At 44.6% G+C, this 72,089-nt stretch overlaps 1 protein-coding gene and 1 pseudogene across 1 annotated transcript; both read right to left on the bottom strand.

The window, feature by feature from the left end:
• Nucleotides 1–17,541: 17,541 nt before the first annotated feature.
• Nucleotides 17,542–19,066, bottom strand: LOC136510964 (peroxidase 54-like; annotated as a pseudogene).
• A 6,917-nt stretch (nt 19,067–25,983) lies between these two features.
• LOC136514196 (peroxidase 2-like) lies at nt 25,984–28,256 on the bottom strand. The gene is made up of 4 exons (XM_066508183.1): nt 27,999–28,256; nt 27,678–27,872; nt 26,454–26,616; nt 25,984–26,336 (listed from the first exon to the last, which is right to left on the bottom strand). The coding sequence occupies exons 1-4, from the start codon at nt 28,254–28,256 to the stop codon at nt 25,984–25,986; spliced, it is 969 nt and encodes a 322-aa protein (XP_066364280.1).
• Nucleotides 28,257–72,089: the final 43,833 nt, after the last annotated feature.

The raw sequence follows: 72,089 nt of genomic DNA, 5'->3' as shown, positions 1-72,089 counted from the left end.
TTTGCTAATCTAAATGTTGAACTATCTACTAAAGTTGAGCAACTTGAGGCTAGTGCAACACAAAATGCATGCACAATTAAAGATGAGCAACTTGTAAAGAAAAATGAAAAATTAAAAGAAAAGTTAGCTAGCTCACAAGATGCTTATAAAAGTTTGCTTGCTAAAATGGAAACCATGTGCAAACATTGTGATGAGCTAACTAATAAAGTTGCCAATCTTGAAGCCGTTAGTAACACTCCCACCAAGGCATCTAAAAAGAAAAGTTCTATCTTTGATATGTCTAAAAAGGATGCCTCCACTTCTTGTAATGATTTATGTTTAGACTCATCTTTGTGCAACCAAGTTTGTGTTGAGAAAGTTGTTGTAGATACATGCACACAAGAGGTTGCAAAAGAGAATGAGCAACTCAAGCAAGAAGTAGCTCGCCTCACCAAGGACTTGACTCAAGTGAAAGGCAAGGCGAAGCAAGCCTAACTTCATCAAGATAACACCATCAAGGGAGTGAAGAAGCTTGATGAAGGACAAACCGTGGTTTGCTATGTGTGCCACAAGGAAGGACACAAGTCCTATGAGTGCAAGGTGAAAAATGGGGGAGGAGAAAAGAAGAAAGAGAAAAAGCAAACAAGCAAGCTCTCCAACACCTACACCAACAAGGTGGACAAGAAGGCCTCCACACCTTATCTTTTGAAGAAGAAGAAAAATGACAAGGTGGTGGCCATCAAGGTGAACAAGCAAGCCAACATTAGGGTCAAACGCTTTTGGGTGCCAAAGGAAATCATTTCCAACATGAAGAGCACCAAGAAGGTTTGGATCCTGAAAGAGAAGTGAGAAGTCCGATAGACCTTGGGGAATTTGGAGACTTGGCAAAACATAGGTGCATTTCATGGGGTCCATCATAATGGACAACATCATTGCCAAGAGGGTTAGTGAATATTATGGACCCAAATTCCTCTTCCCATGATAGGTAACTAGATGTTATTGCTTTCAATTGGTACTTACTTCTAGTATTTTTTGGTATCTTTAAGCATCTAGTTACTCTTAATGCCTAGGTTTGCATTTGCATGCTTATATCTTTTATCATGCATACACTAGGTATATCTTATGGTAGGCTTGCTCGGTTTCACTCTTAACTCTTGGAGCAAACCTACATGGTTTAAAATTGTTTAAAAGCACGACACATAGCTTGTTTTTCAAGTGTTTATCTAATATGTGCCAAAGTCCAAATTGTAGATAACTTCTCCTGAATCTCATCTTCGAAAATGATTCTCACATTCATGAGATGTCATCTTTCAAGTGGTATTTTGATTCTAAAATCAATGTGCATAATTCCTACAAGTATTCCACACTTGTGTGCACAAATTTAGGGGGAGGTTAATCTACAAGTTGGATGCTTTGAGACTAACACCTTTTCAAGCTTATCATGTGTGTAGTAGTCTCATTGCAAGGAAAATGGAGTCCCCGGAGTTAAGCAACATACTTCAAATATCCACCACCTTTTGCAAGTGGTAGAAATCAAAATGGTTTCTACATGTGGTATTTCTAAACCGATATCATCATGTTGATTTCATTTTGATATTTATATGCTTTCTCCATGCATTATATAGATTAAATTCCCTTGAGCTATTTCTTACCAATTATGCATATGCTTTAGTCTTCAATTGGTATCAATATGCATAAATTTAGGGGGAGCTTAGTCTATATAATGTGAGAGTCAAACTTTGTGATCTATTCCACTCTACATACAAAAGATCACAAAGTTTGATCCTCCCTTATGCTACTAATGTCTTCCTTTTCGGTGTTTGATTCCAAAGGGGGAGAATTTAGAGGACCAAAAGCAAGCATCATTTATAGGACCTATTGGTCTACAAGTGGTAATGGTCCGAGAAAGGGAGGATAGTGGATTATGGATTAGTCTAAGTAATGGGGAGAATTTGTAGGAAACTAGGCTTAAATCCATAATGCCACATGGGGACATTTTGCAAGGGTAAGATAAGTGTTCATACAGTATCTTTTTGTCTTACAAGAAATATCTTTTAGCATCATATAAACTTGCCCCTTGCATTGCATCCTAGCAAGTAGATAGTTTTCCATTTCAAAATTTAATTATTTGCTTGCTTTGGTTGTGTTGTCATCAATCACCAAAAAGGGGGAGATTGTAAGGAAAATGGACTCTAGGCCCATTTACTTTGGATTTTGGTGTTTGATGACCAACACAACCAAATTGGACTAATGAATTTACAAGTGTTTGTTTTGTAGTTCAATAGGGTGCAAGACGTGACTTGGACAAAGGCGACGTGATGATCCGATGATCAACACCATAAGCAAGACCTTAGGAGCACAAGAAAAGACCCAAGATATCAAGCAAAGTCCAAGCATGAAGATAGGAACCAAGCCGTATGCAAGATCATGAAGAAACGAGCTCATAGAGGCGACCGAACGCTGGGCCAAACGCTAGAAGCGCGACCGGACGCTAGACCGATGGCTCGTTAGACAGGCAACCAGACGCTGGAATGGACGCTGGCGGCAACCGACCGGACGTAGGGCATCAGCGTCCGATTGAGTACAGAGAGGTTCTAGGCACGGGAAACTGCGACCGGACGTGTCTGTTGGCAGGCGACCGAATGCTGGCAGCACCTGATCAGTGGTTCGCGGCTGCAACGGTAGGGACGACCGGACGCGTCCGGTCAGGACGAGTTCAGCGTCCGGTCAGTAGCAGAAAAGCGGGACTTCGTCCCCAACGGCTACTTTCTCAGTGGGGCTTATAAATACAACCCCCAACCAGCCATTTGAGGTGTGTGGAGCTGAGGAAACATACCAAGGGTGTTGATACACCATTTTAGTGATCTCCACTTGCATAGTGCTTAGTGTTTTATTAGGTGATTAGCTTAGGTGCTTAGCGAAGTGCTTAGGTTGATTAGACCACCGCTTATGCGCTTGCTCTAGGTTTAGGCCTAGTGTTTAGTGAGGTTTGCATACCTCTTACCATCCGGTGCTTGCGAGCACCATTGTTGTACATCGGAGGGGCTTCAAGTCTTGCGAGATCACACCAACCGAGTTTGTGGTGTGGCCACCACCGTGTACCGGAGGGAACAAGGCCTGCGGCATTTTGGCCGGAAGCTTGATAGTGAAGACAATGGGGAGCATCCAGGAGAGGCTTGCCGGAAGGCACGTCAGAGACCCACTTGCGCGTGGGGAAGGCCCGAGGCTATCCACGGAGTTACCCGACCGGGAGCTTGGCCCTTGCGAGGGATTCCTTGCGAGGGGCTCCAACGAGGACTAGGGGGAAGCTTACGCGCTTTTCGATACCTCGGTAAAAATATCGGAGTCATCGACGGGAGTTTGCATATCTCTACCTTGCTCTTTACCTTCCGCATTGACATTGATTACATTACTCTTTTGCGGTAGAGATAGCAACATGCTAGCAAAACCGTTGTTGCATATTTAGATAGTTCATCTTTTGCATAGGCTTTGCTAGAGGTAGAAAAAGAGGCCAAAGTTTGGAAGTTGAGTTTTTTAAGTCGCCTAATTCAGCCCCCTCTTAGGCATCACGGTCCCTACAATATGGGCTTGTGAATAAACTTATTGCCACCCAATTGCTAAAAGATGACTCATTAAAAGCTAATCGCAGTTAAACCAGTGTCAATCTTTTGAGCCTCATGAACCCCATGTTATAGTTGTTAAGTATGACATGTACTTACGCTTGCTTTACTTTTTAAATCTATGGATAAAAATCCTGGATGGGTACTAGATTGCTAGAGTTTGGAGGAATTAGGCTTGTGATCAACCTGTCAGTTGTCCATGTGGAATTAGAGTCTTCACCCGAGGATTAGAGTTGTCTTTTCCGCTATTCGCTATCTAAGGTTATATTCTTTATAGGGACAATTGTCTGTTGGACATCCAAAGTGATGGTCCTTTGCTGGCGGACACCCACTTTGGAGCATTTTGCCAGAAGACACTCTGGTTCGGTCAAATTAGGCCATAGGATACTGTGGACCGGTTGCAGCCGGTTGAAGAGAGAGAACAATGGTGGAATGACATTCTTGCCCCTGCTGCTTTCTTCTTCCTCTTTCCCTTTCTCTTTTTTCTATTTCCTACTCCGCGGCAAGCACCGCAACCGGTGCCTCTCGCTTCGGTGTCTCGCCGAGCTTAATGCCGAGTGCACCACATGCTGGCAGCCACGTGAACCAAGGACATGAAGCTGGGATTCCTGCCGACCGCTCCCTGGCCAACCCTGCATGGTGCAGAGTGCCTCTGGCACCAAGGATGGGCTATCCCTCAATGACCCACCATGCACGCTGCGAGCGCACCATGAACCGATGGAGCGCAATTGCCTCGAGCCATTCAAGGCGCAGCTGCGTGACCTACTCAGCAGGCCCGGTGTTCCGCAGGTCAGCTGCGTCATGGCCGACACCTCGATGCCATTCGTGGCCATGGCGGTGTGAGAGGTCAGCGTCCTGGACATGCCATTGGACTAGGTGCTCGAGATGCCTGTGCCCCGATGGCCATGCTCACACGTGTCACTGTGGGCGCTCCTGCTCGTGCGCGCCCTAGCTGCAGCGGTTCCCCATGCCCCACGTGGCCCATCCCCCGTATTCCACTGGCGTGGCCCCGCATCCCACCGGCGCGTTGCGGGAAGGAGGAAGAGGAACCCGCGGTTGAAAGGTCCTAATGGCTAGAGGGGGGTGAATAGCCTATTAAAAATTTCTACAACAACACTTAAGAAACCGGTTAGACAATTATGAGGCGAAGCAAGTGTTGCGCTAGCCTACTAAAAAGCAAGCCACCTACCACAATTCTAGTTTCTATAGTTACTTTCCACACAATGGCTATGTCACTACACTAAGTTAGTGTGCTCTCAAAGACTAACTAAAGAGTCACACTAACCAAACTAACAAGCTCTCACAACTAGCTACACTAAAGAGCTTAATAACTAGTTTGCGGTAATATAAAGAGAGTGAGCAAGATGGTTATACCGCCGAGTCAAGGAGTGAACCAATCAACCACAAGAATGAATACCAATGAAGACCAATCACCTCAGAATCAAATGATGACACAATGATTTTTTACCGAGGTTCACTTGCTTGCCGGCAAGCTAGTCCTCGTTGTGGCGATTCACTCACTTGGAGGTTCACACGCTAATTGGCATCACATGCCAAACCCTTAAAAGGGTGCCGCACAACCAACACAAGATGAGGATCACACAAGCCATGAGCAATTCACTAGAGTACCTTTTGGCTCTCCACTGGGGAAAGGTCAAGAACCCCACACAATCACTACGATCAGAGCTGAAGATAATCACCAACCTCCGCTCGACGATCCTCGCTGCTCCAAGCCATCTAGGTGGTGGCAACCACCAAGAGTAACAAGCGAATCCCATAGTGAAACACGAACACCAAGTGCCTCTAGATGCAATCACTCAAGTAATGCACTTGGATTCTCTCCCAATCTCACAAAGATGATGAATCAATGATGGAGATGAGTGGGAGGGCGTTGGTTAAGCTCACAAGGTTGCTATGTCAATGCAAATGGCTAAGGGAGTGAGCTTGAGCCGGCCATGGGGCTTAAATAGAGAGCCCCCATGAATAGAGCCGTTGGGCACCTCACTGCACTGAACATAGGGTGACCGGATGCTCTGGTCAGATTGACTGGACGCTGGACCCCAGCGTCCGATCGTGCAATGCACGCCACAAGTCCCCTCTCTTCAAATACTGAGCGCTCGATTCCAACGGTCAAGTGATGACCAGACACGCTGCTTCCAAATGACCGGACGCTGGACCTCAGCGTCTGTTTGTTTCCAGTAAGCATCCAGAAACGAGAAATCACGATCGAACACGTTCGGTCATGCTTGACCAGACTCACCCAGCGTCCGGTCACTCAGCATCTCCTCTGTGTGCTGCCATGTCAGTAGGACCAGATGCACCCCATCAGTGTCCGATCACTAAGTGACCCAGCATCCGGTCAGAGACTGACGCCAGCGTCTTCACTGCTTCTATAGACCGGACACACCGGTCCTTCTGAGACCAGCATCTGGTCACTCACAGTGACCTCTGTCTTTTCTATAACGGGCGGACACTCCGCCGGTGAAGTTCCTAACCCTTGCTCAAATGTGCCAACCAGCAAGTGTATCACCTTGTGTACATGTGTTAGCATATTTTCATAAATATTTTCAAGGGTGTTAGCACTCCACTAGATCCTAAATGCATATGCAATGAGTTAGAGCATCTAGTGGCACTTTGATAACCGCATTTCGATACGAGTTTCACCCCTCTTGATAATACGGCTATCGATCCTAAATGTGATCACACTCACTAAGTGTATCGATCACCAAACCAAAATAGCTCCTACCATTTATACCTTTGCCTTGAGCCATTTGTTTTTCTCTTTCTTCTTTTCAAGTCCAAGCACTTGATCATCACCATCATCATGATCTTCACAATTGCTTCATCACTTGGAGTAGTGCCACCTATCTCATAATCACTTTGATAAACTAGGTTAGCACTTAGGGTTTCATCAATTCACCAAAACCAAACTAGAGCTTTCAATCTCCCCCTTTTTGGTAATTGATGACAACCCTTATACAAAGATATGAAGTGAAATTCAATTGAATCCATGTTGCTTGCCCAAGCATATTTACCATGTGTAAAAGGATATGGACAAGTTTCATGAACCTCATATGGTAGCAATTGCTCCCCCTACATATGTGCTAAGAGTTTGGATTGTAGCTTGCACATATGCTTAGATAGGAAATTTAGGAGACAATGTCTACCAAATGATGCTAAGGTATAAAAGATGGACCTTTGAAGCGTGATATCAATTGGAGTGCACCAATATACCATCCTTAGCACTATGGTTAGCTTGATACCACTTGGAAATGAAATCACTAGACAACCTATGCATGCTAGTTTTTCATTTCATCATTCAAACCTACAACTAGCATACACCACACAAGCATGGATATTGAAATTTAAAACTTATGCCATGCAAGCAAACATATGAAATGAACATTCAAATGCACCATACAAGTTCATGAGCTTGCTCCCCCTACTTGTGTGCTAAAAATTTTAATTGATCCCTTTCCTTTGTCATATCTCTCCCCCTATGTCAAGTTCTCCCCCTTTGTTGTCTTTACATTATATTAGTACACTAATATTTTTGTTTTTCTCCCCATGTACTAATATCTTTGTTTTTCTCCCCTTTGTCATCAATGACCACAAAGGTTCAAAATGTAGATAGGTTGAGATTATAAATGTCAATCAATGGGGTGAGGATCATTTTCCCAAATTTGGTTCAATCTAGATCATTTGCCAAAGATATTTAACTCTGTTTGATCCAAGGACAAGCTTCTTCACACCTCCAAATAAGGGTTATCTTGAACCATGTTGAGTTAAACACTTAAAACTCATTTTCAAGATCAAACACTAGGTTTACAAGCCCACAAACATGTCATATGCTACCACTAGATCAAAATAAGCATAAAAGCAATAGTGGTACCATACAATCATCAAATTTATTTGATTTTCATGAGTGAGCCTATTGAATGCGAAAGATGTCTAGATGCACTAAACATGTCCTTAGCAAGGATGTATGCCATGCCAATCAACTTTTACCTTGGATTGCTCGAAGGAGAGGCATATCATATAAGTGGGAGGTGCATCAACACATATTTGAGAAATCCAATATGTTCAACTCATTCCTTAGCTTGCAAAACCTTTTCTCATCCAATGGCTTGGTGAATATATTGGCAAGTTGATCTTCGGTGCCTACACTCTCAATGCAAATGTCCCCTTTTTGTTGGTGATCTCTTATGAAATGGTGGCAGACATCAATGTGCTTTGTTCTTGCATGTTGAACCGTATTGTTGGTCAACTTGATTGCACTCTCATTGTCACATAGCAATGGCACTTTCTTGAACTTGATTCCAAAATCACTCAAAGTGGCCTTCATCCAAAGTACTTGTGCACAACAACTACCGGTGGATATGTATTCGGCTTCGGCGGTTGATAATGCAACACTATTTTACTTCTTTGATGACCATGAAACAAGTGATCTTCCTAACAATTGACATGTGCCCGAGGTGCTTTTCTTTTCAACCTTGCATCCTGCATAATCTGAGTCGGAGTAACCAACTAGCTCAAACTTTGCTCCTTTGAGATACCACAAACCAACATTTTGTATATGTTTCAAGTACCTCAATATTATCTTTGTAGCCTTTAAATGACTTTCTCTTGGTGAGGCTTTAAATCTTGCACACATGCATACACTAAACATGACATCCGGCCTTGATGCGGTCACATAGAGTAGGCTTCCAATCATAGACCGATATAATTTTTGATCCACCATGTTTCCACTTGCATCACTATCCAAGTTTCCATTTGTTCCATTGGTGTACTAATAGCTTTGCTATCACTCGTTCTAAACTTCTTGATCATGTCCTTGATATACATGCCTTGACTCACAAATGTACCATTTTTCAATTGCTTGATTTGAAGACCAAGGAAGTAACTCAACTCTCTAATCATGGACATCTCAAACTCATTAGCCATCATTTTTCCAAACTCATCACAAAAGTCTAGATTGGTTGATCCAAATATGATGTCATCTACTTAGATTTGCAACACAAATAAATCCTTTCCAATCTTCTTTATGAAAAGAGTGGTGTCAACCTTGCCCATCATGAACCCTTTAGAGAATAGAAAGTCCCTCAATCTCTTATACCATGCTCTAGGTGCTTGCTTCAAGCCATACAATGTCTTCTTCAACTTGTACACATGGTCAGGCTTCTTGTCATCTTCAAAACTAGGAGGTTGCTCAACATATACTTCTTCATTGATGTAACCATTGAGAAATGCACTCTTGACATCCATTTGATAGAGCTTGATGTTGTGGGCACAAGCATAGGTTAGCAAGATTCTAATTGCTTCCATTCTAGCAACCAGGGCATATGTTTCTCCAAAGTCAAGACCTTCAACTTGTGTATATCCTTGTGCTACCAATCTTGCTTTCTTCCTTACTACTATCTCATCTTGATCTTGCTTGTTTCTAAAGACCCATTTGGTTCCAATCACATTGTATCCCTTTGGTCTCTCTACTAATTCCCATACTTGATTTCTTGTGAAGTTATTCAATTCTTCATGCATAGCATTCACCCAATCAATAACCTTCAATGCTTCATCTATCTTCTTTGGTTCAATGGATGACACAAATGAGAAATGCTCACAAAATAATGTCAATCTTGATCTAGTTTGAGCACCTCTTGAAATATCACAAATTATAGTGTCCAATGGATGACCCCTTGCAATATTGGTTGTTTGGAGCATTAGAACTTGATTGCTTGCACTTGCTTAATCATTGGGTTGAGATGATGTACTAGCCACTTGATCTTGTTCATTATCATGATAGCCACTTGTACTCACTTGATTTGTATCATCTTGCACATTTGAGTTAGAGAACACTTGTACTTGATCATCTTCACCATCATTCACTTGCCTATGCCTCAATTCACCAACATTCATGTTTTTCATGGCATTTGAAAGTTGAATGCCTCTAACATCTTTCAAGTTCTCATTCTCTACTTGTGAACCCTTGGTTTTATCAAATTCAACATCATGAACTTCCTCAAGAGTGCCACTATCCAAATTCCAAACTCTATATACTTTGCTTGTAGTGGAATAACCAAGTAGGAATCCTTTATCACATTTCTTGTCAAACTTGCCCAATCTAGTGCCTTTCTTTAAGATGTAACATTTGCAACCAAAGACCTGAAAATATGCAATGTTGTGCTTTCTACCATTCAAGAGCTCATATGGTGTCTTCTCTTTCAATGGGTGACAATAGAGGCGGTTGCTATAATAGCAAGCCGTGTTGATAGCTTTGGCCCAAAAAGATTGACTCACATTGTACTTACTAAGCATAGACCTTGCCATATCAATGAGTGTTCTATTCTTCCTCTCAACAAGCCCATTTGGTTGTGGAGTGTACTTGGTCGAGAATTGATGTCTAATTCCAAATTTATCACATAACTCATCAATTCTAGTGTTCTTGAACTCACTACCATTGTCACTTCTAACTGTCTTGATGGTTGTTTCAAACTCATTGTGAATGCCCTTGACAAATGATTTGAATGTTGCAAACACATCACTTTTGTCCATTAGAAAGAATACCCATGTGTATCTAGTATAATCATCCACTATCACAAAGCCATATTTGTTACCACCAATGCTAGTGTATTGAGTTGGCCCAAACAAATCTATGTGCAATAACTCAAATGCTTTGCTAGTGCTCATCGTGCTTTTCTTAGAATGGGTGTTTCCAACTTGTTTTCCAGGTTGACAAGAGCTACAAAGCTTATCATTTTCAAACACAACATCTTTTAAGCCTCTAACCAAGTCATGCTTAATCAATCTATTTAATTGTTTCATTCCAACATGACCAAGCCTTCTATGCCTAACCAACCCGTGCTAGACTTAGTGAACAAGCATGTAGATAATTTAGCTTCACTAGCATTGAAATCAACCAAGTATAGATTCTCACATCTAAAGCCTTTGAAGATCAAATTAGAGCCATCTACACTTATGATCTCTACATCATCTACCCCAAATATGCATTTGAATCCAAGATCACATAATTGAGCCATAGATAGCAAATTGAAGTTCAAGCTCTCTACTAAAAATACATTGGATATGCTCATGTCATTGGATATAGCAATCTTACCAAGCCCTTTGACCTTGCCTTTGCCATTATCACCAAATGTGATACTATCATAACCATCATTGCCATTAGTGTTGATTGAGTCAAACATTCTTGCATCACCGGTCATGTGTTGAGTGCACCCACTATCAAGAACCCAATGCCTTCCTCCGGCTTTGTAATTGACCTACAAAAGAAGATCAATTATTTTTAGGTACCCAAACTTGCTTGGGTTCTTGAAGGTTAGTGACCAAGCTCTTTGACACCCAAATGGCTTTCTTCTTTGAGCCCATCCATGGTTTACCAATGAACTTAGCCTTTACACCATTTGCACCCTTGGTAAGCATATAAAATGAATTAAGCTTAATGGAGGATACATTAGCGTTTTTGCTCTTGTTTTTGCATTCATGCTCTTTATGGCCAACTTGCTTGCAACTAGTGCAAAATTGACCATTGTTCTTCATAAAACTAGTCTTGTGAGGAGCAAAAGTCGCCTTACCATTCTTGGGGGTATAGCCCAATCCCTCTTTGTAGAGAGAAGCTCTTTGGCTACCCAAGCACATAAGCAAGCGGTCTTCACCACCATAGGCCTTAGCCAAGGTGTGAGTGAGCTTATTGACCTCCTTCTTGAGGTTCTCATTCTCAACCATTAGCGAGGCATCACAAGTGAAACCATCACAACTAGATGAGGTGGAAGTAGAAGTACTACAAGAAGGGTTAGAGGGAGCAACAATGATAGTCATAGATAATGATTCATCAATTATATCACAAGTTAAGCCTAAATCACAAGTCTCAACATGCTTCTTTTTATTTTGTTCATTAAGCAAAGAGGAATGAGCCTTTTCAAGCTTTTTGTGAGCCTTGCCAATCTTCTCATGGGCTTCCTCTAGCCTCTCATGAGATGCATTGAGCTCATCAAAGGCTTGCTTAAGGGCTTTTAGTTCCTTATGCAAGCTTTTGCATCCCCTTCTCTTAATGTCAAAGTATTCTTTAGCATCTTCTAGCATGTCAAATAGTTCATCCTTAGTAGGTTCATCATCATCACTATCACTATCATTTTCATTTTCATTTTCATTTTCATTATCATGTTCTTCATCACTTCCATCATCACAAATTTGTACCTTAGTGGCCTTAGCCATGAAGCATGATGGAGTATCGAAGAGAGAAGGCTTCTCATTGATAGCAATGCTTGCAAGTGCCTTCTTCTTGGTGGTCTTATCATCATCACTATCATCATCATCACTATCCCAAGTGACCACATATGAACCACCCTTCTTCTTCTTGAAGGTCATCTTATCCTTCTTCTCTTTCTTTTCCTTCTTGTCCTTCTTCTTGTTCTTCTTGTCATCATCTTTGTCGCTATTGTATGGGCATTGAGCAACAAGATGATCTTTGCTTCCACAATTGAAGCACCTTCTTGACTCTTCTTTGTTCTTGGATGAAGACTTGTTTCTTCTAGCACGGTAGCCCGTCTTCATCATGAACTTGCCAAATCTCTTGACAAAGAGAGCCATCTTCTCATCATCATCATCATCCCATGAGCCATGATCTTCACTTGATGTTTCTTGCTTTGCCTTGCCCTTGGATGATGTGGCCTTGAATGCCACACTCTTCTTCTTCTCATCTTTCTTCTCCTTCTTTTCTTCCTTCTCATCATCATCTCTATGTGTATCATCGGTCATAATATCTCCCAACACTTGGTTTGGTGTCATGGTGTCCAAACCACTCCTCACTAGAATAGTGACCAATGTGCCAAATCTTGAAGGCAAACATTTCAAGAACTTGTGGAAGAAGTCCTTGTCCTTCACCTCTTCTCCAAGTGCTTTGAGATCATTGACAAGCACTTGAAGCCTATGGAACATCTCTAGCACATTCTCATCCTCCTTCATCTTGAAGCTTGCAAACTTCTCTTTGAGAATATATGCCTTTGCACCCTTCATGGCTTGAGTGCCCTAAAATGATTCCTCCAATTTCTTCCATGCCTCATGAGCTCTCTCAATGTTCTTGATTTGCTCAAAAGTTCTCTCATCCAACGCATCATGGATGACACTAAGAGCAATATCATTATTTTAGAGTAGCATTTCTTCAGCGGCGGTGGGAGCCTCTTCATCTTCAATCTCAATCTTTGTCTCTACCACCTTCCAAACCTTTCTATTGATTAACTTGATATAAGTTGTCATCTTAGCTTTCCAATAGGGATAATTTGAGCCATCAAATTGGGGTGACTTCTTGGTGTTGTTGATTTGAGCCATTTTTACACCGGAGGTTGTTAAGCCTCAAATCACGGTGACCTTGGCTCTGATACCACTTGAAAGGTCCTAATGGCTAGACGGGGGGGGGTGAATAGACTATTAAAAATTTCTACAACAACACTTAACAAACCGGTTAGACAATTATGAGGTGAAGCAAGTGTTGCGCTAGCCTACTAAAAAGCAAGCCACCTACCACAATTCTTGTTTCTATAGTTACTTTCCACACAATGGCTATATCACTACACTAAGTTAGTGTGCTCTCAAAGACTAACTAAAGAGTCACACTAACCAAACTAACAAGCTCTCACAACTAGCTACACTAAAGAGCTTGATAACTAGTTTGCGGTAATGTAAAGAGAGTGAGCAAGATGGTTATACCGTCGAGTCGAGGAGTGAACCAATCAACCATAAGAATGAATACCAATGAAGACCAATCACCTCGGAATCAAATGATGACACAACGATTTTTTACCGAGGTTCACTTGCTTGCCGGCAAGCTAGTCCTTGTTGTGGCGATGGAGGTTCACGCACTAATTGGCATCACATGCCAAACCCTCAATAGGGTGCCACACAACCAACACAAGATGAGGATCACACAAGCCACAAGATGGGAGGGCGTTGGCTAAGCTCACAAGGTTGCTATGTCAATTCAAATGGCCAAGGGAGTGAGCTTGAGCCGGCCATGTGGCTTAAATAGAGAGCCCCCACGAATAGAGCCGTTGGGTTCCTCACTGCACTGAACATGGGGCGAGCGAACACGCCGGTCAGATTGACCAGATGCTGGACCCCAGCGTCTGGTTGTGCGATGCACGCCATGTGTCCCCTCTCTTCAAATACTGAGCACTCGATTCCAACGATCAAGTGATGACCAGACGCGCTGCTTTGAAATGACCGAATGCTGGACCTCAGCGTCCGATCGTTTCCAGTAAGCATCTAGAAACGAGAAATCACGACTGGACTGACCCAACGTTTGGTCACTCAGTGTCTCCTCTGTGCGCTGCCACGCCAGCAGGATCGGGTGCACCCCGTCAGTGTCCGGTCACTAAGTGACCCAACGTCCAGTCAGAGACCGACGCCAGCGTCTTCGCTGCTTCTACAGACTGGACGCACCGGTCCTTCCGAGACCAGCGTCCGATCACTCACAGTGACCTCCATCTTTTTTGTAACGGGCGGACACTCCGCCGGTGAAGTTCCTAACCCTTGCTCAAATGTGCCAACCACCAAGTGTATCACCTTGTGCACATGTGTTAGCATATTTTTCACAAATGTTTTCAAGGGTGTTAGCACTCCACTAGATCCTAAATACATATGCAATGAATTAGAGCATCTAGTGGCACTTTGATAACCATATTTCGATACGAGTTTCACCCCTCTTGATAGTACGGCTATCGATCCTAAATGTGATCACACTCACTAAGTGTCTCGATCACCAAAACAAAATAGCTCCTACCATTTATACCTTTGCCTTGAGCCATTTGTTTTTCTCTTTCTTCTTTTCAAGTCCAAGCACTTGATCATCACCATGGCATCACCATCATCATGATCTTCACAATTGCTTCATCACTTAGAGCAGTGCCACCTATCTCATAATCACTTTGATAAACTAGGTTAGCACTTAGGGTTTCATCAATTCACCAAAACCAAACTAGAGCTTTCAGCGGTGGCATTCCTGATGATGGACGCCAAGGTGCCTGACCACGTGCTTGCCTTGAGGCCCGCTCCTATCCTTGCCGCCTGGGCGTGCTCCCATGCTTGCCGTGCCACTACGACGCTTGACCACGTGCTCACCGTGAAGCCCGCGTCCGTCCACACCGTCTGGCCGTGCGTGCGTACGCGCTCGACTGCTCACCGCGCAGCCGCATCGTTTTGTGCCACCTAGCCACGTGCTCGCCGTGCGGGACGATGACGCTGCCGAAAACTACGGGCGCAGCCGGCGGTGGAGAGGGTGTGCCACGCCGCCGTGACCTCTTGTCCTTTTGCTGTGCGAGGCTGCGAGCATGGGGGAGCCCGGCATGGCGGCGCTACAGGAGCACGAGCACACCAGCAGCAGCCTACCCGATCATGGGCACGCGCGGCGACCTACTTGCCGCGGAGTAGGAAACAGAAAAAAGAGAAAGGGAGAGAGGAAGAAGAAAGCGGCAGGGGCAATAATGCCATTTCGTCGTTGTTCTCTCTCCTCAACCGGCTGTAACCGGTCAGCGGTGTCCTGTGGCCTAATTTCACCGAACCAGAGTGTCTTCTGGCAAAATGCTCCAAAGTGGATGTCCGCCAGCGAAGGACCATCACTTTGGATATCCAACCGACAATTGTCCCTTCTTTATACTAAGTATGTTATATATTGAGCATTGTCTTTCGATATTACCCTTATTTGTAGCTATATGTGAGATTTGACTTCCTAAGCTCACATATGGTGTGTATCTGGTTTTGTTCTTAAAATCGGGTGCTATAGGAAACAACCGGCTTGGATGAAATCCTCCCCTATCGTGTGCTTTACAAGTGAACCCAACACCTAGAAATGAGGCGGGATCGAGGAATTTTACACAGAGACAAGCGCTCTGCATCTCAAATCCACGGACACTTCCCCGCCGAATGCCAGCACACTGCAGAAAACAACCAAACACCAGAATTTTACATGAGGACTGGTGCCCCGCAACCCTTGTTCGTTGTTCAAAGCGTGCTAAAAGAAAAGGTATTGACTCTGCAGAGATCGAGCTTACAGTGGGTGATGCTGTCGAACACTAGGTGTCGAAACAGGATCCCGTCGGCTTCACTAAGTTGTTGGAGAAGTGGTAGTCGGAGCCGCTGGCGCCGAGCTGCTGGACCGGTTCACACCGCCGTTGCTGGTCTTTGCCACCATCAGATCCCGACATGCCACAGCACTAGGGAAACACCACGTGCCCAGCAACGTACCGAGTTAGATCGACCTTGGCACTGACCTATGGTGAGGCACTAACTCGTCGGAGCAAATCAGCGCGCTGCACCTGTCGTCAGGGATCACGATCCGAAACTCAAGATATGGGCTGAGAGATTGGGACGGGTGGGGGAGATAGTTGCCGAGGAAAGACCGCCTTTAATTTGATACCACTTGTCAGCGTTGGCCGCCAGTGAGCATCGTCGACGTGAGCAAGCAAGGGCTAGCCGGATTTCGACCGAAGCTCAGAGGAACACCTACGGCTCTTACGGTATTAGTTTAGATAATTGTTGATAAGTTCTTGCAATGCACAGTTCTGGATTATAAGGCATACAACCACCTGCGCATCAGACCCACACGTCATAGTCTAGCTATTACATAAACATGAGATACTGCCTTCTATTCTTGAATACGTCTTCTCGTCTTGCCGCCTTCAGTTCTGGGGTGTGACACTGCGCCGCACAATCCTCCCAGTCCCTGGGTGCGATAATCTTGGGTGAATAGATCAATTTAAGTCACGATTTTGACGCAGACTAGCTATCTTGTTTTCTTTCCAAGATCCGCCGATCGAGACCAATCAGAGATGGTTGGCCGCTTCCTGTTCTGGAGAGTTGCCTCGCGGTTGTCTAGGTCGACGAGTCCCCTGGTCGTTCGTGCCTCGCCTTCCTGTGCTACGTATAACACCTGTCTCTGGGAGATGAATGTTCGGGATTTCTCTTCCCCCTACTCTACTCTTTCGTTGCTGAAATTTCTGTTTTATTTTCGTTGCAAGAGAAAACATTATATTAGCGAAAGCTTCTAATCTTGCTGTATCTCCCGCTCAGGAAGGCGGCATTGGAGCCCTCCATAACCTTGTCAATGGAGTTTCTGCACACTGCACCACCGCAGTCCCCAGCCTCCCTCGACCCTCGACCCCTGGTGGCGTGGCGGAATATATTCACGCAATGGCGACATTACTTCACGTTCCAAAACTATTGATAAAAAGAAAGGAATAGGTGATATTAACTAAATTGAGTACATATTCAAATGCGAATTCAAATGCGCCTTATTCATCTTATATCCATATTTGAGAATATTAGAATCTGTAACTGTATCCAGCAAAAAGAATCGACAGCTGACTAATAGATATCCAAAATTGATTCATATCCGTTCTATGTCCACCCCTGTTTAGGAGGCTGAAGGCGTGTAAAACATTTTTCACGTTTGCTTTACTTCCGGAAAGAGAAAAGCGGAACATCTTACAGTTACAAAGAATGAGGAAGAGAAAAGCGGAACATCTTACAGTTACAAAGAATGAGGAAAAGAATTGAAAGAATGATTATTTACACGTACATCGCAATTGGTCAATCAATCAAATTGAAAAGAAGTTTTCAATAGCGTTTGCTGTTGGTCTTTCGGCAATTTTTGCGTATCTCTCCATCAATCCCAGTTAGCGGGCTTATGTTGCCCATCTTAACCGTGGATGCAGCAAAGTTCCTGAAGAAATCTTTTTGATTGCCTGCAAACCTATGAACAATGGGAGCAGCCGTCGCCTCCGCGGCAAGGCCCGACAGCATGACCTGGTCGGAGGGTAGCTGTGCGGTGCCATCTTAACGATCAGCTTGATCGTTTCTGTGGTTTATAAGTCGGCTGATGTTGTTTTATTGTGAGAGAGAAACACTGTATCATGACTAATAAGTCTGGCTAATACGATCAAGCGAACAGGGTGACCCAATCTAGGTTCTCAAGTGTGTCCTCTAGCTGCCCAGCTGCACAGTTCTGTTGCGTCAACTGACATTGTACTTTACCAAAAGTGTGCGCTCCTGAAATATATAAGAATAATTTGTCGTTGAAGTCAGTATATAAGCCATAGCATAAATAATTGTAGAGGTCTGAACTCTGAACCGTACACGATTGTATTTTCGGATTACTCGGACGCAGCCGCCTGATGGTTTGCAAATCCATCTGGCACCTGCCTCCCCCTACGATTCGAGGACACGTGATTTTGCAACATTCAAGTCCCAACTTATTTCGCAAGTCCGGCCGAATACGATGCCGAAGCCGTGGAGGCCGGTTCCGCGTCGGCCACAAGTGCTGCACGGCTGAGGACGCGACGGTGGCCCCCGACGGGCTGGCGCGTGCCGGCCGCAGTAGTCGGAGCTCTCGCGTCGGCTGGCGTCCTTCAGGCGCCTCTCGTCGCAGGCCAACAGCCCGGCGTCGTCGGGCACCACAATAGAGGAAAGGACGGCAGCGTGAAGCAGCAGGCCGGCGGGGGAGCGGTGACTGACGGATAAGCTCTCCATCAGTCACCTGCTGAGGAGATAGATAAGTAGTCGACATTACCTTGGAGGGCGACGAGGTCAGTGTAGTCGAGGTTGAAGTTTCTGAACTTCTCCTGGAGCTTGTCGAGGGGGTCGAAAGGGCTGGGTAAGTTGTTGGCGCTCTCGATGTTAGTCGTCGTGCCGTCTCGCCGGCCGAGCAGCACCCTCCATCGTGGCCCTCCAGCCTGCAAGCACGCAGTTCATGATTCCGTCAGTTCTCAGTTGAGATCGAAAAATTAACTAATGTGGAGCAAGAACGGGAAGCTAGCTAGTACTACGAAATAACACTATTGTTCAATGGAATAAGCTACCTAGAGATGGGGTTCTTACGAGTTCGACGGAGGTCTCGGCTGCCAGGGCGAGGATGTCAGCGCAGGAGACGATGCCAGGGCACGCTTTCTCCAGCGCGCTCTTGATGTCATCGACCACCTCGAAGCGACGCGCTGATTTGTCGTTGGCGGGCACGTGTTTCTCGGACTGGATCGCCGGGAGATCGTCGTCCAGCAGGAGCGAGCCGTCGCAACCCTGAAACATTTGACCGTTCAGTCATGTCAGATGATGCAACGAACTTAGCTGCCGCGTACATCATCCTACAGCAATCTAGATCAGCGACGGGCAGAAGCAAGCATTGGCAGTTGGCAGTTGGCACTCACGTTGACGAAGCAGTCGTGGAAGTGGAGGCGGATGAGGCTGGCCGGGATGCGTGGGTCGGAGACGCGCGCGTCCTGGATGACGCGCCGGACGACGTCGTAGGCGCTGGGGCACGACTCGTCGGTAGAACGCGGAGCTCAGGGCCACGCCGCCGCTAGGAGCGTAACCTGTGGCCGTGAGCAGCTCCAGCCAAAGCGAGCAAGAGCGTGCAGTGCGCGGCTAACAGCAACCTGAGAGACGAGACGCGAGACGGAAGCTGCTGCCATGCAGGTCTGAATGCTACACTACACGTGCAGTGATCGCTGGAGATCGAAGCTAGTGGATGGCTACTACTAACAGTGCAGACTGCAGGCAGGCTGGTAGGCTGCTTACACTACGCCAGATTTGGACTATCACTGTCGACCGTCATCACTATCGGATTTGTGAGAACTAGCAGTGATGTACCTTCACTGTCGGTTATGAGCTCGAAAATGAGAAAAATGACTGGGGCTAGGTTAAAACTGGCAGTGAAGCACCACATCACTGCCGTTTTGTGGCTTGAACCGGACAGTATTTTGGCGGCCACTCATCACTACCGGTTGAAGCCACAAACCAGCAGTGATTGGGCTCTCACTATCGGTTCTAGCCAAGAATCGACGGTAAGAAGCCTACAACACAAAAAGGCTGTAGCCGTCCTCTTCTTCTTCATCTCTTCCATCCTCAGAACAGAGGCGCAGCGTTTGGGCCCTTCCCTCCTATTGTTGCGGCTGCTCTTCATCATAAAGCTAGCGCTTGGATTTTGAAGAATGGCTTGATCTTTTTCTTTAAGGTTAGTAACAAATATACACTTCTTTGATTTAGTTGCTTAATTAGCTTCGTTTTGATGGCTACATTGCTTGATTCTCATTCTACTTCTTTCTCCATTCTAGAGAGCACTTTTTAATTGAATATTTGTGCAAGGCTAAAAAATATGGTGAATCTATCATCTAAACGGTTGGTGTCTATGAACACATTTAAATTCGTGGCTAATTATTCTATGATGGTCAAGATCATCATTGTTAGTATGTGATGCTATAATTAGTTCTTAGAAGTAGAGTAGAATAGTTGTTCTTCAATATTGTGCAATAATTGTTTTTTACTACTGATTTTTAATTTATAGGGTCGGGGCTACCAATTTCAATTTTCAATAATTAGTGTACAATAATAGTTTTCCAAAAATGGATACTTTTAGAGCTACAATTGTTGTTAATGAAGCTCAACTTCTTATTAATTCTTTGTAATTACTATCTCAATATATTTTTTTTGTGTAAGAGATGGATCGAGAGTGGATGCATCTGTCCCGAACGGACAAGCGGTACATGCATGGCGTCAGTCAGTTTATCACCGATGCCAAAGCCCATGCTGGAAATGGGAACCCTGTCTTCTGCCCATGCAAAGATTGCAAAAATCAAAGGAACTTTCGTCAAATTGAGTCTATACGATCGCACTTGATAACCAGAGGATTCATGCCAAACTATACGATATGGACTATGCATGGACGAGGTTGGTGGAAATGTTCTGTAGGAAAAACAATGATGATGTGGACATGCCTGACGTAGCCATCCATGATGGTGACGAGGGACTCGGTGTCAACACGGAACCTATGCCCACAGTTAATAATGTGTTTAGGAACACGCTAGCTGACGACACCGAGGATAACGATGGCATTTCTCAGCTGCTACGTAATGTAGAGACCAGATGTCTTAGTGAAAGACAGCTGAAAAAGCTAGAGAAAATGAGACAAGATGGCAAAACACCATTATATAGGGATTGTCCAATGAGCAAATTGGAAGCCGATATTATGCTGTTAGAGTTTAAATCGACAAACGAATTGAGCGATAAAGGCTTCGATCAGTTGTTAGGTATAATAAGGAAAATGCCCCTAGAAAAAAAATGAGTTGCCAGAAAAGACATACTTGGCCAAGCAAATGATCTGCCCCATCGGCCTCGAGGTTGATAAAATCCACGCGTGTTCCAATGATTGCATATTGTACCGTGGAGAAAAATACAAAGATTTGGACAAGTGCCCTAAGTGTGAGCTCCACGGTACAAGGAAGGACCGTCAGATGAGGGTACCAAGACCAGAGGAGGTTCCGTAAAGGTCGTTTGGTATTTCCCTATACTCCCCGGGTGCATAGGTTGTTTGCATGTGCAAAGTCAGCCAGGCTGTTGCGCTGGCATAGCGAAGAGCGTAAGAAAGATACAATGATAAGGCACCTCGTCGATGGGTATGACTGGAGGACTGTCAATACTATGTTCTATAAGGACATCGGTGGAGAGGTAAGGCACCTTTGGTTTGCTTTGAGCACAGATGGGATGAATCCTTTCGATCAGGTTAGAAGCAATCATAGCACCTGGCCAGTGACACTCTGTATATACAACCTTCCACCTTGGGTCTGTATGAAGCGGTCGTACATCCAGATACCACTACTGATCCAAGGGCCAAGACAACCTAGAAATGACATCGATGTGTTTCTAGAACCAGTGATCGATGAACTAGTAGAGATATTTGAAAAGGGTGTGCCAGATGTTTGGAATGAGTACAAAAAGGAACATGTCACGATCAAGGGAGTACTTATCGCTACAATCACCGACCTGCTAGGTCGTGGTTCGTTGTCCGGAGAGAAGACAAAATGTTATACTGGATGTGTCGTGATGAGGACATCAACACCGATCATACATCCACGCCGGCACCTGCTGGTCCTATTACCCGTTCTCGTGCTCGAACACTTAATCATCAAGTGAGTTCCTTCTTGAGCTCTTGTCCATCCTGTTTAGATCTTGGAGACACGTGCACTCTTGTTTTGATTAGGAATCAAGGAGAAGACCGAAAGGGAAAAGGACTCGCGTAGGCTGGATTCGGACTGCAGCACACCTCCAACTTGCGACGGTCGCCACGGTTACATACGGAGTCGGATTGGGGTGATTCTGGACTTGTTGGAAAGCTAATAAAGTCTACTTTCATACGGATCTGACCTCATACTCATACCTGCTCAGAAACGGCGTCAACAGTCCAAAAATCACCGAGAGGTCTATTCTGTCCAGGGTGCTGCGCCACCTTAAGTTAGCCCAATGGGCTTGTATCGTTTAGAGTCCAGTAGGGACGCGTCCTAGGGTTGGAGCACGACTCAAATTCTCTTGTGGTCGTCCTCCACACGTCATATACCCCTTAGCCGCCACCAGGAACACTTGGGTTTTGTTTAGATCAAGTTTAGCCTTTGCTACTTGCTTGTAGGCGCGCGTGCTGATCCAGCCGCCCGTCTCCTTGTCTTCGGAACCCCACTCATAATAAGATTCAGTTTGAGGCTTTCAATTTCATCTTGCAAATTCAGTGCTTGTTTCCTTGTTCTTGCTAGTTCTTCGATTGCTTGCAGGACGGGAGCCCTAGTGGCTGGTTGTCGCGCTCCACAAGATCGTGACGGCCTTTGGAGGTGGTGTATCGGTTGCTAAGGCGCGGTCTCGGAAGGCTGTAGTCGGGCCGTGAACGTCATCTCCATCCACCAAATCGAGTGATCTCACGCCTCTCATCGAAAGATCATCCATAAACCCTAGTGGGTTCATATCATGTCGAGTGCTTGGACGACACCGATGCGGTAAATCTACCAAATAACTCAAAGATAGTTTATATGGAACACCGTAGGTTCCTACCTAAGGATCACCCTTACCGTAGGAACAAAAAAGATTTCAATGGTACTATTGAGAAATGCTTAGCTCCAAAATATCGAGACGGGCTTGCGATACTTCGAGAACTTAACAAACTGGAGGTTGTCCTTGGGCAGGGGGACAATGCAAGCAGCGCCTGATGGGAGCGTTTGGAAGAAAAAATCAGTTTTCTAGAAACTACCTTACTGGCCATTTCTGAGTGTATGTCACTGTCTTGATCTCATGCACATCACTAAAACACATGTGCGCTAACACTCTTAACACCTTGATGGATACCGGGGGGACATCGAAGGATTCACTAGCCACACGCCTGGACATGCAACACTTGGGAATTGGAAAGGAGCTGCATCCCATGGAGCTAGAGAATGGCCAGTTCGAACTTCCGGTTGCGTCATGGACATTGAAGGAAGAAAAGCGTGCGCTTATTTCTTTCTTCAATGAACTCAAAGTCCCGACAGGCTACTGTGCGAACCCGAAGAGGCTAGTGAACATGAGAGAACTCAAGTTCAACTATGGCCCTATGAAGGCCCATGACTGTCATGTCATTATGACTCAGCTGCTCCCTGTTGCCCTGCGTGGTATCCTCCCCCCAAAGGTCCACGCCCCAATCATAAAGCTTTGCTCGTTCTTCAACGCGATCTCAAAAAAGGTCATTGATGTGTCCACGCTAGAGCAGCTGCAGCGGGACATAGCCGAAACTCTCGTTAGGCTTGAGATGTATTTTCCGACGACTTACTTTGATATCTCATTGCATCTGCTCATTCATCTTGTTGACCAAATTAGAGCCCTTGGCCCAATGTACCTACATCAGATGTTCCCTTTCGAATGATTGATGAAAGTTTTCAGGGGGTATGTTAGGAATAGATTCAGGCCAGAAGGGGGCATGGTTGAAGGATGGTCAACGGAGGAGGCCAGTGAGTTCTGCACATATTATCTGGACATCAAAAGGGTCGGAGTTCTAGAATCTCGTCACGAGGGAAGACTACGTGGCAAAGGAATGATCGGAGAGAAATCTGTTACAGTAGACGACCCTATTTATTTCAGACAGGCACAGTTCACTGTTCTCTAGCAAGCCGATGGTGTGATGCCATACATTAACGAGCACAGGCAATCGCTGCAAACTCTGTATCCGAGCAGATCTCAGACTTGGCTAGATAAAAAACATAAGGAGGAATTTATCAGCTGGTTACGACGTCGCTTGCTTGGAATAAAATTGGGTAATCAACTAGATGCCTTAGCCAAGGGGCCTTCGAGTACATATCTTAAGTACCAAGGGTATGAGATCGATGAATTCACATTTTACACAAAAAAGCAAGATGAAAAAGAGCACATACCTAAATTGTGGTGTTCGTTTTGAAGCTCACGACGAAAACGGCAACGTACAGGCAACATACTATGGTTTCATAGAGGAGATACGGGAGCTAGCCTACGGTCTGTCGAAGGCAGCTCTTTTTCGCTGCTAGTGGGTCCGGCTTGAGGAAATCAACACTGACAGCGAATGGTTCACTACCGTTGATCTCACTAAGACCGCATACAGAGACGACCCCTTCGTCTTTGCAAAAGATGTTATGCAAGTCTTCTATGCAAGGGACAACAAGACAAAAGGAAGGCTAAAAGTAGTCCTAGAAGGAAAAAGGAAGATTGTCGGTATCGATGGAGTAACGGACGAAGAAAACTAAAGAGGCTATCTGAAAATACATCCATTCGAGATGAACACGCCTCTACCTATCCTTCAAGAGGCGTGCGTGTGCGTTTGACATTTTCCAAGTGCCGGAGCATGTCAATTTTAGTACTTGTTAGGGTCGGCGACATGCCGCTGCACGCGGTTGCAACTAAATATATTATTGTTGCGGTGTTGACCGATGAGGCGATGCACACATATGATTGCGGCCCGAGCAGAAGCGGTCGTGACGAGTAGTGACCAAAACTGCACCATTTTATACATCCGACAAAATAGTTCAGCAACTTCGATCAGACCGCACATTTCCGCTTTCCAGCTGTATTGGTATGGAACAACTAAAGTTAGAAACCAATGGATCCATAGACCATTTCGGGAAACAAAGAATGGATCCACAAATCTTAGAACTAATCGGTATTTTTTTAAATGGTCAGAAATGACTTTCAGAGGTGACGTTCATAATCACCTCTATCAAAATTTGCATCTAAATTGCCCACGCGTGCCTATGTAAGATAATGCAAAGCAATCCCCTAAACTTTCTTTAACACTACTAACATCCGCCATCATGAAAGATAATATAAATTAACCCTTTAATCAATATCTAAAGTACCCACATGTCGTTATAAAAATAAACTAGCATATCCCTCAAATCTACTTCTAAATACAAATATACGCTATTATAGAAAATAATTCAATAACCATAAAATGGGATATATGATGTTTCTAAATGACATACCTCTAACACTATCAAAATAAAAGTAACAAAAATGATATGTGTCGCTACGTCGACCAAGTGAACATCCATATATTTGGACAAAACATTATATTAAAATTATATAAATTATGAAAAATGAACCCCTTAACAAATCACATGCAAATGACACTGACAATTCACTTTAAATTGTATGAATGTTGCATCATAATAAAATTTGTCAATAATTTCTTTATATAATAAGTTTACATTTTAACTAAAACATTACAATATTAAACTTGTAATTTAAAATTTAGTGGTCTAAGTTTTTATGAAAGAATATGGCAAAGTAAATTCAACATCTTGAGTGTTGTGGTGTAAACTAAAATGACTATTTACTTTATTGTAGTAACTAAGAGCATAGTCTAGGACTTAAAACCTTTTTAAATAAAATATAAATAAATTAGTAAAAATAAAAATAAAACTTTTGAATAAAAGGAACAATAACCATTAGAGTTTTGACTTAACATGTTGATAAAAAGATAACAAAAAAGATCAAAATTAAAATTAAGAGCTAATACATATAACTTAAACTTGTGTTTCAACTAAGTATGGCAACATGTATGTTAACATTACTAACCAGAGGCCCTCAACAAAACTTTTTCATATTAATACGCATGAGATGCTTAAGAAAAATAATAAATTCTAAAATTTTTCATATTAATCATAAAGATGTAGCCATTAATAGAATAAATGATAAATTATCACAACCAAATAGAGATTTAGAAAATGAATAGAGAGAGAGAGAGAGAGTAAAGGTAATCAATTTTGAAAAATTATGTTACTAAACTCATTCACAATAATTTTAATATTATGTAACTTAAATTTTTTTGCCACGCTAGAGAGATGGCTAGTTTGATAAAAAAAATTGTATAAACTCAACTTTCGTGAAATTGACATACGACCAGTGTGAGAGCATTTTTACATTTGCTTTCCAGAAAAGAAAAAAGAGTAAGATGAACACCTTACTGTTACAAAGATTGAGAAATGGAAACAAAAGAATCATTTACACAAGCCTTGCACTTGCTTAAGAGAAAAAAGGAATCGGTCGAATTGAATCAATGTATTCAGAGTTAGTAGCGTTTGTTAACCCTCCGGCAGTTGTTCCTGATCTCCCCATCCTTTCCTGTCAGCGGGCTAATGTTTCCCATCTTAATCATGGATCCCGCGAAGTTTTTGAAAAAATCCTGTTGGCTCCCTGCGAACCGATGAACAATGGGAGTAGTGGTCGCCGCAGCAGAAGGGTCCGATAGCATAACCTGGTCGGACCGGAGCTGAGCACGGCCCTCTAAGAGGTTGTTGTAATACTTGCTGTCGAACACCTTGGGTGTGACCTGGTCCAGGTTCTCCAGTGCGCCGCTGGACTGGCCGGCCGTGCAATTCTGCTGCGTGAACTGGCACTGTACTTTGCCGAATGTGTGCGCTCCTGAAGTGGTAATAGCAGATATGTTGAGATTTGAGACAAGGCACACACTGTCTTGAGCTTTAATTTCTAAGCTTGAAGTGTTTGTGCTGCTACATCGGTAAGTGGAAGATTGATTACCTTGGAGGGCGACGAGGTCAGTGTCGTCAAGGTTGAAGTTTCTGAACTTCTCCTGGAGCTTGTCCAGGGGGTCGAACGGGCTGGGTAGGTTGTTGGCGCTCTCGATGTTAGTCGTCGTGCCGTCTCGCCGGCCGAGCAGCACCCTCCATCGTGGCCCTCCAGCCTGCAAGCACGCAGTTCATGATTTCGTCAGTTCTCAGTTGAGATCGAAAAATTAACTAATGTGGAGCAAGAACGGGAAGCTAGCTAGTACTACGAAATAACACTATTGTTCAATGGAATAAGCTACCTAGAGATGGGGTTCTTACGAGTTCGACGGAGGTCTCGGCTGCCAGGGCGAGGATGTCAGCGCAGGAGACGATGCCAGGGCACGCTTTCTCCAGCGCGCTCTTGATGTCATCGACCACCTCGAAGCGACGCGCTGATTTGTCGTTGGCGGGCACGTGTTTCTCGGACTGGATCGCCGGGAGATCGTCGTCCAGCAGGAGCGAGCCGTCGCAACCCTGAAACATTTGACCGTTCAGTCATGTCAGATGATGCAACGAACTTAGCTGCCGCGTACATCATCCTACAGCAATCTAGATCAGCGACGGGCAGAAGCAAGCATTGGCAGTTGGCAGTTGGCACTCACGTTGAAGAAGCAGTCGTGGAAGTGGAGGCGGATGAGGCTGGCCGGGATGCGCGGGTCGGAGACGCGCGCGTCCTGGATGACGCGCCGGACGACGTCGTAGGCGCTGGGGCACGACTCGTGGTAGAACGCGGAGCTCAGGGCCACGCCGCCGCTAGGAGCGTAACTGTGGCCGTGAGCAGCTCCAGCCAAAGCGAGCAAGAGCGTGGCTAACAGCAACCTGAGAGACGAGACGCGAGAGGAAGCTGCTGCCATGCAGGTCTGAATGCTACACTACACGTGCAGTGATCGCTGGAGATCGAAGCTAGTGGATGGCTACTACTAACAGTGCAGACTGCAGGCAGGCTGGTGGCTGCTACACTACGCCAGATTTGGACATCACTGTCGACCTTATCACTGTCGGATTTGTGAGAACCAGCAGTGATGTACCTTCACTGTCGGTTATAAGCTCGAAAATGAGAAAATGATTGGGGCAAACAGGCAGTGAAGCACCACATCGGTCGAGATCGAAAAATTAACTTGGAACAAGATTGGGAAGCTAGAGCTAGCTAGTACGAAACACTAGAAGAAGCTAGCTAATGGTACGGGGTTCTTACGAGTTCGACGGAGATCTCGGCTGCCAGGGCGAGGATGTCAGCGCAGGAGACGATGCCAGGGCACGCTTTCTCCAGCGCGCTCTTGATGTCATCGACCACCTCGAAGCCACGTGCTGATTTGTCGTTGGCAGGCACGTGTTTCTCGGACTGGATCTCCGGGAGATCGTCGTCCAGCAGAAGGGAGCCGTCGCAACCCTGAAACATTTGGCCGTTCATTCATGTCAGATGATGCAAAGAACGTACTTAGCTGCCGCGTTCATCCTACAGCAATATTGATCAGCCACGGGCAGAAGCAAGCATGAACTCGAACTCTGTGCTCACGTTGACGAAGCAGTCGTGGAAGTGGAGGCGGATGAGGCTGGCCGGGATGCGCGGGTCGGAGACGCGAGCGTCCTGGATGAAGCGCCGGACGACGTCGTAGGCGCTGGGGCACGACTCGTCGTAGAACGCGGAACTCAGCGCGACGCCGCCGCCAGGAGCATAACCGTGAGCAGCTCCAGCCAAAGCGAGCAAAATCAGTGCGCAGTGCGCGGCTAACAGCAGCCCAAGAAACGAGATGCGCGACGAAGCTCCCGCCATGCAGGTCTGAATGCAGGAGATCGAAGCTAGTTGATGGCAGACAGCAGGCAGGCTGGTAGCGACGTCTAGTGCCGTTGATGCTTGCTTGCAGTTGCAGAGAAGAGAGCCGGAGGATGCGGCAGGGATGGGTGGATGCGGCAGCTTTTATAGTCTCGAGCTAGCGATGATGGGCACGCGGACTGTTTCGCTGGGGTCGGAGGATTGTCTTGGGCGTGCGTGTGCGTTTGACATTTTCCAAGTGCCGGAGCATGTCAATTTGAGTACTTGTCAGGGCCGGCGACATGCCGCTGGACGCGGTTGCATCTAAATATATTATTGTTGCGGTGTTGGCCGATGAGGCGATGCACACATATGATTGCGGCCCGAGCAGAAGCGGTCGTGACGAGTAGTGACCAAAACTGCACCATTTTATACATCCAACAAAATAGTTCAGCAACTTCGATCAGACCGGACATTTCCGCTTTCCAGCTGTATTGGTATGGAACAACTAAAGTTAGAAACCAAATGGATCCATAGATCATTTCGGGGAAACAAAGAATGGATCCACAAATCTCAGCACTAATCGTTATTTTTTTTCAATGGTCAGAAATGATTTTCAGAGGTGACGTTCATAATCACCCCTATCAAAATTTGCATCTAAATTGCCCACGCGTGCCTATGTAAGATTTTCGAAGCAGTCGTGGAAGTGGAGGCGGATGAGGCTGGCCGGGATGCGCGGGTCGGAGACGCGAGCGTCCTGGATGAAGCGCCGGACGACGTCGTAGGCGCTGGGGCACGACTCATCGTAGAACGCGGAACTCAGCGCCACGCCGCCGCCAGGAGCATAACGCGGAACTCAGCACACCTTGATCTGTTCTCAAGCTTTGCTTCAAGAACCATCCCCTAATTCTAACTGGATTAAAATATCAAAGCTCAAGAACAGAGTTACATTGAAACTAGACTCTGAACTTTCAGTTAGGGTTAGAAAACAGTTTTGGGTTAGCAACTTTGAACAATTAATTAGAGGCTAAACATGATTTAACCAATACATTTAATTACTCATTAACAAATCTTAAACATACTATCAATTCATGACACCAAAGTTGCGCCAGTTTTATTCATGAAATTTGTTTTATTAATTCGCTAAAGATTGAACTTTGTAACTAAAATTAAGGAACTTGTCCAGGTGGTTAAGTGTTGGAAAACTGTTTTGAATGCAATCTTTGAAGCTCAAATTTGATATTTTTGACTTGAATCCACAATCAAACTTTTATCTTTTATGAAAACTCACACTTCATTCAACAAAGTCTATATTAACACAATTTTAATTGTTTCAGCAAATTCACATATATAAAATTCACAAAGTTTCTTAATTAGCATTAATGATAACATTTCATGCAACATGTGAAACATATTATAAGCAACATATGAAACATCACAATGCAACATGAACATGCTATAAATGAAACATGAATGCATTTATGCCACAATGCTAAAAGATTATGCATAATTGAAAGGTCCTAATGGCTAGAGGGGGGTGAATAGCCTATAAAAATTTCTATACAATGGCTATGTCACTACACTAAGTTATTGTGCTCTCAAAGGCTAACTAAAGAGCCACACTAACCAAGCTAACAAGCTCTCACAACTAGCTACACTAAAGAGCTTGACAACTAGTTTACGGTAATGTAAAGAGAGAGAGCAAGATGGTTATACTGCCGAGTCGAGGAATGAACCAATCAATCATAAGAATGAATACCAATAAAGACCAATCACCTCGGAATCAAATGCTAACACAATGACTTTTTCCTGAGGTTTACTTGCTTGCCGGCAAGCTAGTCCTCGTTGTGGTGATTCACTCACTTGAAGGTTCACGCGCTAATTGGCATCACATGCCAAACCCTCAATAGGGTGCCGCACAATCAACACAAGATGAGGATCACACAAGCCATGAGCAATTTACTAGAGTACCTTTTGGCTCTCCACCGGGAAAAGGTCAAGAACCCCTCATAATCACCACGATCGGAGTCAGAGACAATCACCAACCTCTGCTCGACGATCCTTGCTGCTCCAAGCCGTTTAGGTGACGGCAACCACCAAGAGTAACAAGCGAATCCCGCAGTGAAACACGAACACCAAGTGCCTCTAGATGCAATTACTCAAGCAATGCACTTGGATTTAGTCCTAATCTGACAAAGAAGATGAATCAATGATAGAGATGAGTGGGAGGGCTTTGGCTAAGCTCACAGGGTTGCTATGTCAATGCAAATGGCCAAGAAAGTGAGCTAGAGCCAGCAATGGGGCTTCAATATAGAGCCCCCACGAATAGAGCCGTTGGCTCTATGTTCCCTAAAAAGTTAGGGCGACCAGACACACTGGTCATAACGACCAGACGTACCCTACCAGTGTTCGATCAACGGATGGCCGCCATGTCATCCCTCGCTTCAAATGTTGAGCGCCCAATCTCAACGGTTAAGTCATGACCGGACGCAGCATAGTGCCAAGACCAGACACAAGACTCCACCGTTCGGTCACTTCTAGTAAAGTTCCAGTTGTGACCGGACATAGACCAGCTAGAGTCCGGACGTTTCTAGAGAGCTCCCCGAACCTCTGTTTTACGACCGGAGACGTCCGCTCCTATAGGACCAGACGCAGCACTTGAGTCCGGTCATTCTCCAACTACCATGCGTCACAGCTGTTCCTCACGCTACCACATCAACATACGTCAGCACTGACCGGACGTAGGCCCTGAGCGTCCGGTCACTCTTCGTGCTAGTGTCCGGTCATGAGACCGAGACTGCGCGCTCACTGCTGCTGTTGACCGGACACATGGTTAGAGTCCAGTAACTACGTGACCAGCATTCGATGCACTATGTGAAACCCTATCTTTTCTGTATAGGGTGCCGGTGGCACCATCGGACACTCTGCCGGTGAAGTTTTGAACCCTTTTCTTTACCGAGTTGATCCACATCAACTCCAACTTCTTCTCCTTTGTAAATGTGCCAACACCACCGAGTGTACACCACCATGAGTATGTGTGTTAGCATTTTCACAATCATTTTCCAAAGGATTAGACACATGTGCTGCAAGTAGGGATGAAAATGGATCGGATATGGACAGATATCACCGATATTATATTTGTTTTCATATTTCTGTTCGGATTCGGATTCGAATACGGATAGTGTCAACTATGTCGGATAGGATACGATTGGATATCGACATCATAAATATGCGATTTGAGTATTCGGATACGGATATGGTATCGGATGTTGGACATCCGGACTCGGATACGGATAGATCTCAACCCCTCTAAACGGATTCGGTTTCGAATACGGTCGGAAAATATCCGTACCGTTTTCATCCCTAGCTGCAAGCCACCTAACCAATTCTAATTTCTATAATCTCTAGTATATCACACAATGGCTATGTCACTAATTTACACCTAGGTGATCAAGCTAACAAGGTAAATACAACTAATATGCTACACTAGCTACAATAACTATCTCTACACAAGATATCACTACGAATGTAAGTACAAATGAGGTAGAGAGGTAATACCAAGTCTGCCAAGTGATCAGTCATAATGAATACCAAGAATATCCGAGAGAACCAAGGAGACAATAAAGACAATGATTTTTCCTCCGAGGTTCACTTGCTTGCTGCTGTTAGCGATGCTTAACTCATATTTCTACCACCAACATTCAAACAAAATAAAATAAATATGAATGCCAAAGCTTAGAATTAGGGATTATAACTAACATTCTCACAAAGTTTTGGTACACATGTGTTTTGCATGGCAACAAGTGAAAACACACTAAAATGTGCAACCGAGAAGGCGCATTCAAGCAAAACATAAGCAAAGCCCAACCAAACTTTGATTCTAGGCCAGAACACCAGCGTGGCAGGGGTCCAGGTGCATCTAGGAGCCCACCTAGTGAAGGCGGTGCAGGGAGGCGCCAACTAGGGTACGGGTGCATCGTGGGTGTGGCCGCACCCCCCTTGCCGCCTCTCGGGCCCACTCTTCAGGAGGCGGTGCAATTAATGCCCCCAAGGACGATTGCATGAGTGCTTACCAAAAATATCTCACCAAACTATCATACTCAAGCTATAAAAGGAGACCCCCTCACATTCATGAGCATCATACACATTCAGAGAAGAAGAAGAAGGGCTAAACACATTCCATTAGCTTCTAGCTAGACTAGAGTAGGGAGTGAGAGAGGAAAGAGTTAGAGGAATAGCGGAGTAGCGGTGCCCTCTACTTCTTGTACTTGACAAGCCTTGTACATTAGGTGGACGGAGTGCCGGACTTTACGGCCCTCTCTACACTTGTACCTCTACGTTCGTCTTACTACTTGGAGTAAGAAGTTCATGTTCAACTTCGGTACTGATTCTTTAAGAAAAGTTATCATTGTCACTACTTACTTGTGGGTTCATCATCTGTCCTTGTGGCGGTTGCTCTAGTAGAGGACTCCTGATAAAGATGAAAGTTCATGGCCAATGCTAGAGTAGTGACCATTAGTGTAGACGTGATGTCTAAGCTAAAATTCACCTTTGTTTGCCTCATATCCTCCGGTTGAGGGGTAGGCGGCAGGTGGTGATAGCCCTGTCCATCCTTCGTAATCCCCCACATTTGGATACGACATAGAGCTATACGCTAGTATCTCCTGACAAATCAGGTGTGCTCTAGTGCCCAAAGTGAGTCTGTAGTAGCAAAGTTATCTTCGCTTAAGGTTTCTACACTGTAGAAGAACCTCACTAGCCAAGTTATCCTTCAACTAGTTCTCCTAAATAAACTAGCCAAGAGACTACTTACATCTCTGTTCCTCATGGAAATACGATACCCTGAATACCACCGGGTGAAGTGCCACAATGGTACTTCCGTGCGCTTGCGGACTTTTCTGCTTACGCTAAGAAGCACCAACAAGCATTTCTGGTGCCATTGCCGGAGAACAGTTGTCATTTTAGTCTTCGAACCTAGTTTGCCCGTGTATCCTTTGTTTTTACCTGTCTTTTCTTTTTACACTTTTCCAATAGAGCAACCTACCATTCAAAACCTTTCTACTCCCAAGGGCGAATTCATAGAACCACCACAGTCCTCAAAGCCAATCATAGCTTCTAGTTACGAGCTCTGCCCTAGCTTTATATTTGGGAACAAGCTTTCTCAGGGTTAGATTATGAAAACCCCTACCATCACCTAAGGGAGATTGAGCAGCTCTGTGCTTGCCTGAACATTTCAGGCATGTCACAAGAAACACTTTGGTGGAAGTTGTTTCCTTTCTCACTGGATTAGAGGGCAAAACAATGGTACACCCACAACATAGGGAAGGTAGCTAGCGATTGGGAAGAACAAAGGAACATATTATGTCTTGCGTTCTTCCCTATATCCCGAATTGCTGCCCTACGACAAGAGATCCTCAACTTCCAACAAAAAGAGAAGGAAACAATAGGTGTAGCTTGGGACAGATTCTCAATTTTAACGAGATCTGGCCCAAACTTGTCTATACCCAACCATGTGCTTTTACAACATTTTTTGTTAGGGCTTAGCAAGGAATCTACCCTACAGCTCGATATCGTTGGTGGAGGTTCATTTACCCATAAAACCACAGCGGAAGGGGAAGCTCTCCTAGACCGCATTCTAGAGAACACTCCTCCGCTAGAACCCCTCCATGTAGAGCCCGAGCTGAGTCATGAGGAAGTCTCTTCGTCTGATGCCGAACCTCTATCACCCTTAGAGACCCTCACCCGAACCAGAAGATTTGGAAGAAGGTTCCCAACCTTCGAATCTTCCGTATTTCGAGGATGACTTTTTTGAAGAATTCAGAAACACCTCAAAGTACTCATGCCAGAAAAGGCCACCAATCCCTATGACTCCTTGTGATCCTATACACAAAGAATTTCTTAAGGAATCCATCAAGGAGTTGACCACCATTGTGAGCAACGAATGGGTAGAAGAAATAGAACTTTCGTTTGAAGAAATTTAGATTCACACCGCTTCTTCAACCCTTCAAAGCAAAGTTGGCATATCTTGGAAAAAGGTGTTATACAACCCTACGATTGGGGCAAATCTCATGTCCTCATCTTATGCTCATGCCTATTTAGGCAATGAACCCCTTGCCCCTACCAATAAAACCTTGAGACTCGCCCCATGATCTAGTTTGGAAAGTAAAGGGGTCCTACACGGTATACACCTACACTTGGACAATACCATTTTGGCCCTTGATTTCCATGTTTTTGACATTCAGGACTTTGACGTCTTGATAGGGCACCCCCTAGAAAAACTCTTCTTAGATCCACCAAAAACAGGGGATCTAGATGTAAAGTTGGGGAGAGACACTTTTTTCATTCCTATCACTCAACCTAAAAACTCGGTGTCAGAATCTCTCCCCTATCCTGACGCGCCCAAGGAAGTCATGTCGGTTTTACATTTTGATTCTCCTAAATTGTCCTTAGAAAAGGAAGCAAAGCTCTTCATAGAAGAAGAGGACGATTTAAGCAAAACCATAGATCTTCCTGAAGAGGAAGTGCAGGCATGACCTCCGATTGAGTTAACACCCCTGCCTGCTAGCCTACGTTATGCTTTCCTAAATGGTGACAAACAAACTCCTGTAATCATTAGCAATAAGCTTTCTGATGAGGAGACGTCCAAACTCATCACCATCTTAGAAAAACCTAGGTTGGTCTTTGGGTATTCTTTGCAAGATGTTAAGGGGATTAGCCCAACTCTCTATACTCATCGCATCCCGATTGACCCTTTGAGTACACCTACTCGAGAGCCTCAACGTAGGCTCGATAATGCGATGCGAGAAGTCGTCAAGAAGGAAGACCTCAAACTTCATCACGTCAGAATTATCTATCCCATACCACATAGTGACTAGGTTAGCCCCGTCCAAGTGGTTCCAAAGAAAGGAGGCAAGACGGTTATTGAAAACAATAAAAACAAGTTAATTCCACAACGTACCGTCATGGGGTGGAAAATGTGTATTGATTACGAAAAACTCAACATGGTAATAAAGAAAGACCACTTCCCACTGCATTTCATTGATGAAATGTTAGAGCGGTTGGCGAAGCATTCTTTATTCTGTTTCTATGGCAGAACCGCCTGAAATAACGTACTTACGGAGGTGCTTGTCTTCCACTGACACTAAGCACCCTGAGAGCGAGCTACATCGAGCGGGTTCTATCGAGCACACCCAGAGGGAAAGCCCAAATGATCCACATTTTTCCCCAAGGATCCAGTAATGAGAACGAGTTACAATACTTATTCCATTTCATACATCTAGAGTTCTTAAAAATTGTATTATTACATTACCAACTTTAGAGTGTGGAATATTAAACAACGGAATGAAAATAAACATCAATTAAACATCTATCGATAATAAGCAAGGATCTATCTGTGCCCACTAGAAGAATCATTCACACAACGGCTACTCCTCAAGTAGTACCTGCAATAGGGGTAAATAAACCCTGAGTACACAATGTACTCGCAAGACTTATCCGACTAGTGGGAATAATTTCCTGACTCCAAGGGATTATAATAAGCTTTATGGTTTGTTGGGTTCCTTTTTGTAGAAAGCAATACTAATAGTGGATCTTTATTTATGTTATTAGTAGCAGTCATGATTGATTCTTTATCTAGCCATTCTATGTAAGCACATGTTCTACTTTCAAGCAAGAGTTGAGTAAACAGTTCTGTTTCATCACCTTTCATCTTTCAGTTCTTACTACGGTGCTAGACTATAGACAAGCCATACTAGATTGCCCAGCGATTCGTGAATCAATGTGCCTAGTTGGGTACCTTGAAGCACATGCCCCGCTTATACCCTAGGCACAAGCAGGACTAACCCATCACTCTCCTGTCATAGGGTCTAGGTCCCCATCCAAACTTGGACTCCAAGCCCCCGCTCCTGAGTCCCGGACGCAGTGTGGTGCTTAGACCTCCACCATCCCCGCCTCCAATTAGTCGGTCCAGAAAGAGCCAGAACCCACGACAAGAGAGAAACAAGTCTTCCCTATGCCCATACCCAAGTATGTGCTCAGGATAATAAGTATGTGACTTGACAAGAACCCAATGCAACGGCCGGTCCTTAACCGACATAGACCGGGAAAAAGTGTAACCAAGCTATGCCCTGTCGGCCGTAGGACACAACCTCTTACACCCACCAAATACCCAAACCATATCCCTACCCGGTCTCCAATTTCCTTTCCACCATTTTATCATGAGTGATAATAATCACCTATTGTGAGTAACGACAGGTTACTCACGCTACCGAATCCTGAGCAGAGCAGCTACTCGACCTATACTAGTAGGACTCATAGGTAAGTATATTTATGCATGTAGTTTTCATGAAATGCCTATAATGTAAATGCACATCATATATATATATATATTCAATGATCATTCAAAAATAGGGTTTATGCACCGGGGCTTGCCTTGGGCAGGTAGGGTGTCAACAAAGTCAGCAACAAATGGCTCTAGGGCTCCCTCCTGTACAAGAATCTCCTCCTCATACTCCTCAATGATCTCCTCATATTCCTGTTCGCCCACAGGCACAAACTCTACCAATTCGTTATCTACAATGCATGAAATGATGATGCAACACTTAGTAATATGGCAACAGAAACTCTTAAAATAAAAATACATCTATCAAGCTACTAAACTAGCTCTACCAACTAAGACACTATGTTACTTATCATTCCCACTAAACTGGTATGAGACCTTTCATGGATTAACTTAGCAACTTAAGGAATCCCTATTCTTAATATCAATATACTCTATATATGATAAAACAAGGAGTACTAGCTACTCTATTTATCAACCTACTCTAGGGCTACAAAAATTATAGTGAGTATGTAATTGTCGCACCCAATTTTGCATAGCAAAATCAAGTTGTTGGGTTCATAAACCTGGGGTCCCTCGCGGACTGGCTTCCCCGTAAAGGCTCGGCCCAAGTAGACAGCGCGCAACTCATGGGCCGGCCCAAGTGTCTAAAACAACAGGTCAGAAGGGCAGTCCAGTCACCGACCTAAAGGTCAGGTCGAGGAGGAACAATGCCCGCTTGTCGACTCCGGCCCACCTCTCCGACCGGAATGCTCACTTCGGTCTCCAGCACCTCCGGACAGTCTCTCCGATCGGAAGGCCTGGCAAAGTACTACCTCCGACTCTGACTGGGGTATGCAAAGACCTTGCTCACTGCTCTTCTCTGACTGGCACAGCCAGAGCTGACTAGGACCAACCGACTGGGGATGCCCACCCAGAAGGGACCAGTGAATGGACAGAGAAAGCAAGGCAAGGCGCTCAAGTCAAACCATGATACCAGGGATTGTACCCTGTCACCTATAGGAATAGTACTCTACAACCGCCCTGACATAAATAGTATTGTAGGCGTCGACATTTTCCTCTACAGTATTGTGGACGCCATTAACTCCCATACGATAAGGCCCCCCACATGCCTCTGGGCATCGACAGTGTTGTTGGTGCTGGGATTTACCGTACCAAGTGAACATGGTGAAACTCCTCACATGCCTCTGGGCATCAACAATATATGCAGGTGCTGACATCTGCCATACGCAAAACAAGACGACATAACCTCCCGCATACAACCGACATCCAACAGTGTTGTGGGTGCCTACCATCCTCCTGTACCCACCGGCGTGGGCCACAAGACTTAGAAGCATACAAACTCTCTCCCTCTCACTTGTAAGGCCATCCCCTTCATCTATAAAAGGGGATGCACTCTCTCCCAAGAGACTAAGTTGATTCAAGTTCATACAAGTCATTCCAGATTCATTAGATCAACCAAGTTCACTAGCTCACAACCATAGAACCGCCAGGTTCGGACCTCAAGAACACGCTTGAACACTTAGCTCATAGAGGAGCTCCTGTTGCTCTCGGCCCTTCCGACCAGAGCCGACCGGACCTCTCGTGCACCCCATCTTTCTTCTTCTCGTTTGTAACCCCACTGCAAACTTCGAGGACCTAGGCTCAGGAATAAAGTCACTGACCGACTCAAACTAGACATAGGGCACGTTGCCTAAACTAGTATAAACCCTGTGTCATTGAGTGCTAGGCCACCTCCGATCACAATGTACAACAAAACTATAAATATTTACTTGTTGGTCACTTTGTGCACCGACACAAGTACTCATATATGTGCGCCTAGGATGTCCAAACACACATATACCAACAAATTGCAATAATATCAAAGTAAAGTACTTATTACATCGCATATCTCATCATAATGTTAATACATAGTTTTGCTCAATGGCAACATTATTACACACACAACGGAATAACTAGACCCATTCTGCCACAGGGACTCCAACTGGTGAACATCTCCCTAGTAGTCCTGAACATCCTCTAGAAACTCTTCATACCCATTATCTGTTACCCATCAGGTATTTTCATTGAATGTAAAGCAAGTGTAAGCTCACCATGCTTAGCAAGTATATCAAAGGGATCTATGAGGCTCAAAGGCTAGATACGGTTTGACTGTGGTCCGTAATTTTAGTTGATCAAGTTTTAGCATCCTAAATCACTACTTTAGTGAACAATCCCAATTCCCAAGTGATAATAGTGTATAATCAAGTTTATATCAATTCCCATCCATCTAGAGTAACCACTAATCATGCAGGATCCAGATCGCTCGTATCTGTGAGCACGACTATTATAACAGGTCAAATATTTCTACAAAAATTGTACAACTTTACCCACCGAGCCATGATTCCCAATGCCAGTGTTTGCAAAGCCCACAACACCTCTACCTAGGAAGTGTGGTAGGGTTTCACTATGTGACCCTTCGCTAGTCGCACTAACAAGTCATAGCTGCTAAGGTTTCAGCCATCTAGCCGTATGTGGCCCTCCTCTAGGAGTGGCACGTGTGGTCACGACATGGTACACACCCCCTAGCAGGTAAGGAAACATACCAACTAGTGCCCCCTCTTGCCCTTACGGAAAGCTAAAGATGAGCTAGTACAATCTAGTTAACAAGTTAAAGTTAGAGCCATATGACACTCGGGGTTGTATGAAACCTCTTAGGTGGCCACTTCAAGATCAAGTCCTTATGGTGGGGCACTAGAGCACTCAACCCCATACTCTAGCCCCCTAGTTGTTGCTAAAAACTCCATTTTATCACATTGCATAATGTCTTTAGTCATGTTTAACAATTATTTTATGTTAAGCGCTGCAGCATCTATCCAAAATGCATACCCAAACCCTAGGCAATAAGGATATGTGGTATAAGTAATAATCTAGGTAAAGTCCTTAAAGGTATTTCAATTTAGACACATGCATGAATATGAATTGTCATAGTTCATAGGTACAAGGGGCCTTTGGTACACTTTCCTTCCTCAAAGTTCTCTTATGGGTACTACTGATCCTCTTGCTGGTCCTTAGTTACCACGAACTGCTCACCCTCTAAACGTGTTCCAATTCACCAATCAAGCCATCCAATTCAATCATTACATGCATAGAAATAGAATTCTATTAGAATAGTACACCAAACAGTAAGAGCATAGATTGAAAAGCTTATAAATCTATTCTACGTACGGCTACGAACACATGAGCAAAAGAATCACTCAAATCGGATTTAAAACGCAAAAGTTTTGCATGAAATAATGTTCCAATGGCATTTCTATAATTAAACAAAACTTATTTTTGAATTAAAACAATTAAAATCTAAATTTACATCATTTATGGACTACGCATAGTATTTCCAAGAACTATCGGGTCTAAAACGAATAAAAATAGGACTGAAATGTATTTCTTTTGAACAGAACTGGACTGTGGGTTGATTTACTAGAAACCTAGGGACTAATTCGCAAAACATGTGTGGTTGACCGTGGGTTGACTGCAGCTGTTGACTAGGTGGACACTTGGCTGCACGTGATTAGCGCAGTGCACCATGTGTGCTTGGGCGTGCGCTGACGCGGCACCGTGGGCCGAGTCCACAGCCCATGGTGGACCGGTTACACACCCAATCAGTACAGGCTAATCATGTCCGTCCACGTGAATCCGACGGTGAGGGATACATGGGAGAACCCCCATCGGCTGCATAGCACCTCCGGCACACGCCGATACGGAGTTTCGGACCTCCCTAGAGCAAACCGATTGCATGGAAACGATGAGCGCATCTATGCGAATGCATTATGACCAAAAGGTATGGCGGGGGAAGCGCATTGGGACGATGGCCCCATGGCGGCGCCATGGCCAACGTGGCGGTAGCTTGTCGATACAATGCTCTAGGGCATCATTCAACAAATTAGGGGCACGGGGAGGTGGAGAAGCTCACCGTGAGTTGGATGGAAGGGGTCGTGGCGTCCGAGAAGTCTCTGAAGGGGTGGGTCGATGGTGGCGGTGACTGGAGAGAGAAGACAAGGTGCGGGTTAGGGAAATCCAAGCGATTCAAGACCAATTCAAAGAATTGAGGATGCCTACGGCACCTGTGGGTCACAGTGGAGCTCACGGGTGCATCGACATTGTCGATTGGGCATCGGAGCAGCGGGCTATGGGGCGGCGGTGAGTGAGCTCGAGCATCGAATGGAGAAAGGAGAGGGAAGGGTTTGGCTTAGTGCTTTATAGGCCAGACAGCGCTGCGGTAGAAGGAAAGGAGCGAGAGGCAGTGATTTTGGACGCCTACCATGCTTGGCGTGGGCACGATAGCTTGCCATAGGTGGTAGCGCCATCACCGATGGTGAAGAAAGGAAAGGGGCACGGGAAAGGAAAGGAAGGAGCATCCGATAGGCGGGACCCGTGTTGTAGCGAGAGGAAGGGAAAGAGCGGGCCTGTGGGCGTGGGTGCTGAGGTGAAGGCTGAGCAGCGCGCTGAGCGGGCTGCATTGGTGGGCTGCGGGCCGGTGCGAGGCAGGCCGCGCACGGAGCAGGTCTCAAGCGGGAAGGTGGGAAGGAAAAGAAGGGAGGGCGGCTGGGCCGCCAGCAGGCCGAGCATGGGAAGGGGAGGAAGAAAAGGCTGGGCCGCGCCTAGGTTGGGCTGAAAAGAGAGAGAGAGAAAGAGTTTTTCAAAATTAAATTCTTTTTCTATTTCTAGTTTCCAAATCCAAGCCAAATTCTTATGGAATTTGAATTTAACTTTAACCATTCTAGCCCTACACTCAACCAAAAATAGTATGCTTCGGCATGAATGCAACAAACATGTTTTTAGACCTTATAGTTAATTTTATTTAACCAAAATGTATTATTTAGCCTAGGTTAAAAATACATAGAAAATTAAATAAATGCTTAAAATTAATTACTAATTTGTAGTTGAATCTACTATAAAAATTTCATGGCTAAAATTATCACCAATTTGCAACAAAAATTCCTACAAATGTTAAGCTAAATAATACTAAGCTTTTCTAAATGAATTAATCAGTCTATCCTCATCATAGATAACTGTAAACTAACTACACCAACAGATAGATAATATTTTTGTGAACCTAATAAATTTTGTTTCACTATTTTTGGGCACCCATAGAATTTACTATAATTTTTCAAAAACCAACTCAAAACTAAATTGAATAATCCTTTACCAAATCCCTAGAAATGAAAAACAGATTCCACCCCGCGTGGCCCATCGCGTGAGCGGCTCGGCCCACTCCCACACAGCGCGCGTGCGCATACGCGACCCACCAGCGTGGCCCAACTGTGCATCGGCGGCCCGCGCATGCCGATCATTTTGCAAAAACACCCTCGGCCTACTCGGTAATAGCGCGAGCACTAAGCGCACTATTCCTTTAGTCTACGATTACGCAAAATGGCCCCTGCAACATCCTGTCTTCACATCAAGGAGGTCCTTGACCTGGCTGCGCACCCAGGACTCACCTCGCCCTATCTAAGGAGCTGGTACCTACCTATGCGCGAACGCAAAACGCTGGGCGACAAAAACACGAGCCGGGACGCCGTAGTGAAGCTAGACCATGGCGGTGGAGCTACTATAGCAAAATAGTGATGTTCTAGTTTGCCACAATGATGCCAGAGTAGTAGGGTAGCGCATGAGCTCAAGGAACTCACCATGGACCCAACCGAGGTGGTGGTTCGGCTAGAGGCGGCCCAAGCTAAGCTGGCCGCCTACGCACGGACGGTGCGGTGGTGCGCCGCAGTGGCAAGACTGCATTAGGGGTGGCTAGGAGATGATAACAACTTGGCAAAGGTGCGCCGGGTGCTGAGTAGGTGGAGGCAAAGCGGGCGGTGCAACGGATCAAGCGCGAGCAGCTCTAGAGAGGCGGCCTTGCTGCCGACGCATGCCGATACGGCCTTATCAACCTGGTGGGAAGGAAGCTCCAATTTGGAGCATGGCACGGTAAGAATCACTACAAGATGGGGTCGGGTGGCTGGCTGACTACACAATGAAGCCATGGGCAAGGTTAATTGGACTGAGGTGACTACACCAAGCCGAATTGAAGGCACGGGTCTGGTGACATGGCGACAGAGGAAACAGGGGAAGAACCGACTTGGCTTGGCTCGTCGTTGCCATGGTAGGACATGGCTGTCAACTCATGGTTCAAGACCCCACATGCTATAGGCCATTAGGGGAATCTACCAAACATGCTCAAGAATGGTTGGCCGCATTGCCATAATTAGCAAGCCGACGGTGGCTCAGCCCTATGTGCCAAAGTGGCTGGCGCCGGTCTAGGGAGAGGCAGCAACGCAGCATCACATTGAGCATGGATGTGATGGCAAAGGCAGCCAGGGCAAGCCCACGTGCATGCAGCTATGAAGGATCAGCAGTAGTAGTGGCCGTGCGACAGCAGCAGTCAGAGCACAGCGTGACCGGGGATGCAACACGACGCGATGGTGAGCAACTACGGTACCGCGCGATAGCAGTCAGGACTGGCCAAGCCATACGCTAGCCATGGCTGGTCTGAGGATGGCCCTGACACCAACCACGTGATGAGGACATGACACCATCGGATACGACCATTATTTATAAGGTGAGCTCGTTCCTACATTTACATAGTAATTTTTGGTACAATTCACTTGGTTCCACATGTACATGTCGTTATTTGAATGTAGGTACAAATATGTCTCAACGTGCAAGTTTATCAAAGTTGAATTTTCGGTTCATCGGCAGCTCGACAGTGCTTCATTGGGAAGGCCATAACTCAGCCACCTAGATTGCGATCGAGGTCAATGAGCACTTGATGGAAAGCTTGTTTGATAAGATTTCAAATAGATCTGGTCTCATCTCAATATCACATCAGCAAGGCCTCCAAACCATCAAGATATTCTGTCGCTGTTTCTGCTGGGAGCTACACTGTCATTATGGGCTTGTTATTCATCCTTGGGACCCTGGCCCAAGTGGGAGCACACCCCAAGGACTTGGAGAACCTACCAAGAAAGCCCTTGGACATCCTCCTCCTTGGCCACCACCTTAGGGGGCCATCAAGGACGTCCAAGTCAAGCCAGAGGCCCAGTCCAACTTGAGTTCGAGTCCATCTCGGGCTTCAGGACCAGTGTATAGTAAAATGGATGTCCAGGTCGCATACGAACTCCGTTTTCGATGATCAACATATGGATGGAAAGATAATTTGATAAGGAAGCCAATCCAAGTGGTTTCACATCAAAAGCTCTTCGTAATCAATAGGAATCGTCGAAATAAGTCAGCATCCATAATCTGCCAGGGTGCTACGACACCTTCTTTTGGTCCATTGGACTGTGTATCGTATTTGGGCCCATTAGGGCACGTCCAGGGTAGGCGACCACCCTAAGACCTTTATAATCATATGCCACCACCGTCCTTAGGGTTTGGGTTTTGCTTAGATTAATCTGTCAAGAACAGTTTCGCCGTTCATCGGTTTGTGAGACCCCAACTTCGTGAGCTTAATCATTCATCTGCAATTTGGTTGCATTCTTTCTTATTCTTGCTTGTGTTCTTCATTGCGTAGGCAGGGATTAGCCTTCTTGGCGAGGTCAACCTGGTCCGTGACTCGGTTGATAACCAGAGGAGCTGTGGTGCTAAGATTGCAGGGTTTGATCTTTTGATCTGAAGCCGAATCGGTGTGTCATTCTCCGCCACAACGATAGTTACCATCACCTGACGGAAGATCAGGATCCCTATCTCCAATGGATCCCAATCTTCCATCAGGTGATGGTAACTATCGTTGTGACGGAGAATGACACACCGATCCGGCTTCAGATCAAAAGATCGAACTCTGCAATCTTAGCACCACAGCTCCTCTGGTTATCAACCGAGTCACAGACCAGGTTGACCTCGCCAAGAAGGCTAATCCCTGCCTGTGCAATGAAGAACACAAGCAAGAACAAGAAAGAATGCAACCAAATTGCAAATGAATGATTAAGCTCACGAAGTTGGGGTCTCACAAACCGATGAACGGCGAAACTGTTCTAGACAGATTAATCTAAGCAAAACCCAAACCCTAAGGACAGCGGTGGCATATGATTATAAAGGTCTTAGGGTCATCGTCTACCTTGGATGTGCCCCCTAATGGGCCCAAACACGATACACAGTCCAACGGACCAAAAGAAGGTGTCGTAGCACCCTGGCAGATTCTGGACACTAAATTGTTTTGACGATTCCCGTTGATTTCGAAGAGCGTTTGATGTGAAACCACTTGGATTGGCTTCCTTATCAAATTATCTTTCCATCCATATGTGTATCATCGAAAATAGAGTTCGTATGCGACCTGGACGTCCGTTTTACTACACGCTGGTCCTGGAGCCCGAGATGGACTCGAACTCAAGTTGGACTGGGCCACCGGCTTGACTTGGACGTCCTTGCTGGCCTCCTAAGGTGGTGGCCAAGGAGGAGGACGTCTAAGGGCTTTCTTGGTGGGTTCTCCAAGTCCTTGGGGTGTGCTCCCACTTGAGCCAGGGTCCCAAGGATGAATAACAAGCCCATAACGATAGCTCCCAGCAGAAACAGCGACAGAATATCTTGATGGTTTGGATTCCTTGCTGATGTTATATTGAGATGAGACCAGATCTATTTGAAATCTTATCAAACAAGCTTTCCATCAAGTGCTCATTGACCTCGATCGCACTCCAGATGGCTGAGTTATGGCCTTCCCAATGAAGCACTGTCGAGCTGCCGATGAACCAAAAATTCAACTTTGATGAACTTGTACGTTGAGACATATTTGTACCTACATTCAAATAACGACATGTACATGTGGAACCAAGTGAATTGTACCAAAAATCACTATGCAAATGTAGGAACGAGCTCACCTTATAAACAATGGTCATATCCGATGGTGTCATGTCCTCATCATCTTCCATTGGAGACGGGGATCCCGATCTTCCGTCAGGTGATGATAACTATCGTTGTGGCGGATAATGACACACCGATCCGGCTTCAGATCAAAAGATCGAACCCTACAATCTTAGCACCATAGCTCCTCTGGTTATCAACCAAGTCATGGACCAGGTTGACCTCGCTAAGAAGGCTAATCCCTGCCTGCGCAATGAAGAACACAAGCAAGAACAAGAAAGAATGCAACCAAATTGCAGATGAATGATTAAGCTCACGAAGTTGGGGTCTCATAAACCGATGAATGGCGAAACTATTCTTGACAGATTAATCTAAGCAAAACCCGAACCCTAATGGAGGGGCGGTGACTGTTTATGAAGACTCTAGGGTCGTGCAAGACCCCTGGACGCGCCCCTAATGGGCCCAAACTCGATACATGGTCCAACGGACCAAAAGACGGTGTCGCAGCACCCTGGTAGATTCTGGAGGCTGACTTGTTTCGACGATTCCCATTGATTCTGAATAGCTTTTAACGTGAAACCACTTGGATTGACTTCCTTATCAAATTAGCTTTCCATCCATATGTGGATCATCGAAAATGGAGTCCGAATGCGTCCTGGGTGACCAGTTTAAGACAGACTGGTCCTGGAGGCCGAGGCAGACTCGAATTCTTGTTGGACTGGGCCTCCGGCTTGTGTTGGACGTCCTTGCTGGTCATCATCACCTCCACCACTTCCTCTAAGTCCTTCATGACCCTCTCCAATATTCCTAAGCAAGATAACATCATTAGGTAGTAGTCTTTTCTCAAAAGTATGAAAAGTATCGCTTAAGAACGAGCTCACCTCTAAATTGAGTTGTCGCTTTCGAGCCCGGGTCATTGGACCTTGCATGACGGTTCGAGGATCAGCAGGTACCTCTGAAGAAGTGATGTCCTCATCATCCTCCCCCTCTTGAATTGGAGTCATCCTCGACTCAAGCTCATCTTCTTCTCCCAAATAAGGTTTCAAATCTGCAATGTTAAAGGTGGGACTAACCCCGAACTCGGGTGGCAATTCAAGTTTGTAGGCATTATCATTTATTTTCTCAATGATCTTATAAGGACCAGCTGCTCTTGGCATTAATTTAGACTTACGTAGCTCAGGAAATCTACCTTTTCTTAAATGTAACCAAACCAAATCACCCGGTTCAAGTTTAATCTCTTTTCTACCTTTACTACCAGCAATTCTATACTTTTCATTCATGCTTTCAATATTTGCTTTAGTTGTTTCATGCAACTTATGAATAAAATCAGCACGCTCTCTAGCATCACTATGTATTCTCTCAGTGGTAGGTAAAGGCAAAAGATCAATAGGAGCACAGGGGTTAAAACCATACACTACCTGAAAAGGACTTACCTTGGTGGTGGAATGTTCCGCCCTGTTATATGCAAACTCCACATGCGGCAAACACTCTTCCCACATCTTCAAATTGCGCTTCAAAATGGCTCTCAACATGGTGGACAATGTTCAATTCACAACCTCAGTTTGCCCATCAGTTTGGGGATGACATATTGTAGAAAATAGTAGCTTGGTCCCCAATTTATTCCACAACGTACGCCAAAAATGACTCAAGAATTTTGCATCATGACCTGAAACAATAGTAGAAGGCATACCATGCAAGCGAACGATTTCTTAAAAGAAAAGGTCCGCAATATGAACAGCATCATCGCTCTTATGACAAGGAATAAAATGTGCCATCTTAGAAAAATGATCAACCACCAAAAGAACACAATCTAAACCAGCAACAAGACTTTGACCTAGGACACAAACTCAACAAAGCAAACTTTGAAACTGAATCATGCAAAGGCTATGGTGTGGATGGTTATAGGATAGGAAACAAATATGGCACTGGACTATGGGATAAAAGCAAAAACACTCGAACTAAGGGTAAGATGCGAACTTGATGGTATACCTAAAGATCTGATTACCACTTACCCATAAATAGTTGATAGGGGATTTATATTAATTTCTAACAATATCAAACAATGAGTTTCTGTTTAAGAGTGAATTGCAGGAAATCATGGACAAGGATGGACCGAATAAAGAACAATGAGCCCTCACATATAGACTATAATCATCAAGGTATGAGAGGTAAATTGACCATACCATCCTTTTCGGGTCATTATGATGCTGAAGGATACCTTAATTGGGAGATAATGGTAGAATAAAAGTTTAGTGCCCACCTTGTACCTGAGCAATATAGAGTTCGACAAGCTACTAGTGAGTTTAAGGACTTTGCCATTATTTGGTGGTATGGGCTAGTTGCAGAGAATGTTTTACCTGGTACATGGGAAGAACTTAAGATAGCTATGCGTGATCATTTTATTCCTTCTTCTTATAAACATGAATGGCATAACAAATTGTAGTGCTTAGAGCAGGGCAATATGTCTGTCCAAGAATATTATACAGAGTTTCAAAAGTGTGCAATACGTTGTGGGATAGTAGAGGACATGGAAGATACCATTGTTCGTTTTTTGGTGGTTTGAGGCATGAAATACAAGATATTGTTTTCCATATAGAATTTTATACTCTCAAATGTTTGTTCCAGCTTGCTATGCTTGTAGAAAAAGAATTGTAGGAATGTCAGCAAAAGAACCATACCAACATTGGCGACAACCTCAACCAGATTTTAGCAAGGGTGGAGCAACCATTTGCGAAGGTTGAGACTGCGATAAAAAGGCGAGTGGTTACTTTCGCCACTACAACAACATCTTCACCACCACCACCTCCCACACATACTTTGGAGTCTGGTAAAACTTTAAACCATGCTGAAAATGCACAAACTAATAGAGATAGAGCTGCTAATGAAAGGAAAGAATTGGATGTTAAATCTAAATTGCCTTTGTCAAAAAATAATTGTTCTAATAATGCTAGTGATAAAGAAGAGCTGTGTGAAAATGCTTTTATTATACGTATGTCACAACTAGTGAATGAGTATGATGCTTTGGCTTTGGAACCAATTACTTATGCTGAACATAAAAAATTGCTTCCCATTGCTACCGAAAAAGATGAAAAGAAATTATTGTATTCTTCAAATACTTTGGGTTATATTGAGTTTGATACTTTATATTCTCTTAGTAGTTTAGAAGAGAAACTTAATTGTGTTGAATTGTCATGGTTGTCTACTTGTACATATCATTTTATTGGAAAATATAATTGTAAAGGAGAGTATATGGTGCATCGTGTCTATATTTGTTCAAATCTAAAATCTCCTTATATTGTGCAAAAGTATGATCAACCAAAGGATTGCAATTGCTATAATCTTGTCATGTCAAGTTCCCCTAGTTTTGTTATAAAGAAACATGTTAAATTTCAAAAAGGGGAGCAATGTTGGCTACTACCAACAACGTTTTCTTCAGCTAATCCCAAACCAAGGACGGTTTGTTGTCAAGAAGGGGAGGATGATGAGGACATGACACCACCGGATACGACCATTGTTTATAAGGTGAGCTCGTTCCTACATTTGCATAGTGATTTTTGGTACAATTCACTTGGTTCCACATGTACATGTCGTTATTTGAATGTAGGTACAAATATGTCTAAACGTGCAAGTTCATCAAAGTTGAATTTTCGGTTCATCGGCAGCTCGACAGTGCATCATTGGGAAGGCCATAACTCAGCCATCTGGAGTGCGATCGAGGTCAATGAGCACTTGATGGAAATCTTGTTTGATAAGATTTTAAATAGATCTGGTCTCATCTCAATATCACATCAGCAAGGCCTCCAAACCATCAAGATATTCTATCGTTGTTTCTGCTGGGAGCTACACTGTCGTTATGAGCTTGTTATTCATCCTTGGGACCCTGGCCCAAGTGGGAGCACACCCCAAGAACTTGGAGAACCCACCAAGAAAGCCCTTGGACGTCCTCCTCCTTGGCCACCACCTTAGGAGGCCAGCAAGGACGTCCAAGCCAAGCCGGAGGCCCAGTCCAACTTGAGTTTGAGTCCATCTCGGGCTTTAGGACCAGCGTGTAGTAAAATGGACGTCCAAGTCGCATACAGACTCCATTTTTGATAATCCACATATGGATGGAAAGACAATTTCATAAGGAAACCAATGGAAGTGGTCCCACATCAAAATTCCATTAGAATCAATGGAAATCATCGAAACAAGTTGATGTCCAGAATCTATCATGGCGCTGCATCGTCGTCTTTTGGGTCGTTGGGCCTTGTAACGTGTTGGGACACCTTTAGGACGTGAAGAGGGATCCTTGGACGTCCCTTAGGCTATATAATCAGTAGCCACCGTCTACATTAGGTTTTGGGTTTTGTTTTAGATCAATCTATCATTGAACAGTCGCCGTTATCGGTTTGCAAGACCCCAACTTCGAGTGCTTAATCATTCATCTGCAATTGTCACTTTAATTGAGTTGCTTTTTATCTTGTTCTTGCTTGTGTTCTTCGATTCGCAGCAGGGATTAGCCTTCTAGGCGAGGTCAACCAGATTGTGACATGGTTGATAACTAGAGGAGATGTGGTGCTAAGGTTGCAGGGTTTGGGTCTTTGTGATCTGAAGCCAGATCGGTGTGTCGCTCTCCGAACAAATCATTGTTTATCTTGAACCTGACGGAAGATCAGGATCCCCGTTCCCACTAGGCCTCCGGCTTGACTTGGATGTCCTTGCTGGCCTCCTAAGGTGGTGGCCAAGGAGGTGGACGTCCAAGGGCTTTCTTGGTGGGTTCTCCAAGTCCTTGGGGTGTGCTCCCACTTGGGCCAGGGTCCCAAGGATGAATAATAAGCCCATAACGACAGTGTAGCTCCCAGCAGAAACAGCGACAGGATATCTTGATGGTTTGGAGGCCTTGCTGATGTGATATTGAGATGAGACTAGATCTATTTGAAATCTTATCAAACAAGCTTTCCATCAAGTGCTCATTGACCTCGATCGCACTCCAGATGGCTGAGTTATGGCCTTCCCAATGAAGCACTGTCGAGCTGTCGATGAACTGAAAATTCAACTTTGATGAACTTGCACGTTGAGACATATTTGTACCTATATTCAAATAACGACATGTATATGTGGAACCAAGTGAATTGTACCAAAAATCACTATGCAAATGTAGGAACAAGCTCACCTTATAAACAATGGTCGTATCCGATGGTGTCATGTCCTCATCACCACGTGACCACATTCTCGTGGCACGGCTGTGAAGACCGTGACAAACACGGGCACACGGTGACCACGCACCAGAGATAGGCAGCCGAGACATGAGTACGTGCATGGTTTTTGAAGCACCAATTCCAACCTAACTAGAGAGGGTTGGTTAAGCTGCTAATAGGACCTACCCACTCGAACCAAGGTGTAGTGGAGAGAGAGATAGGGGACTACCAAGCTAGCAGTGCCGACTGACCTCTGGAGCTAAAGCTAGGCTATCAAGTTACTATTTTAAGCTTTCTAATGCAATTAATTAGTGATCAAGCCAAGTCCTAACCAAACTAACCTTGCTACCATTAGGAAGTATAGACTTTGATGCTAACCACTAAGAAAAAATATAGCACAAACCTTGAGTCAAGTTTTCTAGATTTAATACACTAATATTGCATCATCACAGTACTTTCAACTCGAGAATTTTGCTAAGTATTGATCGGATTCACATCAAATTTGATTTCCTAGCTTTTAAAACAGTTAGCTAGCGAATTCATTTTTTACCACAAGTATTTCATCATCATCTATAAAGTTTTTACTTCGATCTTTATCAAAGTTCTGTATATGCGTTCTATAGCATTTTCGCTTAATAAAAATTGGTTTCAAACCCTAAGTGATATAACGCGACATGAAATGTAACTTTCATTTCGTTTATGAAAATAGATCTAGGGACTATATCACATGCATTATCACATATCCATGATGCTCATGACATGTTTTAACAAAAGATTTTCAGTGTAACACCAAGGGTGTTACAAATCTACACCCCTAAAACAAAATCTGGTCCCGAGATTTCATGTGTCTAGTGTGGGAAAAGAGACAAGAATTACATTTTAATGTAGACAACTACCTCGATGAACCAGAAAGAAGATGGGGGTAATGCTTCAAGATATAACTCTCCTATTCCCACATGGCCTCATCCTTCGAGTGGTTTTGCCACTGAACCTTGTAGAACTTTACCACATTGTTCCTTGTCACTCTTTCCTTTTTGTCCAAGATATTGATAGGGTGCTCAATATACGTCAAATCAGGCTGGAGGGGAAGTCCTTCAATTTCCACAGCTTCATCAGGGGCCCACAAACATGTCTTCAACTAAGATACATAAAACACATTGTGTACCACTGATAAAATATCTAGGAGCTAGAGACGATAAGCAACTGGGCCATATTGCTCCAAAACCTTGTAAGGACCTACATATTGAGGGGCTAGCTTGCCATGGACACCAAACCTATGCACCCCTCTCATAGGAGACACCTTGAGGTACACATAATCTCCAACTGCAAATTGCAAAGGCTTTCTACGCTTGTCCGCATAAACTTTCTGGTGGCTTTGAGCTGCCTTCAAATGACTCTAAATAATGCTAACTTGCTCTTGAGCTTCTTTGATGAAATTGGGCCCAAAATATCCGTGGTCTCCCACTTCAACCTAGTTAAGTGGTGTCCTATATTTCTTTCCATACAGAGCTTCAAATGGTGCCATGCGAATGCTCTCTTGATAGCTATTATTGTAAGAGAACTCGACTAACTTCAGGCATTCATCTCACTTTTCAAGGAAAGAAATGGCACAAGCTCTCAACATATCCTTGAGCACCTGGTTCACCCTTTTAGTTTGGCCATCAGTTTGTGGATGATAAGGTGAGCTTTGGAGGAGACGGGTACCAAGACATTGCTATAGTTGCTCCCAGAAACGAGAGACAAAAACTGACCCTCTATCAGAGATGATAGTAAGGGGGACTCCGTGTATGGTATCAACTCAGTCAAAATATATATGGGCATACTTCTTGGATGCATATCTAGTGTCTACTAGAAGACAATGAGCAGACTTAGTGAGACGGTCCACAATGACCCAAATAGAGTTATTGCCCTTGGATGTTCGGGGTAAACCCACAATGAAATCCATGGAAATATCTTCCCATTTCTAAATAGGAATGGGCAAGGGCTGCAAATATCCTGGGGTACGCATGTTGTCTGCCTTAACTCTCCCACAAGTGTCACACTCCATGACATACTTGGTGATGTCCTGCTTCATGTTGGACCACCAATACAAATGGCGCAAATCATGGTACATCTTATTACTGCCAGGATGAATAAACAATTTGGAATGGTAAGCTTCATTCAAAATCTTCATTCTCAGCTCCTCATTTGATGGAACCACCAATCTATCCTTGTACCTCACTACACCTTGCTCATGAATACTAAACTGAGGGACACGCCCTTCGGCAATTAATTTCTTGATGTGAGGAATTTCTAAAATGTCTTGTCGTTGTTCTATGATAATCTGCTCAAGTAAGTCTGAGACTAAGGCAATGTGAGCTAGCACCTCCACATGGTTGAGAGACAGAGGTGTTTCTTCAACCTGATAAGACTTCTAGCTCAAGGCATCAGCTACCACATTGGCCTTTCCGGGGTGGTAATGTACCTCCAAGTTATAATCCTTAATCAATTCCAACCATCTCCTTTGCCTCATATTTAACTCGGACTGAGTGAAAATATATTTGAGGCTCTTGTGATCTATAAAAATGTGTACTTTGTTGCCCAACAAATAATGCCTCCAAATTTTTAGAGCGTGGGCCACAATAGTTAGCTCTAAATCATGGGTGGGGTAATTCACTTTGTACTTTTTTAGTTAGCATGAAACATAAGCTATCACACGCCCATCCTGCATAAGCACACATCCCAACCCCATCTTTGAGGCTTCACAATATACATCAAAAGGTCTATCAATATCTGGTTGGGCCATGATAGGAGCAGTGGTAAGAAAGTTCTTCAAAGCTTGGAAGGCTTCTTCACAGGCCGGACTCCAAACAAACTTGGCCTCTTTTTGGAGCAGCTTGGTCATTGGCTGAGCTATCTTCAAGAAGTATGGTATGAAACATCGATAGTATCTAGCTAGACTAAGGAACTGACGAATCTGGTACACTAACTTGGGAGAATTCCAATTTAGCACATCTTGAACCTTGCTGGGGTCAACAGAGATACCATTTGGTTTCAAAACATGCCCCAAAAACTGCACTTGATCTAACCAGAATTCACACTTGCTGAATTTAGCATACAACTTGTGTTCCCTCAATCGAGTCAGTACTATCCGAAGGTGGTGGGCATGCTCTTCCTTGTTCTTGGAATATATCAGGATATCATCAATGAATACCACTACAAACTTGTTCAGCTCTGGCATAAAAACTTAATTCATCAGGTATATGAAGAATGCAGGAGTGTTGGTGAGACCAAAAGACATGACTAGGTATTCATATAGCCCATACCTAGTAGAAAAAGATGTCTTTGGTATCTTGTGGTCTAATCTTGATCTAATGATAGCCTAAACAAAGGTCAATCTTAGAGAACACCTTGGCACCAGCTAGTTGATTGAACAAAGTATCAATATGAGGTAAAGGATACTTGTTCTTAATGGTTACCGCATTGAGAGGGCGGTAATTCCACATACATCCAAAGAGTGCCATCTTTCTTATTCATTAAAATAGCTAGACAACCCCAAGGTGAAGAGCTAGGATGGATGAATCCCTTTTCCAACAACTCTTCTAACTGCTTCTTCATTTCAGCCAATTCCTTTAGGGCCATGCAGTACGGGTGTCGAGAGATAGGAGCAGTACCAGGTTTTAACTCAATGGAGAACTCCACATCTCTGTCTGGTGGGAACCTAGGTAGATCTTCAGGAAAAACATCCCGGAACTCATACACCATAGGAATAGAGGCAAGATTAGGAGAGGCTTTAGCATGAGCAGCAACAGGTAAGGTTGGATCTAAGGGCATAAGAAGAGACATCCTATCCTCAAAAGAAGGAAGCTGTAACTTGATAACTCTCTACTTTAGATCCAAGACTACCCCATATACATGCAACTAGTTTATTCCTAGAATTGCATCAATGCCTTGCCCAGACAACACCACTGAACTGGAGATGGTAAGTGTGAGTGGCTAACACTAAGCTTACTGTGTCCATCCGAGTATTAACGCACAACTATGCACCCAGAGTACTGATTCTATAGGCAAAAGGTATAACCATAAGAGGTATATTGTGCCGGTGTGCAAATCCCATGCTCATGAATGAATGTGATGCACCAGAGTCAAACAACACATAAGCTGGATGGGAATTAATGGTGAACATACCAGCCATCACCGATTCATTTTGCAATATTTCCTCAGCCTCCATGAAATTAACCTATCTAGATCGGCTCACTGGCACTTTCTTCTTTATAATTGTCTACTTGATTAGCCTAGAGTTAGTTGAAGGTTGAGCAGACTGGGCCAGCTGGTTTTGCGGACACTCCTAGGCAAAGTGGCCTTCCTTGCCACACTTGAAACAAGCACCAGTCTTGTTCCCCTATCCTAGATGAGGTGGGATCTGCTGTCCTTGGGGCTATTGATGTTGCACCTGCTGGGTAGGTGCACGATACTGAGTGGACGGTGCCTGAAAGGTCTACTGAGGCTATCAAAACGAATGCCCACCTGAGGACTAGTAGACCACCCGTCGACAACCTATACCTTCTGCGCATGGGGGTGACTAGAAGACCTAGTAGCCACCTGCTTGTGCTTCCATTCTTCCTGTGAGTCATGCTGCAATCCCTCCATGGTAATAGCTACATTCATCATCGCCCCAAAGGTTTGATAGTTTCCTATATATAACTCCTTCTGCAAGATGCAAGAGAGGCCATGATAAAAACATTCTCTCTTCTTCTCATCTATATCAACATGAGTCCTAGAATACTGTGACAAGTGGTTGAACTTGTTGACGTAGTTCATCATGGACATACTCCCTTGCCGCAGGTCTAGGAACTCCATCAGCTTCCTATTTAGAACACCAATAGGGATATAATACTCTCTGAAGGCCATCGTGAACTCCTGCTAGGTCACTCGGTGATCCGCTGGCTGTATGGCATTGAATGTATCCCACCATGCACTCGCAGACCCCAACAATTATTGCACTACAAAGCGCACCTTCTGCTCATCAGTTATGGTGAGCAATAGAAACTTTTGCTCCTAGAATGCGAAGCCAATGCTCCGCATCTAGAGGCTTAGCCATCAGTGTGAATGTGGGTGGGTGCGTCTTTAAGAAATCCTGATAAGAGCAGGGTCCCTTAGGACCACGGCCACCACCCCCATTCCCACCATTGCCCCTGTGGCCTCCATGGGCGAAGCCCCCAATAGCCTGGGCTAGCAACTCCATGGCACAGGCGGACTCACGATGAGCAGCCAACATCTCTACCATCATCTCCGCATGAGTCATCGGAGGCGGCGGTGGTAGAGGAGGAGGAGGCAGAAGTGGGGCCTCATGGCTCTCCCTGTTGTCATGCTCATTGCCCTGGCCACTTTCACCTTGGCCTTCACCAAGACCATGGCCCGCTCCGGCACTGGTGCTCCCGCAACCGGACCTCAGGTTCATCTGAAAACAAATAGGAACCAACCATTTAGGACAACCCTCCAGATCAGGAACAAGAGATTAGAGAAATGATAAGGCATTTATTAAAGCATTCTTTTAGTTATCCTATCGATTCACTAATTCCATTTATACGTGTAGGGGAAAGTTTAGTTTAAACAAAATTCTCTTTTCGTGATGCATGTATCGGCCTATCCGTTCACTCAAGCCAGAATATAGCGGCATTCGCAAAATTTTTGGCACATCGCACACTCACTTCTATATGCTAAATGATTCTTATGCAGTGTAAGTTAGTGTACCTACATAAAACTTGATTAGATAAAACCAGTGCCACTATCCTAGATAGACCATATTGCTAGGGCTTATACTTATTTACATAATTTTATCGCATCCTACTTTTCGCAAAACTTTTGTTGGTCAAATTTTAGGTTTTGGAAAAGAGTGAAGAAACTCGTAGACTCATTATTGACTCTGGTACCAACTGTGGCAGAACCACCTGAAATAACGCACTTACGGGGCACTTAGTGTCAGTGGAAGACAAGCGCCTCTGTAAGTGTGTTATTTCAGGTGGTTCTGCCATAGTTTCCTCGATGGGTATTCAGGATATTATCATATTCCCATCCACTCTGATGATCAAAGCAAGACAACATTTACATGCACGTTTGGAACATACACATATCGTAGAATGTTGTTCAGGTTGTGTAATGCACACACATCATTCCAACGGTGCATGATGTCTATTTTCTCAAACATGATAGAAGAAATCATGGAGGTTTTCATGGATGATTTCTTAGTCTATGGGAAAACCTTTGACCACCATCTAGAGAATCTATACAAAGTCTTGCAGAGATGCCAAGAGAAGGACCTGGTACTTAACTATGAAAAGTGCCATTTTATGGTCCATGAGGGCATCATTCTTGGACATCTTGTGTCCGAGAGGGGGATTGAGGTAGATAAGGCTAAGATCGAGGTCATTGAGCAACTACCACCCCCCATGAATGTAAAAGGGATCCATAGCTTCCTAGGTCATGCAGGGTTCTATAGGTGGTTTATCAAGGACTTTTCATAAATCACTAGACCCCTCACGAACCTACTAGCTAAGGATGCACCCTTTGAGTTCATAGATGAGTGTTTAACTGCTTTCCACACTCCCAAGAAAGCACTCATCTCAGCACCAATTATCCAACCACCCGATTGGTCACTGCCGTTCAACATCATGTGTGATGCTAGTGACTATGCTATTGGTGTGGTCCTTGGCCAAACCAAAGAAAAGAAGCATCACACAATCGCATATGCTAGCAAAACACTGATAAGAGCACAACTTAATTACGCTACCATAGAAAAAGAGCTCCTAGCATTTGTTTTTGCTATCGACAAGTTTAGGTATTACTTAGTGGGTGCAAAAGTTATCATTTACACTGATCATGCTGCACTTAAATATGTGCTCACTAAGAAAGACGCTAAACCTAGAATAATAAGATGGATTCTCTTACTCCAAGAATTTGACCTTGGAATAAAAGACAAAAAGGGAGTAAAGAATATTGTCGCTGATCATCTATCATGTTTGCAAGTCACTAATGTTCCTACCAATAAATGACTTCCTACGCGATGACATGCTACTAAAGGTGACAAATACAAACCCGTGGTACGCAAACATCATGAATTTCATGGTTTCAGGATATGTACCACCAGGGGAAAACTAAAGAAAGCTACAAGCAGAAAGCAGACGTCACATTTGGGATGACCCATACCTATACAGGGTATGCTCTAATGGCCTATTGAGGAGATGTGTACCAATGGCAAAAGGTTTGCAAATCATCGAGGAATGCCATGCAGCACCAGTACGAAGGCCATAACAGAGTATTCCATACACAATCCAAAATCTGGTAGTGCTGATTCTTCTGGCCGATGATGTATGAAGACACCAAGGAGTTCATTCCGAAGGTGCCAAAAATGCTAGCTGCAGGGTGGCATCACAACTCACAATGCAATGTCCCTCCACTATAACCTACAAGTGGAGATCTTCGATGTTTGGGGCATTGACTTCATGGGGCCATTCCAAAAGTCCCATGACAGCGAGTACATCCTTGTCGTTGTTGACTACATGTCAAAATGGGTGGAAGCTCTACCATGCAGAGCTGCTAAAGCTAGGAACATAAGGAAGATGTTCATGAAGTGATCTTCCCTCGCTTTGGAACACCACGAAAGGTGATAAGCGATGGAGGATCCCACTTCATTGACAAAACATTTAGAGCTTTCCTAAAAGAGCTTGGGGCCAAGCACAACATTGCCACCCTGTACCATCCTCAAACAAGCACTCAGGCAGAAACTTCAAATAAACAAATTAAGAATATCCTACAGAAAATGGTTCAACTCCTGAGCCAAATTCTTCGGTGAAGGAAAACTTAGAAGCAAATGGCAAGGACCATACACCGTCATCAATACATCACCACATGGCGCGATCACCATCCAAGATGATGACAGTAACATTTTCAAAGTTAACGGTCAAAGTTTAAAAGTTTTCCTAGAGCCTTCTTATGACACTAACTTAGAAATAGATAGAATATATTTAATTACTTTTGATAAATTCATTCAAATCCTATGAAAATTTAAAAATAATTATGCTAACATATTATTTCATTTACTTAAAAAAATATAAAATATTGCTTTATCTTCCTAAGGAAGTCATCATGGCTAAATGACCTTTTTACCCTCACTAGACAAAACCATAATCCTTGCTTATTCTTGCTTGATTTTGCTATCACGTGAGTATTCATTCATTATTACAAAATCATGTGAACTTTGCAACATGAATATCCTTTTGATTCACCATGATCATGTGCATCTTGGTCTATCACTCACTGATCCTGGTAAATAAAAATCCGACACCAATGTATCCTGAGATTACCTGCATGCATGTGTATTTGGACGAAGTTTTAAGCCAGGGGGAGGAGCTGGGGGTGCGGGTGTACCCATAGTGCGACTGCACCACCCTCTGCTCGGCTAACCCCCAAACATCGCATGCATCTCTTTGATCCTCTGAGAATCATAGCCATGGTGGTGCTCTGATTATTTCCTCTATGGCAGAGGCCAAGTCACCTATATAAACACCCCAAGTCTCTCCCTCTCTTCACACCAAGCTTCAAAACTTCCTTCTCTCCCTCCACTTAGCACTCTCAAGCCTAAGCTCAAGATGGCCAGCCATGCCCTAGCCTTGTACATGACCTCCTGCTCCACCTATGATCTTGAAGGAGTGTCGGCTTCCATTGATTTAGTGCCCAAGAGCTCCTATGTGAGGGAAGAAGCAAGACTAATCACCGAAGCACTGCTCTCTATCATGGCACCACCTAGCTATGCCATGAGCGGTGGTTATAGCCTCAAGACCATGGTGTGTTACAAGGCACCCCTTGGTGGCACTAAGGAGAACAAGGCAGCACCAACATGACCAACCACTGGTGCCATCGGCCTCAAGTGGAAGGCACCCAAAGCTAGCAAACCTAGCAAGCTGCTCTTTTGTAACACCTTTAGGCAATACAATCTCTCATGTTAGTTCATCCATGCATACCGCTAGGCCTAGAGTCTCCTACACTCTTGTAGGCGTGCACAAACCTGATGGAGGGTACGTGTGGCAGAACCGCCCAAAATAACATGCTTTCGGAGGCGCTCGTCTTCCACTAGACACTAAGCACCTCAAAAGTGAGCTATGTCGGACAGTTCCATTGAGCACACACCAAGGGAGAACTCGAAACAATCCATGTTTTACATCTAGAATCCAATAATGAGTACGAGCTTACAATACTTAGTTTTATTAGTAGTCATGATTACTTCATTAGCTAACCATTATAGGTAAGCACCTGTTCTACTTTCAAGCAAGGGTTGAGCAATTAGAATCATTTCACCATCTTTTATCTTCTAGTTCTTACTACGGTGCTAGACCATAGCCAAGTCATATCGTCTCATAGAAATGGAGATTCATGAACTAATGTATCCCAAGTTGGGTACCTCGAAACACATGCCCTGTTTGTACCCTAGGCACAAACAAGACCAACCCATTCCACTCCTGTCATGGGGTTTAGGTCGCTGTCCAAATATGGACTCTAAGCCCCCACACTTGAGACTCGGTCTCAATATGGTGCTTAGACCTCCACCTTTCCCCGCCTCCAATCAGTTAGTTTGGAAAAAGCCAGAACCCACAACAAGAGCGCAACGAGCCTTCTCGCTCCCATAAGCAAGTATGTGCTCAGGATAATAAGTCTATGACCTGACTGCCATCCATAGCAACGGACGGTCCTTAATCGACACTGAATAGAGAAAAGAGTGTAACCAAGCTAAGCCCCATGGGCCATGGGACACAACCTGCTACACCCACCAATACCCATACCATATTCCTGCCCTATCTCCATTTTTTCTTTCATCATTTTATTATGCGAGTAATAATAATACCCTATTATGAGCAATTGCAGGTTAATCACGCTACCGATGACCTAAGCATAGCATCTACTTGAACCTGTACTAGTAAGACACTTAGGATAGGTGTATCTATGCATGTAGTTTTCCATAAAATTCCTATAACGTAAATACACAACACACACACACACACACATATATATATATATATATATATATATATATATATATATATATATATGGTGAATTATAAAAATAGAGGTTATGCACCGGGCTTGCCTTGGGCAGGCATAGTGTTAGCTAAGTCAGTCAGTGGTTGATCTAGGACCTCATCCTGCACGAGAATCTCCTCCTCGTACTCCTCGACAATCATCTCAAACTCGTGATCATCGATGGTCACGATCTCCACCAACTCAATCTCTACATGCATGCGATGATGATGCAACACTTAGCATTTAGGCAACAACAACTCTTAGACTAAGAATACGCATACTAAGCTACTAAGCTAGCTCTAATGACCAAGGTACTAAGCAAACTATCATCATTATGAAGCAAAGTGTTGGGTTCATCTAACAAACACCTAGCTTTACAAATGAAGGATATATCTTTATTTCTATTGATGATTCAATGTATATTGAAACAAAGAGCATTTAACTACCCTAATGCTTAGTCTATTCTAAAGCTACAAAAATTACAGTGAACACATAATAATACAATGAAGCTACTATAAAAATTTTAGGACTAAAGCTATCACCAATTTACTAGAAAAATTCCTACAATAATTAACTTAATATTATTAAGCATCCTCAAATGATTTAATAGCCCCTAATGTCAACACATATAAACATGAACTAAATACACCAATAGATAGAGCACAATTTTAGGAACCTAACAAAAATTTGTTTCATAATTTTTGGACACCTTTATGATTTTATATTAATTACCAAAGATCAACTCAGAAATTAAATTAGAAAACTATTTCTAATTCCTTATGAAAACGAAAAGCGAATCTCTCCGCACGGTTCACACGCGCGGCCCGCGTGGCCCAGCACGCGCAGTGGCCCGCTGAAGCAGCCCACGCAACATCGGCCCGCACATGAGACGGCCCACGGCAGGGGGAATCTCACGCGCGCTGGCACTTTTGCAAAATAGACCTCACACTTCTCCTAAATTACAACTAAGTCCTAATGCTATTTCCCCTTCTCACAAGACTTCTCACTTAACCCCCGAGTTTTCCTAGAATTCCCCTACGCGCACCCCCGGCTAACCCGTGCCTAGCGGCATAGTGAGGGGTGGCATCGGGTGGCCACACCGGCCACCAGAGACCCGCATTGGCTCGTCGATCAGGTCGATACTCAACTATGGTCCAACCACCTACATCGAGCAGCAATGAGGGGTGGTAGGACACACTAGGATGAGCTATGGTGGCGCGCAACCATCCGCGATGGTGACATGACTGCTCCGACAAACTAGGGCACCTAAGGACCTAACCGGCTAGCGAGTGAGCATTAGTAGACTACCATGGACCTAGCCATGGTGACAGTTGGAGAAGAGGGTGACTGAGAAGGGCTGGCCACGTGCGGCCAAGCTATGTGGTGGCACACCATGGTGGCACGGTCGCATCAGCAATGATAGGGAGGCAGTAGCATTTTGTCTAAGGTGTACAGGGTGAAGACGGAGTCAAGGTGATGCTAGTGGTGCAGGTAAATTGGTTCAGGATGGGCGGTAGGAGGGCTGCCCTTGACCATGGCCAAGTGCGGCCTTAATGGCACGGCAGCGAGAAAAACTCCAAATTGGAGCTTGGCCTTGAACGGTTCAAGGCTGGGTGGGGTTGGGCAGCGAGAAGACGTGATGTTGAAACCATGGATGCACTAAATTGAATGGAGGTGATCGTTCGCTGGGTAATTTGATGGCGCGGCTTGACGACGGCAACAGAGGGAGAAAGAGAGAAAGAGAGAGACACGGTGTGGCTGGTGGGCTTGGCTTGGCCTCGCCTTGGTGGGACATGGTCGGTGTGATCATGGAGGCCCACGCGTAGGCACTAAGGACAAGTGCGTGAGTCCACGACCGACATGGCCCACACGACCATAGTGCCATAAATGGCAAGGCGACGATGAGCTCTATGATGTGCATGTGGTTGCAGCGAGCACCAAACTAGGCCAGCAGCAGGGTAGGGTGCAGAGGAAGGCATGGATGTGATGGTGAGGTGATGGCACCTGCATCGGCTGTGTTGCGGCATAGGGTGGGTCAGCAGTGCGGCCAGACAGCCAACGTGCCCTCGGTGAAGAGCGAGAGCAGCAGCAGTGCATCATGGCATCATGGTGGCATCAGTAGTGGCAATGCGAGGTAGGGTAGCACTGCATGGGGATGCGATGACGAGGTGACGGCGTCGGTAGTGGCTTTGTCATGGCACGGGGCAGGACTGGCGGTAGTAGCAAACTCTGCGATGGTGACGTGACTGCTCCGACGAACTAGGGAACCTAAGGACATAACCGGCTAGCGAGTGATCATTAGTAGACTACCATGGACCTAGCCATGGTAATGGATGGAGAAGAGGGTGACACTGAGAAGGGCTGGCCATGTGCGGCCAAGCTGTGTGGTGGCACACCATGGTGGCACGATTGTGTCAGCAATGATAGGGAGGGCAGTAGCAGTTTGCTAAGGTGTGTAGGGTGAAGATGGAGTCAAGGCGATGCTAGTGGTGTAGGTAAATTGGTTTAGGATGGGTGGTAGGAGGGTTGCCCTTGACCATGGCCAAGTGTGGCCTTAATGGCACAGCGGCGAGAAAAACTCCAAATTGGAGCTTGGCCTTGCACGGTTCAAGGCTAGGTGGGGTCGGGCAAGCGAGAAGATGTGATGTTGAAACCATGGATGCACTGATTGAATGGAGGTGATCATTTGCTGGGTAATTTGATGGCGTGGCTTGACGATGGCAATAGAGGGAGAAAGAGAGAAAGAGAGAGACACGGCAGGGCTGGTGGGCTTGGCTCGACCTCACCTTGGTGGGATGTGGTCGGCGTGATCATGGAGGCCCACACACAGGGCGCTGAGGACAAGCGCGCGAGTCCATGACCGACATGGCCCACACGACCATAGTGCCATAAATGGCAAGGCAATGACGAGCTCTACGATGTGCATGTGGTTGCAGCGAGCACCAAACTAGGCCAACAGCAGGGTAGGGGTGCAGAGGAAGGCATGGACGTGATGGTGAGGCGATGGCACCTGCAACGGCTGTGTCGCGGCATAGGGTGGGTCAGCGGTGCGGCCAGACAACCCATGTGCCCTCGGTGCAGAGCGAGCAGTAGCAGCGCATCGTGGCATTATGGTGGCATCGGGTAGCAGCAATGCGAGGGCAACATAGCACTACAAGGATGCGATGATGAGGTGACAGTGTCGGTAGTGGCTTTGTCGTGGCGTGGGGTGGGACTGGCAGCAGCAGCAGCTCTGCGTGGTGGGCCAACGATAGCTGGGCCACAGCCAGGTCAGAGGCAGCCATGGCCGGCCATGCATAGTAGCGCCCGTGCACACGTGACCAGCGTGGTGACACTGAGTGCCCGAGCTAGGTGACCATGTCCACCCGGCGAGTTAGGCCGAGAACGTGTCGTGCATGCATTTTAAAGCACCTATAACATCTAAATAGTTGCTTCTAGACCTAAACCATCTTCACCATGCTTAAAATGGCATATGAGGCTACCAACCTGAGCTAAAACATGACACCACTATCTAACTTGTTTTCACAAAATAAATCGCCAAACATTGCACCATCTTGCTATATACTTAAATTCTTCTAAGTCCTTGAGCTGAATTGGATTTCAAGCTCCATTTTTAAGCTATTAGATATGTTGGCTAGCAATATTATTTTTCCACAACAAGTATTTCATTGTCATCTACAAAGTTCATATTCCAAATTCTATTTAAGGGCCACATATATGTTCTATAGTATTTTTGTTCAACAAAAATTAGTTTTCAACCCTACTTGATATACATTAGTTGTGAAATAGCTTCTCATTTAACATTTTTATTGATCATTTTAGGTTGCAATACTTCATCTATTCATTCCATCACATGCATTATCATATAAACATGATGCTCATGACATGGTTTAGTAATTTGTTTAGAGCGTGACACCAAGGGTGTTATAGCTCTACCCTTAAACAAAATCTTGTCCCGAGATTTCATGTTAGCCTAGTGTGGGAAAGAGGTAAGAAATAAATTTCAATTTACATAATTACCTTGGTGAACTAATGTAACACCCTCGGTGTTACATTGTATAGTTTTTGCTAAAACACTACATGAGCATAGTACTTGTGTGTAATATAGAGTATACATCAATTTTTGGAACTTGAAACGTTCATTTGAAACATGGAACAAGTGTTACATTCATGCCTCTTCATATCATTTGGGGTTCTAAGCGAATTTTTATCGAACAAAAATACTATAGAACATTTATGCGAACTTTGATAAAGTTAGTAGTACGAACTTCATAGGCAATGATGAAATACGTACGATCAAGGACGATGTTCGCTAGCTAGTATATCAAGTAGGTCGAAATTGGAATTCAACGCAAAACCGTTTGAGGTTTATTCATTTCACGTTAAGTCTGTAAATGGGTCGACGCAGCCATGTTTGGCAATTTTTGTAGAGCGATCGGCTTAGGAAGTGGCAAGTTGTCATGGCTTTAGGTCGATAGCCCTACGTACCCTCTTGTGTATAGAAGAATTTGTCTGGCGTTTGGACCATTAGGTAGGATTTTTCAACAGCTTTAAAAAGCATGCATGTCACATAGTTTAAACAAAGCCAGCGCTAGTCGCGGTCACCGCCTCTGCCTAGCACCACTGCTAGCCACCAGCGAGCACTGTCGCACCGGCCACGTCGCCACTACTGCGCTTGTGTGGGAATGCCACGCGCGGGCCACCACACTGGCTGTTCTAGCCACTGTCCTTGCCCTACTGGCTGTGTTGAGCTGCTGCATTGGCATGCCGCGTACACTCCCGCACCAGGCCACCGTCGCGCCTGCACGCGTACACCCACGCGTTGGCCCTGCGTTGTTGGCCTGGGTCTCATGCTGTCGTGCGTTGGCACATGGCAGCATGCACTGGGCCCGGCCATGCCTGGCTACTCTACTCCACCTTTTAGTGTGTTCGCCCATGGCTGCTGCTCGTGTCATGTCATGTCCCTTGCTCTGCATGCCGTTCGGCTACTACTCCCATTTACGTCAGTTGTACATGCACGTGGGCTTGCTCTGCTTGCCTTGTTCTCACGCTTGCACTCGAGGCCACACCAAAGGTGCCAGTCACATCGCCTGGGAGGTCGCCAGCTGGCTGAGCCACTCCAAAGCTAAATCGATGCGCTGGCCCCCCTTTCCTCTACAGCAAGCACGTGTGGTGGTCGAGTGGAAGGATGACATCGTGCTTAACCTGATCACTGTGGCGGTGGTACAAGGGAGGGGCGCCCATTTGAAATTTTGCCATCACCGGCCGCCATAAGTCAGTAGGCATCGCTCCTACAATTGGCCTCGCACACTCCACCGTTTTCCAATTAATGGTGCACACTACGAGCTCGGGTAGCTAGCTGTCGAGTGAAGTCATCCTAGCGTTAGTTCGGCCTTTAGTGAGGTGAGGCGGGGCATTCCCCTCATGGTGGTCTACCATGGCCGCCAGAGCGGGCGCACGGCCAGGGCGTTGTGTGGCATTTCGCTGTTTCAATTAGGCTATGCATTGCATAGTGTTTGACTTGGTTATTGCACTTGTGCAGTGGTTTCACTGGCGGAGCCCCGGGTCACCGGGAACATCGTCGCCGCTCTTGCCAGGAAACAGAGCAACCCCACATATGGAGCCAGTTCCCTTGTCGTGCCCCGTGACCTTGTCCAAACTGTCCTATGCATCGCTGGTGAGGTTCTCTTACTCCTAGGGTAGCTGGTTGACTCAATTGGGTCCGAAGTTCGCTAGAGCGCGTGGCCGTCCCCGGAGGACGTGAGTAGATGCCGTTTTCATGGCCAACATGCGTGAATGTAGTAGCGGCTCAATTTGGACTTCTACATTGTTTAACGCAGGCTATAGATGGTTAAGGAGTAGCGGTGGAGGTGTTAGGTAAGGTTTATTCACTGGCATCGGCGCCACCATGGCCAAACACCGCCGTGGTGCGTGGCCATGCCTATGTGCATCACCAACCAGGCTGTTTAGTACCTCTATTGGATGTGCTTGGGTTGAGGAGTATCACGGTGGTTTGAATCGAGGCCGTGGAGGTGCATGCTCGCCGACGTTAGGCTGGGAGGGTCGTGGTCTCTATTAAGTCCAGTCAAGTACCTCGCGTTGTAAATTTGAAGCAATCTAGGGGGTTAAATGCTAGAGTTAGTGAGAGAGGGGAATAGTGGCATGGGCTGCGGGTCCATTTGTTTGGAACCCGAGGGCTCTTTTGATTAATGTCGCGCGCACGAGGGCTTTCCTTCTGTGGGCCGCTGGCTCACGTGGGCTGTTCCGCGCTGGGCCACGCCGGTTAGCTACGCGAGTGTGCGCATGGGCATCATAGGTTGGGCCGGGTCGCTCGCATGGGCCGTGAAATAGAAATCAGTTTCATCTTTTCAGTAAATTTGTTAATGCTCATTCGATTTAGTTTTCAAGCTGAACTTTGATAATTTGTAGTAAATTATATAGTGGTCCAAAAATAGTGAAACTAATTTTGTTAGGTTCTCAAAAATATCATCTACTTGTTAGTGTAGTTAGATTACAGGAGCTATGACAATGGTAGGATCATAAATTCAGACTAAAGAGCTTCGTATTATGTAGATTAATATTTGTAGGAATTTTTGTGGTAAATTGGTGTTAGCTATGGTTGTGAAAATTTTACAGTAGTCTCACTAGATTATTATGTACTTGCTGTAAATTTTGTAGCCCTAGAGTAAGCTGACAAATAGAGTAGCTATTATCCTTGCTTTATCATATATAGCATAAATTAGCATTAGGAGTAATAATACCTATAATTGCTATAATAATGAATGCCCTGTTTGAAACTTGTTATCAGTAAGAATAGATCGCTTAGTACTGTGGTCGGTAGCACCAGCTTAGTAGTTAAATAGATGTACTTTTATTATAAGAGTTGTTGTTGTTATAGTACTAAGTATTGCATCATCATTTCATGCATATAGATCACGAGCTGGTAGACTTTATGCCCATCGACGAATAGGAGTACGATGAAGTGATTGAGGAGTACGAGGAGGAGATCCTCATGCAGGACAGAGCCCTAGAGCCGTTTGGTGCTGACCTTACTGACCCGTCGCCTACCCAAGGCAAGCCCTGGTGCATAACCCTTATTTTAAATGATCACTGAATATATATATGATGTGCATTTATGTTACAAACATTTTATGAAAACTATATGCATAAATATATCTACCTATAAGTCCTACTAGTACAGGGCGAGTAGCTGCTATGCTCAGGACATAGGTAACATGAGTAACCTGCCATTACTCGCAAATAGGTGATAAAATATGATCACTAATGATAAAATGATGGAAAGGAAAATAGTGACTGGGTAGGGATATAGTTTGGGTACTGGTGGGTGTAAAGGGTTGTGTCTTGCAGCCAATAGGGCATAGCTCGGTTACACTTTTTCCCTATCTGTGTTAATTAAGAACCAATAATTGCAACAGACGCTAGGCAAGTCATAGATCTATTGTACCGAGCACATACTTGGGTATGGGCGCAAGGAAGACTTGTTGCTCTCTTGTCGTGGATCTGGCTCTTTTCGGACTGACTGATTGGAGGCGGGGACGTTGGAGGTCCTTGCATCGTACTGAGTCCAAGACTCAGGAGTGGGGGCTTGGAGTCCATGTTTGGATGGGGACCTAGACATCCAGGACAGGAGGGTGATGGGTTAGTCCTGTTTGTGCATGGGGTACAAGCGGGGCATGTGTTTTCGGGGCACCCAGGTGAGCATATTGGTTCGCGAATCGTCACCGAGTCAGTACGACTTGTCTTAACTCTAGCATCGTAGTAAGAACTGAAAGATGGAAGATGATGAAAAGGAACTAATTGCTCAACTCTTGCTTGAAAGTAGAACAGGTGCTTATATAGACTGGATAAATAATAACTTAATGCGGCTAATAATAATAACATAAGGACTCACTATTAGTATTGCTTTCTGCTAAAAAACAAACCAGCAAACCATAAAGCTTATCATATTCCTTGGAGTCGGAAAATTATTCCCACTAGTCAAATAAGTATTGTGAGTACATTGTGTACTCAAGGTTTATTTACCCCTATTGCAGGTAATGCATGAGAAGTACCTTTATGTGGAGGATTCTTCTGGTGAGCATAGACGGATCCTCATTCTTATCGCTAGATGTTTATTTTAAATTTCGTTGTTTATTATTCCGCACTCTGACATTTGGTAATGTAATAATGTACTTTTTACGAAACTCTGATGTATGAAATGGACCAGTATTGTAACTCGTTCCCATTATTGGATCCTTGGGAAAAATGTGGATTTTTTGGGTCCTCCATTGGGGTGTGCCCGACGGATACCGCCCATTGTAGCCTACTTTTGGGGTGCTTAGTGTCTGGTGGAAGATGAGCACCTCCGTAAGCGTGTTATTTTGGGCAGTTCTACCACAACTAGAAAGGAGATGGGGATAATGCTCTAGAATATAACTCTCTTGTTCCCAAGTTGCTTCATCCTCTGAATGATTTTGCCATTGGACCTTATAGAATTTTACCACTTTGTTCCTGGTGACTCTCTCTTTTTGATCCAAGATTTTGACGGGATGCTCAATATAAGAAAGATAAGGTTAGAGAGAGTCCTTCAATTTCCACCAATTCATTGGGAACTCACAAACACTTTTTTAGCTAGGAGACATGGAAAATATTATGGACTGCTGATAAAATATCTAGGAGTTAGAGACGATAAGCAATAGAACCACACCGCTCCAAAATTTTATAAGGTCCAACATAACGAGGAGCTAACTTTCCATGGACTCCAAACCGATGCACACCTCTCATCGGGGACACCTTTAGGTACACATGGTCACCAACTTTAAACTACAAGGGCCTTCTTCTCTTGTCCACATAAGCTTTCTAATGGTTCTGAGCCGCTTTTAAATGACTCTGAATAACACTGACCTGTTCTCTTGCTTCTTTGATAAAATTAGGTCCAAAGTAACCACGGTCACCCACTTCCACCTAGTGAGGGGGGTGCCATTCGAATGCTCTCTTGATAGCTATTGTTATAGGAAAACTCAGCTAAAGTCAAGCATTCATCCCATTTTTCTGGATAAGAAATGGCATAAGCTCTCAACATGTCTTCAAGTACTTGATTGACCTTTTCTGTCTAACCATCAGTTTGTGGATGATAAGCTAAACTTCTAAGGAGACAAGTACCAAGACATTTCTGGAGTTGCTCCCAGAAACAAGAGACAAAGACTGACCCTCTATCGGAAACAATGGTAAGAGGAACTCCATGTAGGGTCACAACCCAATCAAAATACAACTTGGCATACTTCTTGGCTGAATACCTTGTATGCACCGAGAGGAAATGAGTGGACATGGTAAGGCGATCCACAATGACCCAAATAGAGTCATACCCCTTTGCTGTGCGGGGCAAACCCACAATAAAGTCCATGGAAATATCCTCCCATTTCCAAACAGGGATACGCAAGGGCTGTAGAAATCCGTGCGTAGGCATATGGTCCGCCTTAACCCTTTCGCAAATGTCACATTCTGAGATGTATTTGGTAATATCCTATTTCATATTTGGCCACCAATATAAGTAATACAAATCATGATACATCTTGTTACTTCCCGAATGAATAGATAATTTAAAGTTGTGGGCTTCATCCAAAAATTTTCTCCTAAGCTCATCACTTGAGGGAACACCAATCGGTTCTTAAACTTCACCACACCTTGATCATCAATACTAAAATGAGGACCACACCCATCAGCAATTAACTTCTTGATATGTGGAATTTTCGAAGCATCATGCCTTTGCTCTATAATAATTTGCTTAAGTAAATTCGAGACTAGAGCAATATCAGCTAACACCTCAGAATGGTTGAGAGACAAAGATTCTTCTTCAACTTGATGCGACTTCTGACTTAAGGCATCAGCTACCACATTAGCTTTTCCAGAATGATAATGAACTTCTAAGTTATAATCTTTGATTAACTCAAGCCACCTCTGTTGCCTCATATTCAACTTAGATTGAGTGAAAATATACTAGAGGCTCTTGTGATCCATAAAAATGTGTACTTTATTTCCCAACAGGTAATGTCTCCAAATTTTTAGAGCGTGCACAACTACGGCCAGCTATAAATCATGGGTGGGATAATTCAACTCATGCTTTTTTAGCTGACATGAAGCATAAGCGATCACACATCTGCCTTGCGTAAGCATAAATTCCAGTCCTGTCCTAGAGGCATCACAATACACATCAAATGACCTATCAATATTTGGTTGGGCAAGAATAGGAGCAGAGGTAAGAAAACTTCTTCAGGGCTTGGAAAGCTTCTTGAATTTGGCATGTCCCAAAAACTACACTCGATCCAACCAAAACTCACACTTGCTGAATTTGGCATACAACTTGTGTTCCTGCAATCGGGTCAAGACTATGCGAAGATGTTGTTCAAGCTCCTCATTGCTCTTAGAATATATCAATATGTCATCAATAAACACCACTACAAACTTATCTAACTCCGGCATGAAGACTGAATTCATGAGATACATGAAGAATGCAGGAGCAATGGTGAGACCAAAAGACACGACTAGGTATTCATAGAGCCCATACCTAGTAGAGAAAGTTGTCTTTGGTATATCTTATGGACGGATCTTAATTTGGTTATACCTAGAACGAAGATCAATCTTTGAAAACACCTTGGCAGTAGCCAACTGATTGAAAAAGTATCAATACGAGGTAAAGGATACTTGTTCTTAATGGTTACCGCGTTGAGTGGGCGATAATCCACACATCCGAAGAGTGTCATCCTTCTTCTTCATAAAAATAGCTAGACAACCCCATGGTGAAGAACTTGGATGGATGAATCCCTTCTCCAACAATTCCTCTTACTATTTCTTCATCTCAGCCAATTCCTTTGGAGCCATGTGGTAAGGACGCCATGAAATAGGAGCAATACTAGGTTCTTACTCAATGGCAAACTCCACATCCCGGTCCAATGGTAAACCAAGTAGATCTTTGGGAAAGACATTCAAAAACTCATAGACCATAGGAATAGAGGCAAGGTCAGGAGAGGCTTCAATATGTGCAATAACTGGTAGGGTGGAATCTGAAGACATAAGGAGAGACATTATATCCTCAGAAGAAGGAAGCTTCAACTCAACAATTCTTTGCCTAAGGTTTAGGACTACCCCATAATTTCTTAACTAGTTCCCAGAATTGCATCTATGCCTTGACCAGGCCGCACCATAAACTAGAGATGATAAGAGTGAGTTGCTAGCACTAGTCTCACTATGTCCGTCCAAGTTTTAACGCACAACTACGCACCCGGGGTTCTGATTCTATAGGTAATAGAAATAGCCATAGTAGATATATTGTACCTTTGTGCAAATCCCATACTCATGAATGAATGTGATGCACCAGAATCAAATAATACATATGCTGGGTGGGAATCAATGGTGACATACCAGCCATCATAGGCTCTCCTACAGGATCTCCTCAGCCTCAGTGAA

The sequence above is a fragment of the Miscanthus floridulus genome, chromosome 16 (assembly GCF_019320115.1).
Source record: "Miscanthus floridulus cultivar M001 chromosome 16, ASM1932011v1, whole genome shotgun sequence".
NCBI classification, from domain to species: domain Eukaryota; kingdom Viridiplantae; phylum Streptophyta; class Magnoliopsida; order Poales; family Poaceae; genus Miscanthus; species Miscanthus floridulus.
The sequence above is the reverse complement of the archived record's forward strand: the minus strand, read 5'-3'. Positions and strand labels throughout refer to the sequence as shown.

Coding starts and splice junctions, on each gene's coding strand:
- LOC136514196 (XM_066508183.1), bottom strand. CDS start 28,256: ATGGCGGGAGCTTCGTCGCGCATCTCGTTTCTTGGGCTGCTGTTAGCC. Junction 27,873..27,998: donor TCCACGACTGCTTCGTCAAC/GTGAGCACAGAG, acceptor CAAATGTTTCAG/GGTTGCGACGGCTCCCTTCT. Junction 26,337..26,453: donor TGACCTCGTCGCCCTCCAAG/GTAATCAATCTT, acceptor TTACCACTTCAG/GAGCGCACACATTCGGCAAA.